The sequence below is a fragment of the Monodelphis domestica genome, chromosome 1 (genome assembly GCF_027887165.1).
Source record: "Monodelphis domestica isolate mMonDom1 chromosome 1, mMonDom1.pri, whole genome shotgun sequence".
NCBI lineage: Eukaryota > Metazoa > Chordata > Mammalia > Didelphimorphia > Didelphidae > Monodelphis > Monodelphis domestica.
The window spans coordinates 57,073,956-57,146,044 of record NC_077227.1 but is presented as its reverse complement, the minus strand read 5'-3'; the positions used below and the strand labels follow the sequence as shown (position 1 = coordinate 57,146,044).

Genomic DNA, 72,089 nt, shown 5'->3' with positions numbered 1-72,089 from the left:
ATTCAGGTATTATTTTGACTGGACCTAGAGTTTCATCAGCTTAGGGAGGTTCCTGTGAGAAACTCCTCTACCAAGATAGACAGCCGTCTTCTCTGTCACAGATGGTCTTAGAGAATTAGTGGAGACACTGAGAAATTAGATGACTTGCCTATAGTCACAGCTCAAGAATGCATTAAAGGGGGCATCTGGGTAGCTCAGTGGATTGAGAGCCAGACCTAGAGATGGGAGGTCCTGGGTTCTAATCTGACCTCAGACACTTCCCAGCTGCATGACCCTGGGCAAGTCACTTAATCCCCATTGCCTAGCCCTTACCACTCTTCTGCCTTGGAGCCAATATACAGTATTGACTCCAAGATGGAAGGTAAGGGTTAAAAAAAATGCATTAGAGGTAAAACTTGAATCTATATCTTCTGGATTCCGAAGTTAACTTTCTATCCACTATACCATGTTTATTTTCTCTTCAAGTATTATTACTTACATTTCACAGATGGAGAAACTGAGGTTTAGAGAGTTAAGTGACTTGCCCATAGTCACACAGCTAATAAGTGTCAGAAGCAGAATCTGAACTCGAGTTGTCCTAATTATAAGCCTGGAACTCTAGCCATTACCTCACACTGAGTTTCTCCTTCTTAAGGACACAAAGAGGCATGTATATTCTCTTTGTATCTTCTCCAGTCCTTGGCATAGGGATTTGCATGTAGAAATTACTCAATAAATATTTGTTGAATTAAAATAAATTAAATTGGAATGTTCTGCTTCTGTGTGGTCTGAATCAGATTTCCTTCCAAATCTGACATGTGAAAGCACCAGGAAACCATTGTCTCGTAGAGGCCAGAAGGTGGGGTTAGTGTCATCAAACCAGTGAGTGTCCTCAGTTGGCACGCTTATTTTTAAAAATGAATTTGGTTTCATTACTTGCCAAGGACTAGGAAGGAAGAGTTTTCTGGGACAAAGAAGAAAATCTGTTTTTCTGCTTGGACATCGCTCTGCCCTTGGAAATAGAAACATGGAACCCCACAGGATCCAGAACATGAGAGAAAATAAAGGTTTACAAATTGCTCTCTGTCCAGATATCCTGCCAAAGATAAATAATAAAAGATTGAGTAAATAGTTCTTTTTCAAGGATTTTGGCTAATCAAGAGAAGGAGAGACAGAGAACAATATCTTGATTGGGATTTTAAGGCATTGTAAAGGTTTGTCAAGGATTGAGAAGTCCTGGACATGTTTGAAGATAGTACGGAAGGGCTCATTAGCTCAGGATGATGGAGCGCTCAGTCTTCTAAAGAAGATGGAAGGAGATGAAGTCAAATACACACTCAGAGAGTTTGGTCCTGGCAATAAAAAAGGGCCACTTCTTTGTGAGAGAATGGGAGAAAAGAGGAGAGAATAAGAGTTTAATCCAGCCAAAGGGTTCTAAGAAGAAGATAATGGGAAAAGAGGGAGTTCATGCTAAAATGGCCTCAATTTTCTCAGTAAAATAAAAGATGAAACTCTCAAGGGGTGAGGGAAGGGTGGGAGGTTCGAAGAGAGAAAGATCTAGAATAGTTTTGGGGAATCAATTAGAGAGGAATAAAAAGACTAACTTGCTACAGTAAGGGACCAGCTGAGGATGTAGAACATGAATTTATAATGTATACAGTAAGTACAATTTTGAGAGGTCTTTTGATTGCATTGAAGGGTTTGTGAGTAAGAATGTAGGGGAAATGGTAGGAGCAATCCAGGGATAAAGTTTGGTAAAAGATGAGCAGTGCCAAGACAAAGGTGAGGGATCTGAGCAGAAGGGACATGGTAGAATTGAAATGACTTAAATACCAAGTTGAAGTTGGAAAGGGAGAGAAGGGAAGTTAGGGCAGGACCTGAGAAAGTACTAAGAGGTACAGGGATTGCAAGTCTGCGTGAGAGAGGACAGGTTTAGGAGAGGTGAAACGCAGGAAGAAATGGGATGATGGAATTTTATGGTCGCTTAGAAGAATGTCCAAGCTTCTAATTAGGGAAGCGGAATATATATGGGGGTAATAGTGAGATCAAGTGTGTGATTACCCCCACTAAGGGGTGGCTAAGATGGAGTGCAGTAGCCCACAGAATTGAAACCTTGGAAGACTCCCTTCTTCTCTCTCTCCCATCATGAAATCTATTCATGAATTCTCTTAAAAATGTATTAAATGTGTACATGGCTCAGTGCTCTGTTAGAGGATACAAAGAAATATAAGGCATTGTACCTGCCCTCAAGAAGCTCACAGTCTACTCAGGAAGACTTAAAATTAAATATCATTAAAAGCTAAAGAACACCAAGAGATAGCATATGGCAATATCTAACTGTCAAAATAAATGGATGAAATGGAAGTTCAAAGGAGAAATAATTCACTATGGGCTGGAATAATCAAGGAAGTCTTTAAGGATAGGAAGAATTTCTCTCCTTCACTAAAACCCTCCATCTAGAATTACATCATGGCATGAAGATAATCATGGATTCTCAAAGATCATGCCATTGAAATAAGGGTTTTAGTGGGTCCTAAAGCTACCCTACCAACCTGGGGCAGCTAGATGGCACAGAGGATAGAGTGGCAGACTGAGTCAGGAAGACACATATTCATGAGTTCAAATCTAGTCTCAGACACTTACTAGTTATGTGACTCTGGGCAAATACCTGAACCATTTTTGCTACAGTTTCCTCATCTGTAAAATGAGCTGGAGAAGGAAATGGTAAACCACTACAATTATCTCTGCCAAGAAAACTCCAACTTGGGTAACAAAGAATCAGATCTTATTGAAACGACTAAACATCACCGCCAAGCTTGAAAGGTTTTGAGGACAGAACCGGTAAAGGACTACATGTCTCATCTGTGGACCAGCCTAGCTAAGTTCAGAAAGACTCAGAACCATAAAGTGGGCCTCCAGGTGATGAGTACTTTTGGTCCGAGCAACTCACAAAATCTGCCAAGGAAATGAATACCTGGGTTGCTGTCTGAGCTAATGGAAAGAGTAGTCACTCCAACAAAATAACAGATCCTCAAAGGAGTAAAGAAATATGACTTAGATCAGTGATGTCAAAATTAAATAGAAACAGAGACCACTTAACTGTACACACGGATCCCTACAGGCTGCTTTTTTACTTAGAAAACCACATATTAACAGGCCAGTATAGCTGGATTGTGGAGAATGAGATGGATGATAAAATGTAAAGAATATTAGAACTATAGGAAGGGGTCAGATTGTAATGGGTTTTAAAGATCAAACAGAGGATTCTATATTTGACCCTGAAGGTAATAGGGAGACACTGAAGTTTATTGAGTATAGGGAGAGAAACGACTTTGCATAGTGGGACCTGTTAAATTCACTCATTTGGTTAATAAAATTTTATTAAGCATCAAGATCCATTACACAAAGACAAAAATGGAGCAGTCATTTCTTTCAAGGAGCTTGCATACTGCTGAAAACAATTCATAAACAAGAAAATTCATATAAAATATATATAAAGGCAATACAAAAGTAACTTCAGTGGACTTCAGAAAAGGTCTCATAAAGGAGATGAGGCTTGATCTGATCTCTGAAGGAAGCTACTGTTCCAAGTGTTTTCAGCCTACCAAACCCTAGAGATGTGCAATATCTACAATCAAGAGCCATTAACATTTACAGAAGTGTTTTAAAGTTTGCAAAGCATTTTGTGTATATTATCTTATTAAATCTTCACAACAAAACTGAAAGGTAGATCTATTACTATTTGTATTTTATAGATGAGGAAGCTGAAGCTGAGAAATATCTGCAAATTTTCCAGGGTCACAAAGCAAGTGCCAGCAGCAAGATCCGAACTTCTCCTTTTAAGAAAATCTCATCCTTCTTCCTCCCATCTCTAGAGATTGCCTTCTAAAAAATCCCATTTGTGGAGTTCTCTGGGGTCTAGTTTGCATGATCACAGCCTCCCTTCAGAAGCTACATTCCCAATGGGACACAGTGACTTCCACTCTCACAAAGGGACTCATATGGCATAAGATGCCTCCCACCATATTCACACAAACAGTTCAATTAAGCAATTTTGGCTTCATGGGAAAAAACAGCTGTCCCTTCTTTCTGTTCTTCACTATCACACCTAAGAAGTTCTTCTTGTTTGCTTCCTAGCTGACCCAAAACAAGCAGTATATTCAATGCTTTCCATTAAGAAAATCTTAATTTTTAGCCCCAAACACAGCTACTTTTGCAGTAGATGCCAGTAAGAAATATATTAAAGCTTAAGCACTTCATTTTTCTCTATGTACATATGGAATCAAAATTTATTTGTGGTAATGGATGAGAAAGATGGGGATAGATGGTTCACAGGGTCAGTTCAGGGGAGGAAAGGTCACATTCATGGGATTGGAATTGCCTTGACTCATACTGACAGATATGCATTTCAAATGTGATGGTGACAAATGGGAAATACACCTACCGACTTCCTGCTTCTCCCTCAAGCTCTGTGTATCATCATGCATTCCCAAGAGTATTTTCTGGGATGGCTGAATGGGTTAGCATGAAATAGTAGACAACTGAATAAAGATGGGAGATCTGGAAAGTTGCTAACATGACTACTCTAAGGATGTCCCACCCAATGGAGGGTTCTGAAGTTCTGGTAAAAGACCAAATCTAAAGTATGGGAGTCTTTTGCTGCACAAGAATGTAAAAACCAAGTACTATCCTGAGGGATCAAAATATCATCAATTAGAGAGTGAGAAGGGATGGCCAAAACATCTGGTCCAACCCTTTTCATTTTACAAATGAGGAAACCACGGCACGGGTTAAGTGATTTGTATGTGGTTATTCAGGCAGGAAGCATCAGAGGTAGGTAAAGTAGCACTAGCCCCCGAAACCATTTTTCTATCACTAAATATGGCCTCCCTTCTTATGGGCTTAGCAGTCCATGCTAACACTGCCTTTCCAAATACAGCCAAACTTCTGCCTAAAGCAAAACCAATATATAACCAGTTTCCTAGCAAAATTACAAAGAATAATTACTGATATCTCTAAAGGAATTTCAGTAGGATTTCTTTGAAGAGCAAGTTCCTTATCTGTGCATTTATTTCTACTTTTAAACCCTTTATTTATACCAGTACTTGATTCTTCCTCCTTTAAAAATGTGGGCAATAGACTCCCTAAAGGACCCTCCAGTCCCCAAGTCTATCATTCTAATTCATAAGGCAAGGATCACCTTCATGTTCTCTCATCTCAGGGGCAGCAGCATATCAGACTTAAAGTTGAAGTTCCAATGTCTGCTCTGTTTCATTTAAAAAATATTAATCCAATAGGGTTTAATCCCAAATCTCAAGCTCTGAACTGGGTTACCATAGGTTGTATTTGATTTGTATTTCCATCAGTATCAACCCAAGCATCCTTATAGAGACACCAGTCGTGTACATGATTTATGGCAAGTCAGTCAAGGTAAAGCCTATAGCTTCCCTTCACATCTCGACGTTATCAGATTACTTCAGAAGCTGGCAGCAGCTACCATAAGTAACAAGCTGTCAGGGTAAATAAATCACTCTCTCAGATTTATCTTTAATTTGCCCCCTCCCCCCGCCATCAAGTATATATGGAAAGCAGAAAACAAAACAAAACAGGGCATTTCATTGCATTTGAAAAGAAGGGGGAAAAGTAAATTGGAGAGAGAGGGAGAAAGAGGAGAGGAGGAGGGGAGAACAGAAGAAGAGAGAAAGACTGGAGAAATAAAGAGAAAGAGAAAGGAAGAGAGGAGAAAGAGAGAGAAAGAAGGGGAAGAGCTTCTGGGCTCAAGACCCACATTGGGAGCAACATCTAAAGGGAAAGCGTGTTGATTCAATGTCTACATCATCAAACAAACAATTTGTAATCATCCAGAGTGGCACAAGGTACTAGGGAGCAACTGGCTTTGTAAAAAAGTAGTTCAACCAATGTAATTTTCCTTCTATGAATGAATGAATGACAGTCCACAGAGATAAGAGAGAAGCAATAGATGTTATCTGTCTGGACTTCAGTGAGGCTCTCCTTCCACTTGGTTCCACATGATGTTCTCATCAAGGAGCTGGGAAACTCAGCCAAGACTGTGTGGCTGTCCTAGCAAGGACACAAGTGGACTGGAGAGCCCCACCCAAAAGATGCTTATCTATGCCTCAGCATTCAAGGTGACAGGCAAAGCCAGCACTGAATATCTCTGTCTACAAGGTAGGCGATCACTGGAGAGCACATCTAGTCCCCTTTGGGGCAGGTGTGTTGTCATCTTGGGAGTTCAGAGGAAGAGAAATTAATAAGTGGTCAGGAAGACTTTCATAAAAGAGATGTAACTTGATGAAAGACTTAGCTACTCTGATTAGGACAATGATTGAAAACGATTCCAAAGGATCCGTGATGAAAAATGCCATCCATCTCCTGAGAGAGAACTAAGGAACTCTGAATGCAGATTAAAGCATTCTTTTCTACTTGCCTTAATTTCTTGTTGGTGTGTATGTGTGTTTTCTTTTGCAACATGACTAATATGGAAATATGTTTTTAATGACTTCATATGTATAATTGATATCATATTGCCTGCCTTCTTAAGGAGTGGGGAAGGGTGGGAGGGAATTTTCAACTCAAAATTTTCAAAAATAAATGTTTAAAATATTTTACATGTAATTGGGATATATTTAATAAAATGAATTTTTAAAGTATTTTAATTTTTTAAAAATGAATTTTTTAAATGGGTACAACTTGAGCTGGGCCTTGAAGAATGGATATGCTTTCAATATAAATAATAAGCTAGAAAGTATCTAGCAGAGAGGAAAATAGTGTTGTCGTTGTTGTTATTGTTCAGTTGTTTCCAACTCTTTATGAATGCATTTGGAGTTTTCTTAGAAGAGATATTTTGAATCATTTGCCATTTTTTCATTTCCAGCTCATTTTACATATGAGGAAACTAAGGTAGTTAAGTGACTTGGACAGGGTAATACAACAATAAGTATTGGAGGCCAGATTTGAACTTGTGAGGATGAGTCTTCTTGACTCCAGACCCAGTGCTCTACCCACTGTACCACCTGGCAACGAGATTGGTCATGGTCTCAAGATCATGTCATACCTCCTCCTCCCAGAACAAGACAAAACAATATAGATAAATCCAAAAGAAGGCATTTAAAAGTTCACTTTCCTCATGGCAGTCCCATGCCAGTCCCATCACTATGCTAAGTGATTTACAAATATCATCTCATTTGATGTAATATGCTATACTAATTATGAGGTAGTTCATGCCTGTATTATTGACCTCATCTCACATATGTGGAAACTAAGAGTCTTTGAGATGAAGTAATTTGCTGAGGATCACACAGCTAGTAAAGGCTATGGCCAAAACTGGGATCCAAATCTCTCCTAACTCCCAAGTCTATTGTTCTTTCGACTAAAACTAAATTGCCTTACCTGATTAGATCACAGGTATAGGGATCGTTACTCAGGCAATCTTGTAAAGTATGAAGAGTGAGGTGATAGACTAGAAGCAGGAAGACTGCTTAAGAAGATTTTGTTTGCAATAAATATCAATAATATGGAAATAGGTCTCGATCAATGACTCATGTAAAACTCAAGTGGAATTTCATGTCAGCTATGGAAAGGGAAAGAACATGAATCTTGTAACCATGGAAAAATATTCTAAATTAATTAATTAAATACATTTTTACAAAAGAAAAAAAAAGAAGAGGATATTGCAATAGACAGGGAAAGAGAAATGAGGTCCTGACAGCACTGGCCATCATGGATTTAGAAAGTAGAATATGAATGTCTTCATTCATAGAATCACATAGCTTAATCTTTTCTTTTCTCAGTTTTACATCCTCTTTTCCTTGACTTTAGGCACTTCAAGCTCTTCACAATTTGGTACCAAACTATTTACCGAGACCAACTTCCTAGTGCTAACCTCAACCTTATATTTTAGTCAATCTAGATTTCTTGTTGTTTCTCATATAGGACATTTCATCTTCCACTTTCAAGCCTTTGTAGAGGTTAATCTCCGTAATCTGGAGTGTACACCCTCTCATCATAACCTCTAGAATCTCTCACTTCTGCCAGTCTTGGATCAAGGGCCACCTTCCATATGGACCCTTTCTTGAATCTCCATCATTTAATGCTTCCCCCAGAATTTTAAGGGTGTGTGTATGTTTGTGTATCTTGTATTAATCTGTCTACGTACATACTATTTTTCCCTAGCAGTATATTCCTACTCCTAGGTCATAGTGAAGTCTTCAGCTCTTTATCTAAAGAATTATCGAGCCTCTCTCATTTCTTTAGGGGAAAGAGGGCTTTTTGGTTGTCAGTTTTTAGTGAGAAAAAGATTCTAATATCTGAGTCACATTTTGCAAAATAACTGATAACTCCAGGAAACAAATCCATCTCTGAAACCACTGGAAATGTAAAATCTTGCTTCTAACAGAAGACATTAGCATTTTTAGTGGCGACAGGTATGCAACAATAAAATTAAATTAAAAAGCTTTATACCACCATTAGAAATGCCCTTTTTCCAACTCCACAAAATACAAATAGAAAAGAAATGAACTGAGAGAAACAGAAACACCCACGGCTTATCATATTCCTTTGTTATGTAAAATAACTAAAGAACCATATTTGGGGAGAGGGGTTTGAGCATTGTCATGTTTAAAAATGTACCTGCTGGTTAAAAACATATAGTTTTTAAGTAGGTGCTTGGATGTCTATGCGTAACTATTTGAAATATTCCCCTAAAGAGGACAGCCACATAAATCTATACAACCTATACATTTCTCCCTAAAAATAAAATCTATATGGGACACATACAAGTAACCATTTCCCCAAATTTTTCAATGTGATCCTGGAACTAGTAAGTTTCCCCAATGATTGTTTTTCAAATTCTCTTTTAAGATGGCATGATTCCCACTTATCTGTTTCCCCTTCACAGCTAAGCTCAGATACCTAAGTGTGCATGAACACACACACATACATTCACACACACACACACACACACATACACACACACACACACACACACACACAGAATACAGATTGGTCATGATGAACTTTCACATTTTCGATGCTTTTCATCTAATAGAGAACCTACTTGATTGCAGCCAGCATAGAAGCACCTAAATTTTGGGGGACTGGGTGGTACGGAGATGATACAAGGTTGAGGGGATGGCTGAGGAGGCAATGGAAGAAGTGAGAAGTCAGGTAAAGAACAGCAGAGATAAAAGCTATATCAGCAAGCTAAGAACCTGAATGCTGGAGACATTGTTCAGGAAATTATTCAATGGATAAAAACTGGTTGAAAGCTAGTGAAGCAGCCAGTACACAACGTAAAATTAACCAGTGACCTTTACCAGGAGCATCAAAGGTCAAAACAATTTGTAAGGCACTACTTATGAAAAGTCATGTCGTGGTCAGTGGCTGATAGCCTGAGTACCTACACGGGCTAGTACCTCCACATAACAAGAGAAGAGCCCAAATGTCTGTATTCTTCTTTTAATATTAAAAAATTAATAACTAAGAGTTTATTATTGGAAGCCCTGATGTAAAAAAACAAAAACAAAATAAGCTATAATGAATTTCAACTCACATACTGACCATCATCAACTTGAGAGTTATCTAAGATGTAGATAACTGTCTTCCTGCACCATCATCTTCCATATATCTCTTAAGCCACTCAGGTTTTGTTGTTTTGGGTTTTTTCTTTAATCCAAATAAAATAATCCCACAAAGAAACCTCAAAGGAATTGAGATAGAACACATTGACGACACTCCAGAAATTGATCTCCACCTTTTGTTTTACCCACTGTATTTTCCCCTCTACATGAGAGGAGAGCTCCCCTCTCAGTGGGGGCTTTGGGTCATGAGAAATGAGTGTTTTTTTCCCTTTGCCAGTAAGAAATCTTAAGGCCTAGTGTTAAAGTCACTGAAGCATAACAAGTTATAGCCCAGCACGCTCACTGATTAGCTAGGTTCCATAACCATAAAATCAACAATAATCTACCTACATGCCCTTTCTGCAGGTGGTTGACCTATAAATGTTAAGTAAGTCAGTAACAGTTCAGCCTAAATTACATTGGAAAGCATTATGCGTAAACATTAATGCTGTAGCATGTTCTTAACTATACAACTGGGACTCAAGTGTCTGCAAAATAATCTATTACCCAATATGATTCTGCCCCCCATAACTTTTTTTCTTTCCTACATAATGTAATGGGATTTTACCTTTATCATAATCATAATCAATATAAGATTCTTCCCTGCTAAAATGTCTTTTACCTTTATCATAATCATAATCAATATAAGATTCTTCCCTGCTAAAATGTCTTTCTCCAATTTTTACTTTTTCTAGTCTTCCATCCAAATCTGTCCTAGGCATATGATAGCAGGACCAATCCACTCTTGGTAAGATTTATATCTGCTTTTCCAGGAGGAGTCAGAGAAAAACTAAGTCACTTCCCCTCTTGACCAGATACTCTTGGAATTAGAGACATATTGGCAACACAGCACACTATGGAGAGATCCACCAAAAAAAAATTTTTTTTTGTCCAATTAAATACTATCAGTAGGACAAGAAGAAGAGGCAGCAAATTAAACAAACTTCATCCCAGTTATTTCTACTTCTAAAAGAGAAAGAAAGAGAGATGGGGGGGGCAGAAGGGGTGAGAGAGAAAGAAAGAAAGAAAGAAAGAAAGAAAGAAAGAAAGAAAGAAAGAAAGAAAGAAAGAAAGAAAGAAAGAAAGAAAGAAAGAAAGAAAGAAAGAAAGAAAGAAAGAAAGAAAGAAAGAAAGAAAGAAAGAAAGAGAGAGAGAGAGAAAGAGAGAGAGAGAAAGAGAGAAAGAAAGAAAGAGAGAGAGAGAGAGAAAGAGAGAAAGAGAGAAAGAGAGAAAGAGAGAAAGAGAGAGAAAGAGAGAAAGAGAGAAGAGAGAGAAAGAAGGAAGGAAGGAAGGAAGGAAGGAAGGAAGGAAGGAAGGAAGGAAGGAAGGAAGGAAGGAAGGAAGGAAGGAAGGAAGGAAGGAAGGAAGGAAGGAAGGAAGGAAGGAAGGAAGGAAGGAAGGAAGGAAGGAAGGAAGGAAGGAAGGAAGGAAGGAAGGAAGGAAGGAAGGAAGGAAGGAAGATACAAATTCTTGAAAAGGACTACATTGTTGCTCCTGGTCAAAGGCTTAGAATTTAATATGGATGGAAGAGGGAAAGTGCTATCAAAAAAGAAGGCAGAAGTGACAAGCAGAAACGTGTAAGATCTCCACTAAACTACCTTTCAGGTATCTCTCAACAATGGAAAAAGGTCATTGAAGAAAATATAAAATACTAGATTATGCCTGGCATATAGTAGGTGCTTAATAAATATTTATTAATCATTTTTTAGATTTTGTTAATGACCTATTATAGTCGTGTCTGTTTCTGACACTACTGAATGGCACAAAGGCCTCCTCAGAAAATAACAAAACATTTATTGGAATTCAATGGAGAATGTTTGAAGATTGATGAAGATTGGTGCTGTGAATCTGATACCAAACCTAATGCAACACTTGGAATATCTCCATTCTTTTCCTAAAGTCATATTCATAAGTCCAAGGTCCCTCTCTCAGTAAAATAAGAAGAGGTACCAATCATCTAATCCTCCCTTACCCTTGAACTCTTGCCCCATATTATCTCTACCATGCAAATTCTTCACTCAACAGTCTCCTTTCACTTCAGTCTAAGGACCTTTCACCCAGGAGACAACAGCAGGACACTAAATTGGAGCTAAGAGGAAAATGATATCAGCTTTTGAAAGGATTATGATTATGATCAGACTATTCCAAACATCCAGGTGACAAATGAAAAATTCCTTAAAATAACCATGACATTTTATCCATATAACACCAAACACTTGGAAACAGATTTGGAAAAACCTGAACATGTTTTGGAAATTTTGGGGATTCAACTACAAATGTCAATTGAGCAAATTCACTTAGATATCACCAAATTTGCTGAGCCTTCATTTGGTGGCATGTCCGAAGTAAAGCAGAGTCGTCTTCTTATAAAAGGAATCATAATTGGATTTTCCTATATTAAGAAGCCTCCCATTTGGAGGGGTTTTAACACTCCCAGTGACTAGCTCTGGACTTTTTCCCCTGTGGACGTGTATATATGTATCCAAGCAAATACATATATACAAGCAGATACCTTACAGAGATAACACAAATGTTTAGATATCCAAGTAATAGTGCAGATGTCACAGAGCTTGAAAATATTAAGTGTTCATTTATCTCACTGCTAGCATTGTTGTCTGCAGTCTCCCCTTTCTTTTTTGTTTCCTATGAGAGAAAAGCCACATCTCTCCAAGTTAATCACCCTCAATGTAGTAAGAAATTTTATATAGAAAGGCAGCTCTTAGACCTCAAAGGACCCTCTGAAAGCTCATCCAACTCAATGACTCAGGACACCTCATCTCTTTTACCTTTAAACAGGTATGGCATCACCATCTCAACTTCACAGATGAGAAAACTGAGACCCAAAGAGATTCGGCAGTTCCCTCAATGCCACATAAGCTAGTGAGGACCACAGGATGAACTAGTACCTAAGTAAAGTATTTCACCCCCCTCTAGCTGGCTATAACTTAATCCAAGGAAAGTATCAATATTTCTCTAAACAGTGAGATCAATTTGCCCTCCCAAACCCCAGATAAATTTTAAAACTAAAGAGTAAGTGGCAATGTACATCCTACTATTAGCTATTTATTGTATTCCAAAGCTTGAAAACAATCGGGAAAATGGAAAAGTTACTTTTTTCCCTACACAAATTTGTTAATGGGTAGCATAATGGTGAGCCATGTTTGCTGGCACTCTGTGAAACGTCTACAAATTGCCTCTGCAAAGCATTATAGGTTGTCAAGCTAATGTAGTTGAAGATAATTTGGCCTTTCAGTGAATTGAACCTCACAGCACGATTATACTCCAGCACCAAGTGGAGTGTCACAATTATTCTTTCATGCTGAATTACCATATAATGTCATGAGTCTACCTGTCATAAGTCCTGGAGCCTAGTTTGAATTTTTTTTCTAAATCTATGGTTCATGGCAAAAAAAAATGAATTTTTTTGCTTCTAATGGAAATCTGATTGTTTTTATCAACAATAAATTTCATAGCAAATCAAAGGATATGCTTGGACAAACAATCCGATACTCAAGGTTAAAAAACACACAAATAATAAATTGCTGGTGTGTCATGTTCAATTTTTACTACTGCATTACACTGCAATAACCATAACAGGATCTAAATTGTTGTCAGAACATTAAACAAACCCCCATACTTCACAAAGGCATCCTGCCTGAGTAATTCACACAACGGAAACAACGATCAAATTTTCCACTGTCCCACTGCTGCACCATACATCAGTGTGGTTTTATGTATTTGGACAATTCGTTGAATAAATTACTTCCATCCTGCCTGCTCTTGCCACTTCTGTTAAGAGTCATATCAGTTTTAATTGTCTTTCTGTCTATACTGAGCCACTGTTTTTCTGGCCATTTCCTGTGCTCACATCCTGAACCCCAAAATAAACTGACCGCTGAAAGTATCTTCTGGTTAGGTAACTTGAAGCAAAACAACTAGAAGGTCGGAGGCACACTGTCCATGGCTCCTCAGTTTCACCTATCCACTTATTAGCCCCATCCCTGCCTGCTAATGGGGGAATGATTGGATCTACTTGTTAATGACACTGATGAAGGCTTTCCCCCACCCAATGACTCTGTTTCCACATAATATTTGATTTGCTTGAACCAGTTTGACCCTTTAAAGTATTAATGTTTGACATATTGAATAGGGTTCAGTGTAGGTTAAATGATACTATTCTTAGGTCAGAATCCAAAACAAAAGAAAGTCGCTGTATACTTCAAGATAAGAGTCCGTGGGTGGTATTCCATTGGGCATCTTCTCTTCCAGGAAAATGGCGGACCCACCTCTTCGAGATGGCTCCTAATCCCAGAGAGTAAGACTGTAGAACAAGAAGCACCATAATCAGCACAAATAAGCTTTGTCTATACGAGATGGACTTAATGACTTCCCATCATGTTTTACAACACCTCCGATTGGGAATTAAATTGACACCGAGTAAAGAGAGTCAGATCAATTTGATCCAACTCTATTTTCTAAATGAGATACCTTGTGTTTGCCTGAAGCTCACCATAAGTATTTATATAACCAGAGATTCCACCTGGGCCTCTCTGGTCAGAGGAAACAATAAGAAACATGGCGGAGTGGAAAGAATGCCAATCTTGGAGGTGGAAGGAAACAGGCAAGTATCTGGTAAGTCCCTACTATGGGGCAAGAACTGTGCTAAAAGCTTTTCAAAAAGTGTTCCATTTGATCTTTACAGTAACCCAAGGAGGGAGGTGCTGTTATTATCCTCATTTTACAGATGAGGAAACAGAGGCAGACAGAGGCTAAGTAATTTGCCCAAAATCTGAGGCTAGATCTGAACAGGTATTTCTGACTTTAAGTCTAGTGCTCTATCAACTATACCATATAGTTGCCTCTGGAACACCTAAATTCATGCAAATATGTGGATTCAAGGTCCAGGTCTTTCACTTCCTGGCTATGTTGCCTTTAAATAAGTTACTTCATCCTTTTAGACTTCAGTTTCCTCATCAGTAAAAAATGAGATTGGACTAGATGGCCTCTGTGGTCCCTTCCAACTCTACATCCTAAACTCTTGATCCTTTACTCCCTTTTCCCCCAACCTTTGGCCATCGTGACTACAGAAGTGGAAGAAGGCATTAAAGCTTGGAGACTCTGTCAGGGAAATAACATGGGAAAGGACAACATTTGGATGGCCAGTGGGCAGGCATAGATGGACGGTGATCTGCATTTTTGGATAGACTACCCAAATGAGTGGAATAACAGACTCAATGAAGCATGGGAGGAATGCTACCCTCAACCACTGGATTACTGGAAAGTGTAATTCCTTACTGCTGACATCTTCTTGATACCTCCAAAACAACTTGGACTCCATTTAAAATTTCTCTTCTTCTATTCCAGTCGTCCAATACCTAAGTGGAATCTCAGTGTAATTCTGCCTTCCGATGCCAGGCTGTGCTAGTGACAAAGTGATATCATACCAGGAAATTTCTGGTAGGAAATATCCTCCAATGGTCATTAAAATAGATTCCTCCTGGAGCCAGCAAACAATGCCAGGGAGTGAGGCTCTGGAAGATTAAGGGCAAGGGTTTGGGGGGCTGGTGTTTTATTTTGGTGTTTTTGTTTTGATTTTTTTCTGTAAGCCTGTCAAACAATGAAAGTAAACTCTCTTTCCAAAAGCTGATATCCAACCTTCTGGCCCTCCATGTTAACTAAAGCCTTGTTGGGTGGTAGTAAGTAACTCTTTATTTATAACCCCAAAAGCAATAATAAACACAGAACTATGATTTACTTTGAACTTCCCCTATTATTAAAACACTTTGTCTTCTAGTTTTATTGATTTACACTCTGTCCTGCTTACTTTTTTAGCATCTGAAAACAATCAAGACCCAAAGCTGCGAAAAAGGCTCCGACATTAATTGTTGGGAGACAGCGGTTTTATTCCAGGCCAGGGGTTTGAGTCCTTCCTCCCCAGCCCTACAGCCTCTGCTGCCGCTGCTGCTGCATTCTGGTCCCTAGATGATTTATGGTCTTGTAGCAATAACGATGCGCCAGAGCCATTAACATATTGGCAGGCCCCAGGATGGATTAGCGGCATTGATTATTTCATGGGCCACTGATACCCATTTGTTAAGAGGAGCTCGAAGATGGCCTCTCCCTGACTGAAATCTTTTACGAGCAGACAGCATTTTAAGTATTAGGAACCTGGGATTTGGGCCATTTTTTATCATCTGGCTGCTGCCTCACCTTAGCATGCAAAATGCACACACGCACACACACCCCCTCCTTCCCCCACCTCAAAAAAGTGTCAAAAAATTAAAGTTCATTCTTCACCAGCAGCCTTAATTCCTCAACTCGTCATAACCATGTCTTCTTTAAAAATTAATGATTGCCAGCATTTAAGCCACCAGTTGTTGCTACGAAGATCTATGCAAAAAGCAAGGCTCCCTATAGAGTGTGTGATATATGGAATACTCTTTATTACGACAATAAAACTTACTGACATTTCAATACTTCTGCAAATAGCATTATAGTATCAATCTTCTGAATTAGGTTGAAAATTAAGTTGTAAATTAAAAGAAAGTGTACTTTGGAATACCACATGATATGTCACCTAGAAAAGGACCTTTGTGCATAGCAGAGCTGGGCTGGAAAACGGGGAGATAAGCCCAGCTGCCTCTCAAGAGCCTCTTTGAGGCTAAAGTATGCACATTCTAGCCTACCTAAGGAGAGTAGCCCAGAATTCCAGAGATTCCATCATGGTGGAGAAGGTTGGGATTTCTCTTCTTTTCTTTTCATTTCAAGGACAATGGATCTATCTGGATTCTTTTCCCTCTTGGCCATGCTCCCCACATCTTAAAATATTTTTCTCTTTTTCCATATTTTGAATCACAAAATTTTCCATGGAATATATTTATAATAGCATGTATGTGGCATGTGTCAAATAGAATATTTGGTCCAAACCTATGGACTGCATTGTTGGAGGTTATCCCCATATGGAGACTCCCCCACACCACTGAAATCACAGGCCTGGCCAAAAAAAGTTAGACATAATATGTGCCATAGACAAAACAGCATTATAAGATGCTAAAAATATAATTGCTTCCTCGTCATTGCAGACCAGTACTTGAGGGGCAATGGATTGCTTCAGCATAACAATTTTGGAGCCTAATAATTCCAAAATTATGAATACTTCCAATTCAACCAAAAGAAAATGGCCATACAAAATACTATTGGGTTCTAAATACCCATTTATTGGAAAGCCAAACATCCTAAATCACTTCCACTTACCTTTTGAAGCATTTGAAAAAATTTGAGGCAGCAGAGCTGAGGAGGAGCATCTTGAGTGATTTTAATCAACTTTGTGAATAATCCTTCCTTTCTCTGTGCTTTCTCCATGCAAATATCATATATATTATGCAAAACTGATCATGAAATTATTTCTTAGTTGCTTCCATCCGACAGACCTTTCTCTTCCCATTTAGACCACTCTTTTAGGGCAAGAGTCTCATCTTCCATTTTTTTCAATGGACTCATCCACAAGACTGAGGGACACATGAGGGATTTCATAAGTGCTTAAAGACTAGACAAATAATCTATTTTCCTAAACCAGAACCTTGCCATTTTGTCAACTTATTCATTAATATTGAAAGATGACATTTTGGTAGGTCATGGATCTAACCTAAAAATGGCAAGAAATAAAATATAGGAAAAATAAATATATCAAACCGTCCTTCAATAGGAATCTTCACTCTCTCCCTTCACACCCCTCTTTTTCATTCTATTAATATATTTTTGTTAACTCCCTAAATCTTGCTCTGCTATATTTGAGTTCACAAATCCAAATTTCACAATAAGAAAAAAATGCCTCACTATATTTATTACTACAGATTTGTAGAAACAAATTTTTCTATCATGCTATATGAGAATTTAAAATTCCATAACAAACTACACAAGTTTACAATTTTTTTTGTTGAAACAGGAACTTTCCAGAAGAGAAATGCAAATATGTGCCTTAGATATAGATGAGCATTTATTTAATATTTGTCTCTAACATAAGAAATCTCTTTAGATATCTCCATGCTTTCTGTAATGATTTAAAGTATTCCCATTTTTTTTCTACATCAAGACATCTCCTATATAGAATATTCACACACACACATACATAAATACACATGCAAAATCTAGAAAAATGAATGTAACTCTCAGTTATAATTTCTTGGGCTTCCTTCTTCTATTTCCTTTACTTTCTGGTACCTGAGAAATTAAAGAAACCACATGGTAAGAGTAATGGGTACTTGAGGTAAATAAGGAGTTAATATGACTAGTACTATATGTTCCCCTTCAGTTAAAAAATTACAATCCCTACAAAATGACTATAACCCTTGGATGAAGCAGCTTAGATTTTTTCCTGGAATTTCCTTTTCTTTCCTTCTAATTGAAGTATTTAAGGGAATAGAATGACTAGGTTGAGTGTTTGATTTGTAAAAATTAAACACCTTGACATTTTGAGAGAATGACATCTAAAGCATCTCAGAGAGATGAGCAAATTCCCTGTTTTCAAACAAAAATCTTCAGTAATGGAGACTAGACAAGCTTGCTTCCTGGGTCACTCATTCCATAGTCTCACAAAATTTCTAGACTCTGAGTCCAATGAGTCCTTCAAGGCCATCTGGTCCAAACCACACCAGCCAAAAGTAAATACTCCAATAAATTTTCAAACATAATAAATATAAATGAAAATATAAGATTTTTCTGTATACTTATCCTAAATTCCACATGCAGAAATTTAAGCCCATTCCTTTTCATTCAATTCATAGTCAGGATGAAAAATAGTTAATTTCCCCTCTATATCAATTTCTCATATTCTTTAAGAGAGCTGATAAGACAGCAAGCATCCTTCTCTCTCCTATGCTGAATAATCTTAATTCCTTAAACCTTTTTTGATAGGCCTTATATTCCAACCTTCCATCATCTTTGTGGCTTTCCTTTGGACCTTATCCAAGTTTCCCATGTTCCTTTTAAATTGTGAGGCCCATGAGATATTACAGTATTGAGTGTTAATTGAAGGATTACTTAACTGTTCTGACATGTTATGCAATTGTCAATCTTAGAACATTTGCTAGAGGCCTGAGCCTTTGGGGAAATGAGAGAAAAATGAGAAGTCACCCTAATTTTCTGTTTGAGTTCTCCTAAGCCCCTTCTGATGATCCCACAAGATGGTGTGATTTATTCTGTGTTTAGTACTACAGAGTTTTGTCACAAAGCCCAGCTCCTGGGTATTGGTAGAGATTTTCTTCCTTGTGCTCATGAAAGTGTATGCTGAAAAGCATAAAGTCCACAGAATGTGAGGATAAGTGTGGAAGCAATTCTTGGGAACTAGAAGGCCTGACTTAATGAAATACAAACCTACACTGTGCCACAAAATTCTGCAAAGTCCCTGAATTTTAATTTTACTATCATATATTACTGCTAGAGTAAAATCTTGGTCATCCAACTCTGCTAACTTAGTATTTGTGGTAAGTCAGAACCAAGCTGGTTTCATTGGAACAAGCCAATCTTGCTTTCTCCACAATGATGCTGAATAAATAATTGATTTTAAAAGTTGAAGGAAGGGGTAAATAAGATTGTGGGAATCACATCTTGCCTGTTTTATAAAAACATTGTTTTCAAGAATCCTAGGTGTACATTTAAATATCTAAACAACTGGTAGGATGATTAAAATAACTCTTATCTATTCATTAAAGTAGTTGCCATAAAAATAATAATAGCATTTATATATCACTTTAAGGTTTGCAAAGCATCTTACAAATAATAACTCATTTTATACTCACAATAGTCTGGTGAGGTAATAACAGCTAACATAATAATAAAAAACATTTTATAGTGCTTACTATGTGCTAGGCACTGTTCTAAACATAGTATAATTATTATCTCATTTGATCCTGACAACAACCCTGGGTAGTAGGCATAATTATTGTCCCAATTTTACATATGAAGAAACAAAGACAGAGGTTGAGTGACTTGCCCAGTATCACACTTGTCAAATCTGCTATTGGATTTGAACTCTGTTCTTTCTGATTTTAGATCTTCTATGATATCCACTGAACCACCTCTGGAAGATATCAACAAGAATATATTAAGAACCCACCACGTTGGGGCACAGTCAAGATAGAGGAGGAAAAGCAGCAACTAATCTGAACTCCCCCAACATTTTCCTCTAAACAATTTTAAAATAATTCCTCAAATCAAATTCTGAAGTGGAAGAGTCAATTTAAAAAAAAAAAAGCAGAGTGAGACTTTTTCCTGATAAAGACACCTTATGAGTTCAGCAAGAGAGGTATTCAACATGAGGCTGGGAGCTGGCTGGGAGGATGGGTAACACCAGGCTTTGGAGGTGGCTATAATGGAAGGATCAGTTTGGAAGGTATCAACCCAGAGAAGGTAAGGGAGTGGAACAATTAATGAGAATGAGTTTACAAGGGACCCTTTGCTGGCATTGAGTGCAACTAGAGTTGACCAACCCCTATATTGCCCATAAGCAATTTGCAGAGTGGAGAGGAGTACTTATGATCAGTCACAAGAAAGCAGGGGTGCTGGTCACATTTCCAAGACTGAAGCATGAAAACTTGCAACTGCAGAAGAACAGGGGTCCTTTCTGAGTAAATACCAGAGAGGATATCAAGAAAGCAGTGATCACACCTTTCCCCAAATCACACCGCTTTGGAAGTACCAAAACCTTGTAGACTCATAGAACTAATTCTTAAAACAGAAGCTCAAAATAATCCTAAAAGCTTTGGATGGTGCCTCCCCAAGGCTAGGTGAATAGAATCCAACTTTAGCATAAAGTTCAAAGTCAAGAAAAGGCTGGAAAAATAAGCAAATAATAAAAAAAAAAAGAATTTGACCATAAAAAGTTACTTTGGTGGCATGGAAGACTGAGAAATAAACTTAAAAGAAAATAATATTTTAAATTGCTACAAGAAAAGTCTCAAAGAAAAATGTTAATTGGGTCTAAAACCAGGAAGAATTCCTGGAACATTAAGGAAAGGAATAAGAGTGAGAAAGGAAAAATGGAGAAAAGGAATCAGAATGATATAAGAAAATTATGAAAATACAAGTAACAGTTGGATAAAAGAGGAACAAATAAAATACTGAAGAAAATAATACCTTCAAAAACAGAATTGGCCTAATGGTTAAGGAGGTACAAAAATTCACTAAAGAAAAGAAATTTAAAAAAAAAAGCAAACTAGGTCAAATGGAAAAGGAGGTACAAAAATTCACTGAAGAAAATAATTTCCTAAAAATTAGAATTGGTGAGGACTTATATGAAATGCTATAAAGTGAAGTGATCAGAGTCAGGAGATCATTGTACATAGCAATAAAAATATTGAATGATTATCAACTGTGAATAATTTATCTATTTTTAGTAATAAAATTATATAAGACATCATATTTCACAAAATTATAAAGGAAAACTGACTCAATATCTTGGATCCAGAGAGTAAAATAGAAATATAAATATTCTACTGATCACCTCTTGAAAGTGATCCCAAAATGAAAACTCTCAGATATATATAGCCAAATTCCAGAGCTTCCAGATTAAGGAAAAAAATATTACAAGCTACCAGGAGAAACAATTCAAAATACAGGGCCACAGTCAGAATCACACAAGGGAAAACAGGACTTGGAATATGATGTTCTGGAAGGCAAAGGAACTAGGATTAAAATTCTAGGATTACAAAGGAGTAGGTTACAAAAATAACCACCTGAGCAAAACTCAGTACAATCCTTCAATGGAATATTTAGTGAAACAGAAGACTTTCAAGCATTCCTGATGAAAAGAACAGATCAGAATAGGAATTATGACATTCAAACACAACTTAAGAGAAGCATAAAAATCATGAGAGTGAATAAAATTAATTTGTTTATATTCCTACATGAAAAGATCATCCATATAACTCCCAAGAACTTTATCATTATTAGGGCAGTTAGGAGAGTCTTCATAGATAAAGGTCATAAGTAGGAGTCCATTATATTGAGCTGTTCTCAAAAAAATGAAGGGGTAAAAAAGAGAGATGCCATAGGAAGAGGGAAAAGGGAGAAGCAGAATGAATGGAAAATTTTTCTCACATAATAAAGCAATACAAGGAAGAGCAGTTATAGAGGAGGAGGAAATGGTTGGGGGCAATAATGGCCAATGCTTGAACCTCACTCTCATCAGAATTGGTTTAAAGAGGGGGTAATAAATACACACACACACACACACACACACACACACACACACACACACACACACGGGAAATAGGAGAAGGGGATAAGAGAAAGGTAGGAAGATGATAAAATGATAGTAGATTAAAGATTAAAGCAATGGTCAGAAGCAAAATGGATTTTTAAGGAAAGGGAGGATAAAAAGAGAGAGGAAAAGGTAAACAGAAGAAAATAAGATGAAAGAAAAGACATAGTCGCCATAACTGTAAATGTGAATGGAATGAGATTTCTCATAAAATAGAAATGGATGGCAGAATAGATTAGAAACTAGAATTCAACAAAATTTTGCTTATAAGAGAGACAACTGAAACAGAAACACACAGAGTTAAAATAAAGGCCAGGAACAAAATCTATCATGCTTCAGCTCAAGGGAAAACAAAGTAGGGATAGCAATCGTGAACTCAAACAAAGCAAAAGCAAAAACAGACCTAACTAAAAGAGATAATAAAGAAAACTACATTTTACTTATAGGTACCATAAACAGTAAATATTAACATATTTGCAGCAAGTTTCTCTTTTAAAGTCCTCATTTCTCATATATATAAAAAACTTAGCCAAATTTCTAAAAATAAGAGTCATTCCCCAGTTGATAAATGGTCAGATATAAACAGCAGTTTACAGAACAGAAAATCAAGGTTATCTATAGCAACATGAAAAGATGCTAAATCAATATTGATTACAGAAATGCAAATTGGAACAACTCTGAGATACCACCTCATACCTTCAGAAATAACAAATGCTGGAACAAAGGAAATAAAGGAAAATAGGTAGATTAATAAACTGTAGGTGAAGTTGTAAACAAGTCCAATCATTCTAAAAAACAATTTGGAACTATTTTCAAAGGGCTATAAAACTATGCATAGCCTTTGACCCAGCAATACAACTACTAGGACTGTATCTCGGAGATCAAAAAAAAAAGGAAAAGGACCTATAAATATGAAAATATTTATAACAGCTCTCTTTGTTATGGCAAAGAATTGTAAATTGAGGGGATACTCATCAATTGGAGAGTGTCCAACAAGTTGTGCCATTTGATGGTGATGGAGTGCTATCATGCTATAAGAAATAACAAGGTGTGGGTGTCATTTCATAAAAACCATGGCAAGACCTATATGAATTGATGCAAAGTGAATAGGGAAGAATCAAGAGACCATTGTACACAGTAAAACAATGATGTAATGCTAATCAACTATGAAAGACTTGGCTGCTCTGATCAACAAAATGATCCAAGTCAATTCCAAAAGACTCATCATGATAAAATACTCTCCACCTTTGGTGAGAGAACTAACAAACTCTGCAAACTAATATATAATTTTCTTGCTCTATTTTATTTTTTTGTAATATGGCTAATATCAAAATATGTTTTGCATGATTTTACATGTATAATTGAAATCATATTGTTTGCCTTCCCAGTGAGTGGAGGAGAGCTGGGAAGGAGGGAGAGAATGAATGTGAAACTAAATTTTTTTAAAGAAAAGAACTTTTAAAATAAATAAAGAATTTTTAAAATACTTATGTTTCAAGAACTGTGTTTGACTCTAGAGACACAAAGAATGAAAAATTTCTACTCTCCAGGAACTGACTTTCTGATTGAAGAGGCAATAAGGACATATATTAGTATTTGTTTGTTCAGTCATTTCAGTCATGACCAACTCTTTGTGACCCCATTTGAAGTTTTCTTGGCAAAGGAACTGGAGCAGCTTGCCATTTCCTTCTCAAGTACATTTTACAGATGAGGGAACTTAGATAAACAGGGTAACTGATTTGCCCAGGGTCAGTATCTAAGGTCAGATTTGAACTCAGAAGACTTGATTTGAGATCTGTCACTCTATACACTGAACCACCTAGCTGCCCTATATTACTATATACACAATAAATATAGAGAGAATAAATTCAAAGTAATTGAATACAAGGTAGTTTAAGAGAGAAGGGACTTGAAGACAAGTGGCTCTGGGTTCAAATATGGTCTAAGATATTTCCTAGCTGTGTGATCCTAAGACAAGTCATTTAACCCCCCATTGCCCAGTCTTTACTGTTCTTCCAGATTAGAACCAATACATAGTATTGATTCTAAAACAGAAGATCAAGGTTTCTGAAAATAGAGAGAGAAGGAAGTTGTTGTTCATCCTTCATTCTCAAAAAGGGCCAAAGATACCATTGGGTCATGTCTTGACTTGTGAGTGAATTGGTTTTAATTCTACAAAGTCATCAACCCTCACTCTTTCCAGAGTCACCATCAATTCAGTGGTAACACAAGTCAGGATGAGAAGGAAGTAGGAAATGAGTAAAGTAGATCAGGAAAAGCTTCATGTAAAAGGTGGTGCTTGAGCTAAGTCTTCAAGGAAGAAAGAGATTCTATAAGGCAGAGGTAAGGAGGGAGTGCATTTTAGGCATGAAAATTTGTCGGTGGGAAAGCATGGAGACAGGTGAGAAACAAAGAGGAAGTTCATTTGGCTAGATCATAGAGTATATGAGGGGAAATAAAGAATAATGACTCAAGAAAGCTCAATTGAGGCAACATTGTGAACAGATTTAAAAGCTAAAAAGAGCATTTTATATTTGATTCTAGAGGAAACATCAGAGCAGGGCCATGACATAGTCAGATTTGCATTTTAAAAAGTCACTTTGGTAGCTATGTGAAGATGGGTTTAAACAGGGAGAGAGCCTCAAAGCAGGGGGAATATTCAGAAGGTCACAGTAACAAACTTGGCTGTGGATATGGGGAGTTTAAACTAACATGGTGATGGCTGACTAGAGAACAAAATATATCTCCAGAGAAGAGGTAAAGAGTAAGGTCAGATGTTTTGAAGGTAGAAATGGCTAGATTTGGAAACTAATTAGATATGTGGGACGAGGAAAAGTGAAGAATCAAGAATAACACCCAAAGTTATGAAGTTGAGAGCCTCAATTTTCCATCTACGGAAATACAGATTTAGAAAATATAAAAAACAATTTTTCCCATGAAGATACTCATCTCTAAGATTAATTTATCATTCAGTCAGAGTGGCTTCCTTCCAAAATGGTTCAAACAGCTGAGGATTTACAGAATGGATTTTGTTGCTATTGTTGTTTATTGTAATCTAAAAGAACCCATGCTAGAAAATAAAATAAAATAAAATAAATATTTTCCCATCATAAATCTAGCTAATGAGTAAACTCAGGAAGGTAGACCTCTTTCGACAAATGTTTTTTCCCTCTTCTGACTCTTAAAATGAACACAGTATCTTCTCTGTATTAAAGAGAAATGTTTGAAACCTACACTCTGACATGGGAATAGTTGCCCAAACTTCCTTAGTCTTGGTAGCCAGATGGATGCTCCCCACCCTACAGAATTCACACTGAGAGGCTGGCAACAATAGCGCCTATAAAATGCAAACTTGCTGTATGCAGCAAGGAATTGAGATCCAGGGAGCCACTCAGCAGGCCCCACGCAAAGCTAGCTTCCACATCGCCCCAGTAAAAACCACACCGTTAAAGGCAACTTTGCATTTTACGTGTTCCAGTCGTCCAGAGCAGAATTCCAGGATTCCCAGAGAAGTCTGATTTACCGCCCCTGGTAGCTGCAGCTTTTACAGGGCTTGACGCCTCAAATGGATCTAATGGAGACCTCAACCTCGAGTCACTGAGTCCTTCGTTCTAATTGCAGATTTACAGTGCCAGGCCTGAAGTCACTCTATCACATTCACATCTCCTTGGTATGCCACCCTGCCTTTTCGAAACATCCTTCAGCTTAAGCTAAACCAATGGCTGAGCTCCAGACAGACTAGAGATCTCCACACTGGCTTTTACCCATGTCTAGCTTGTTACCAGCATCCTTGGCATGAAACATCCTTCCTATTTGCCTTCTGAGGGCAAAAAGGTCTGATCTGTTCTGTCTGAGATGATACAGCTTCTGGGCAAAATATTCCATGTGGAAAGTCAGGATGAAGGCAGGAGGGTACCTAGGATGGGGTGCTAGGGAGATTCGGAGCAGGGTTAAAGAGAGAAGTGACTCCAAGCCATGTTTGTGAGATTTTCACAGCTAATCACACACAAGACGGATTCACTGCTCACTTCACTCTGCTCACTCATTTTTCATTACACACTTTTCACTGCCCCATCAGCCTGCTCCACCAAGGTCAAATGAAGGGAATGATAGCACGCACACCACACCAAGATTTATTATAAACGGATTCACTCGTCTTTTATGTGGAGTAAATGTGCTCCTGAAATTACCATTTATGAAAATGGACCTGAGCCACCAAAGTCATCAGAGACAGGGGGGGTGAGGGGGAAGCAGAGTCAGCCCAAATGGCCCACCCCAGCCCCATTTCTAGCACAAAGAACACACAGCCCATGGGAATGGATTGGCACTGAAACAAGACCCTCTGGGATTTTTTTAAGCAGCCATGAGGTTTCCAAAGAGGGGAGGGATCAGCTGTTTTCCCATTGGATAGGATCTAAGCCCTTAGCTTGGCACAAAGAAACCATAATAATAACAATTATCATCATTGTCATTATAATAGTAAGTTTTTATAATGATGTAAAGTTTGCCAAGTGCTTTGCACACTTCATCTGAGTTGATTCTCACAGCGAGTCTATAAAATAGGGGCAATTTTAATCTCCATTTTACAGATGACAAAAATGAAGTTGACAGTTAGTTAAGTGACTTGCCCAAGGTGACACATCTTTGTTGTTCTTCAGTCATGTCGGATTCTTTGTGGACCCATTTGGGGTTTACTTGGCAAAGATGCTGGAGAGGTCTGCCATTTACTTCTCTAACTGATTTTACAGATAGGGAAACTGAGATAAACAAGGTTAAGTGACTTGCCCAAGCTCATACAGCTAGGAAATATTTGAAACCAGGTTTGAACTGGGTCTTCCTGATTTCAAGTTCATCATTCTATCCACTGTACCATACAGCTGCCCTTAAATGTCTTGTATGTACCTGTAATATCCAGTTCTCCTCCCTGTGTAAAATCCCTCCCTTGCCATTTGTAAAATAAAGGGCTTTGACTAGATGACTGTTTTTCAAACTTTTACCTTCCCTCTTAGAATCAATACAATGTATTGGCTCCAAGGCAGAAGAGTGGTAAGGACTAGGCAATGGGGGTTAAGTGACTTGCCCAGGGTCACACAGCTAGGAAATATCAGAGGTCAAATCTGAAATCAGAACCTCCGTTCTCTAGGCTTGGCATTTAACCTACTGAACCACCTAATTGCCCTCTACTAGATGACTTCTAAATTGCCTTCCATCATTAGAGCCTCAATAGCATGACCCAAAGTCTTATCCTGACTCCACACCTGTGCTTGCAATGATTCTTTTGCCTCTTTGCTCTCCATATCTAATCCATCTTTCAAAGTGCTCCTGACCCTGGCTAAAATGTAATTGGGAAATATTTAACAAAATGAATAAAAATACCATAGAACAATGTTAATGTTAATATTCCACTCACTCCCCAGGGAACGTTAGGTAGGATTTAGTGGTTTTGCATCTATTCGAGTAGCATATTTGCTTATTCAATACCTATCATATTCTAATACCCCGCCCCTAGAATCCAGAGCTGAAGACTTTAGATATCATCTGATCCAAACTCTTAATTTTACAGAAGAAATTGAGGTTTGGTAAAATGCAAGTAGGCAGGAAGAGACAGACAGACAGACAGACAGACAGAGACTGAGAGACAGACAGGAAGATTGATTTTATCTTTAATCCCTAGTGCCTAGACCAGTGTTGGCACATAATAGGAACTCAATAAGTGCTTGTTAAGTTGAATGAAAGTAAGGATCTTACTAAATGTTGACCAATTGACTATATTGCTTAAAGAAGTGAAATGGGGATCTCTGAGACACACTCAGGTGTGGCCCTTGAAATCTGAACCTAGGCCTTCTGATTCAAAACCCAGAGCTCTTTCTGAAGTCTAGGTCTATTTGTGGGACAGGCTGTGACTCCCTGGATGTATTGTATTCTACTGGGAGAGGCTATTTTGGTTTGACCTAATTAGCTAATTGTCTCCCTTTCCATTGTTTCCTTGTAAAGTCATGTACAGATATATTTATACATGCACCAGACACTCTCCAAACTATGAACACATTCAATCTATGAATACTTTAGAGCCATGATGAGGTGAATGTGTGAACAGACCTCACCCAGAAAGCAAAATGAAACTCTAGCCACTGAGTTATCTTTTCATTCTGAAGAGAATAACTAATATTATAGTTCAGTCATATTGTATCATATTGGTATCAAAGTATTAGAGCAGGACAGGACCTCAGAGAAAAACAAGTACAACTCCTTCATTTTCAAGATGGGGAAACTGAGCTCCAGAAAAATTAAGTGATTAGCCCAAGAACACACAATTAGTTGGTGGTCAAGCTTCATTTCTCAATCATGTCTCCATCCTGGATATCATCTTCCCTTTGCTTCTTTTTGGCCTTTTCAATTGAATATAAGCTCCTTGAGACTTACATGCATTGTCTTGTTGACCACATTTATTCTCAATGCTTACCACAGTGCCTGGCATACAGTACGGGCTTTAATGCTCATTGTTGGTTGGCTTATTGACTGGATGTGTCCATAAATGAGAGAGTGTTAGTCTATATGTAAGTGTATGGATGTATGTATATAATATTTATGTAAATATAATATACATGAATGTAGGCAATAATAAAAATTTATATAGTTATTCAATTAGATCAAACAAAAATAACAACCCTAACCCTGCCCCACAAAAAGATGCCGACTCATACAGCAAAGACAAAAAATAAATGTTATCAAAGTAGTCAAATGTGAGTTCAAAACTCAGCTCTATCATTTACAACTTGTGGAACCTTAATCAGATCATCACCTTTCAGTCAATCGATCAATCTACATTTACTAAGTATCTACACTCTGTCAGGCACTGTGCTAAGCACAGTGAAACAGGGATACAAAGAAACAAAAGATAACCCCTGCCTTCAAGGAGCTTACAATCTAATAAAGGAGACACAAAGCCATATACAGGATGAATAAAAAATTGTTAACAAAGGGAAGATATCAAAATTAAGATGGGTTGATAGTGTGAACCTCCAAGGAAGAAAGGTTATTGAGTCATCTCTCTGGGTCTTATTTCTTAATTTATTTTCATTGTGGAGGCTAGACTAAATTATCACTTTCCTGCTTGAAATCTTATTATTGCACTTAAATTAAGCAACTAAATAACTTGAAGTAAACATTCAAAAACTCCTAAATCATGGAAGTCAGAAAAAAAGGATGACTGGAGCAAAAGGACTACTAAAGGAAGGAAACTCCTTTAGAAATGAAAGAAACAACTCAGCTTAGTGAACTACCACATAATAAATTCCCAAACTTTTTCTTCTCTAAGACTCCAATCTCTTTTAATAACCTTGGTTCCCATATTACATGGAGGAAGAGAGATCTTGGTGCCATGCATTAAGTGAGGCTGTGCCTCTGAACTGCATACAAGCCAGGTTGAGAAAACTTAATTTTATCACTTGTCAAATTTTCAACCTTTGAAAAATTACTCAATACCAAGATTAATATACAATACAATATCCAAGCGGTTAGCAGGCTCTGAACTCATATTATCCAAAAATGATGTTAGATATGGACAAGATGACCAGAAAGGCTTACATTCTTCCCCAGTCTTCTGTCTGCAAGAGAAGAAGCAGGTGCCGGGCCATAGGACAAATTCACTTTTGAAAGTCGGAGTGATAGATAATCTATGCCAAACCTGAAAATATATCTCATGGATCTCGATGCAATAGACAACTTATTAATTTCATTAAAAAACCATCCCATTCATCATCTCTAGCAAATCCAAGGCCCTTCTCCAAAGACTTTGACTCTAATTGTTAAAGCAGTTCACTGGAGAATCCTGATGGTCCTCCCAAAGAGTTCAACTGGAACCTCTCCTGGTGCTCCAGAAATCCTGTCTCTGAAACTACACTCTTTGGCAAAGGGTATAGACCAAGTACATCACAAGGCGCACATGTGACAATCAAGGGTTCTCCCAAGGCCATGCACATGATTACACAGCTAGTCTGTGTTAGAATCAGGATCTGAACACAAGTGGATAACTATTGATTCTAAAGAATCTACATTTTTCCTATGCCAGTTTTGTGTATTTTTCCCCCAGAAAACTATTAATACAAGGGAGTCCAATTCTAACCACAAATTTGGGCATGGAAATGTGGGAATCCCTGGTTCTTTATTAGATCGCAACATTTTATTTTTATAGTATATTTTTCTATTATTTCTAAGTCTCTATCTTGTATCATTTTTACAAATCATCATAGTTTTTGAGGTTAAGAACTTGAGTTCTTTTTTTCTCTGAATTTCTGAAACTGTCTTTTAAACAGCAAAGTTTCATAAACTGTATAGTTTATGTCATCTAGAATTTAGTATCTGCTTAGCCTAGGTGGGGACTTGGATAGAATGAACAGTGATAACATTCCCCCTTTAAATTAAACTGTTTCCAAGGCTCCAGTCACTCAAGAACACGCCAGGATTGGATAAAAGAAGCAACTAACTTTTTTCCCTGACACAAAGGATTTCATAGTAAGCATGCACAATCATTATTATCGCATGCCTTCATAAAGGAACAATATGTCTTCTTCCAGAGCCATCAGTTTCAAAGGCAGCGGGTAAATATTGTTATTTACCACACTAAAGCAACAATAACTGATTAAGGTAAATTTAGTGGAAACGTTAAAATAATGGCAGGAGAAAGAAAACGCATTCTGTGGAAACTGCGTGAACTTATTGGAAATAATCAAGCACTCCGTTTGAATTAAGCAAAGTGCGAAAGCAAAAAAAAAAAAAGTGGGGGGGGGGGGCGGTACAGAGTGAGCCTGGAAAAACCTAGCTAGCATTTGCAGGCTCCGTCTGTGGTGTGGCCTCTCCAGATATTGAAAGAGAAACTGCAAAGATGCAAACAACCCTCCTGTGCTCTGTTAGCAGTAAGTAAATTGCTGTGGGATCTGAGTGCGGGAATACTTGAGCTGGCAATTCCTCTCTGTCTTTCATTCTGTTTGTCTGTGTTAAATTCCCCCTCTGCCCTCATCCATTCTCACATCCAGTTCCCAGCTTTGTCCATCCATCAATCCGCACACTTTGTCAGCGCTGACTTCATCCTGGCGCTCACAATCACATCCCAGCAATACTGCTGCCACCAGGGAGCCCTCCGCCTCCCATCTGCGTTCCCTGATCTGCTGACGGAGGGCCCCGCGCTTGTCGGTTTCTATTGCACAGGCAAGCAAAAACACTAATACCCAACCTAATTCCTAGCGTCCTGCTTTTCACCTTTTCAAGGGAGGGGAACGGCAAAAGAAAGAAAGAATGAATGAATGAAAGAGACAGAGACAGAGACAGAGGAGCTGTGTGTAAGAGTGAGTATGACAGAAATGGAGGGAGAAAAAAAGAGGAGAGAGAGAGAGAGAGAGAGAGAGAGAGAGAGAGAGAGAGAGAGAGAGAGAGAGAGAGAGAGAGAGAGAGAGAGAGAGAGAGAGAGAGAGAGAGAGAGAGAGAGAGAGAGAGAGAGAGAGAGAGAGAGAGAGAGAGAGAGAGAGAGAGAGAGAGAGAGAGAGAGAGAGAGATGAAGGAAGAAGAAATGGAGAAAAGCTGTGTCTGTGTGAGTGTATGAGAGAAATGGAGTGGGGGGAAGGTGAAGGTTAGGAAATTGGGAGAGTGCGTGTGGGTGTGCACCTGTGTGTGTGAAAGATGGAGAAGGAGGTCAGGGGTTGAAGAGAGGGGGAGAGAGAGAGAGAGAGGCTGTGTGCATGTATGTGTAAGAGTGAGTATAACACAGGGAGATGGAAGGAGAAAAGGGAGGGGAGATGGAGATGGAGACAGGGAGAGAGAGATGTTGGCTGGATTTTCTAAAACAATTCGCACACTGGTCAGGTGGAGGCTCAATCCGTCTTCCCTCTACAACACATCAATAGAAATCACAGGGAGAAAATGTATCACTAATTAAGGGTTGATAAGCTCTAGTCAAGTGCAGTTTAGGAAGAAAAAAATAAAGCCTAGGCCACCTGCCCAGGCCTTCTAGAGGCTCAGATCTATATAGCACTTTCCTAGTCTGCTAAGGATGGAAATTTTTCTTCTGCTCTATCCAAAAAAAAAAAAAGTTTCCCTTTAAAAATAAAACAAAGAAGGGTTTGGGGAGAGAAAAGGATTGGGGTGGGGGTGAATAAAGAATCATTTTTATTCAAAAGATCATTTGCAAAAAGATTTCTCAGGTTGAAAAAAATAAGATTACTAAAGGAAAAAATAGTTACCTAGCAACAAAACTATTTTAAAACATTCTTCAGTGTACTGTCTGATTGTGTGCTCTTAATTCAAAGGTGTATAATTCAAGCAAGCATCTCCCCAAACTGCTGCAAGATTTCTTCCTTTAATATTCAATTCCTGTTTTGAGGGGGTTCCCCACCTTCCACCCCAGGTGGGGCATCTTAACAATTAGCAATAAATAGGGGCATAAAAGCTTTCCAAGGTTACACACTTCTTTCATTTTTCCCCTTGGAGACAAAAAAAAAAAATCTTATTACATTTAGAGTATGAGACCCTCTCAGTTAATGAAATGACTTATTCACCTGGACTTCCATTTACTGGAATGGACTGAGGTCTTTACATGAGAGGCACCCTTCTCATACCAAATTACTAGTGTTCTTGAGATTTCACTAAAGGCTTAAAAAAAAAACCTGACACTTTTACAAAGGGCTCACTGTTCATCTGGCCCACTGTATGATCACACCCAAAGACGTGTTTTCTTTAAGGAGCAAATCAAAATGTGACATTGTTATAAAATGTCTCCATTGAATTGTTTGTGCAGTATAGGGACCCTGGGGTCCACTAGTACCTACTTCATAGGGCTGTTAGAAGGATCACTTTATAAACCTTAAACCCCTCTGTTAACGTTAGCTCTCATTAATAGCAGTAGTCTTATTTAGTGATTACCATTTAACTGTGATCTTGAGGAAGTCATTAAATGTGCATGGCCTCAGTTTCCTTCAGGGTCTCTTCTAGCTCTAAAAGCCAATGGGACTAGGGGCTTATTGAGTGATTATAAGATAATGGGGCAGATTTTGTAACCAGGATGCCAAAATTTATATAACTGAAGGAGAGTAGTTACCTCATGTGGCTCTGCCTTTCTATTCCAATGGTGCTTTCACTGATCAAAAGATTTTTGAAAATCCTCTTTGAATTATCCAGTCCTAGTTTATAAGACAGCTGAGAAAATTAATACAACTTTCTTCAGCCAAAATAACACTTTCTACCAAAAACCTTTCCTAATCTCCCTTCATGGTAATGTCTCTGTTGATTATCTCCAATTTATCCTATCTATATCTTGCTTCTATGTAGTTGTTTGCAGATTGTCTCCCCTACTAGACTGTGGGCTCTCTGAGAGCAATGACTATCTTTTTAAAAATAAAATCTATTTATTTACTTGTTTTTTTGTTACATTAAAATCCCCTCCCCTCTCTGCACTAGAGAAGGCATATTGAATGAAAAGATATATAGTTATATGGGTGTAAAACTATATCTTACTTGTTTCTATTTATCAGTTCTTTCTCTGGAGGAAAACATATACAAGTTATTCTTCAAACAATAGTATTTAGAATGCTGTATATAATGTTCTGTTGCTGTTCATTTCACCCTTCATAATTTCATGTAGGTTCTTCCACTTTTCTTTGTATGCCCAGCACTTATACACCTGGCACATAACAGGTATTTGATAAATGCTTGTCAGCTAACAGACATCTTTCATCAATTGTTTTGTTTTAGCCCAAATCATATTAACTAGCTGAATCCAGCTACCCTATTCATTAGCTTCAGTTCAGGTGACTTTTGGCAACTTCCAGAGATCAAGTCCATCCTCAGAGGTTGGAGGTTTCTAACTCTGAGGCTGTTTTAACATACTCTAGTTCCAAAGAGGAGTCATGGAATCTCCTGCCAGAGATCTTAAGGGCTGCCATTTCATGGAACCCAGATGTATATGAAAATCCTCTCTAAAGCATACCCAACAAGTTGTTAGTTGGGATGTTGTAGTCCAGCCTTTGCTGGAAGAACTCTAATGGTTATCTCACTGTAGAAAGAACCCAATCCACTTAGGGAGAGCTCTGGTGTTTAGAAGATGCAAAAATTTTCTGATCAATAGCAGCATAGCTCAAGTTAAAGTGTCCAGTCTCCAAAGTTGACTTCTTAGAACTAGAGAGACAACATCCAACTGGAGGCAGACGTTCTAATGCACATTAACAAAAAAACAAATTAAAGACAACTCCATTGCTTTGCCTGGTATTGGTGCAAATTTGGCAGGCAAACTGTGTGGAATGAACAGATAAGAAAGGGGGGAAAAATGGGTCTGGAGAGTAAGTACCACTCCTGACCCTCAACCCAGCCTTCATCTCTAAGGTATTATAGCTACAGGTCTCAGCATAAACTCACAGTCGTAATCCTCCCTGCACCTTTTGTGTCTCCGAGACTTAAATATCTAGGGGACCTTGAGTTGTCCGGGAAGAGACTTGGGGGTGGGGGAGAGGGAGCCATAGCAAAAATTCTTCTCTCCTCTGCGACTATACACATCAGACATCTCTAATTAGACAGCAACAAAATTTTATTAATAGGATGGACATTATGGAATGAGCTTGTTATAAATGGGCCCTGTCAGAGCCTTATTCAGCTACCAAATGAGTATTCTCAGTTCAGTGCTCTCATCTGAGGCATCACGCCTGGTGCTGGATAACAAATGATTGCTATTAACCGTATTGTTAGTAATGATGGCTGAAAACAAACAAAAACCCATAAATAACAGTCTACAGAAAAATTAACCCATAAACTTGATAGATATCCAGCTGAGAAATAATAAATGACACTTTGGGGCCTGCTGGGAGAAGCTAGTGGTTTTTGTTTTCCTCTCTGTCATTAACACATTTTCTGTGCTAAAAATTAGATTCTGATATATAATTATCAACGCTCCCAGATATTAATTCTGCTATCGCTCCCTCGGTTTCTCTGCTGGCTGGCTATAATGTTATTCACAGATTACTCTGAGAAAACACATCAAACACTTAACAGAACAGGTCAAAGTGACAAGCAGCTTTTGCTGACAACACCAACCTGCACTTTTTTTTTTTAAACCAGGGACACAAAACAAATTTCTCATATTAATTAACTTGGGTTCCCTTCCAGCCAGCACAGGCCTGTGCTATGTAATGTGAGGTAAGCAAATTCCCTACTGTCCTAATGAAGGCTTCTGAGCAAAGGAAGAAGTAACAAAAATTATGTGGCATTTATAACATTCATGGTTGCTGTTTATTAACATCTTGGGGGTGGAGGGAGTGGGGGGAGGACATAATGTCCAAAACAACTTGGCAGAAAGTCATACCCTGGCTTCATACTGTCCTCTTCTCTTAAGGAATCAAGGGCAGGGAGCATAGTGTTCTTGAAGCTACCCCATTGATATGAGCACCAAAGACCTTCCCCCAAAATAAGTCTGGATCTGATCGTGGAGGATGCTTTAGCAGGATTCCCAGAAAGGACTTTGCCTTATCAAATGTGGCAACTTCTGTGCAAATCATTAGTCCTGAATATATGACCACCTCCCATGTCACTAAGGAACAATTCATCAGACTTAATATAAGAAGGAAAAATCACCAAAAGTTCCTTCTCATCCATAGAAGGCAGAGATTTAAATATAATAATATGTATGTGTACATAGAGAGAGAGACAGGTTAAGTAGTAGAGTGGCTAGTGCTGGATTAGGAGTAAAGAAGGCTTGAATTCAAGTCTAATCTCAGAACCATTTTAGCTCTGTGATCTTGGGCAAGTCACTTAATCTCTGCCACTGGAGAATGGAATGACAAACCCCTCCAGTATTTTTACCAAGAAAACCCTATGGATACAAAGAAATCCTCAGGTCATAAAGACTTGGACAGGACTGAATGACTAACAACAAATATATATATATATATATATATATGTATCTATATATAATACATATGTATGTATATTTGTGTGTATACATATGCATATAATTATATCCAGAGAAATCCACACCTTAATAGAAGTAGTATGGCATAATAAATAGGAAGCCTCAAAGTCAGAACAACCACAGTCTCTGTCACAGGTGACCCTGACTTAGTTACTTAACCACTGAATTTGCAAAGAAGGGCTGATGGTAGTAAAGAGAATTCGCCTCTAACTGTTCACTCATAAGTCCAAACCAAAAAGATACATACACACACACAAAAGATACACACACTCACACAAGAATCCAAACACGTGTGTACATACAGGTATATATGAATATACACATGTTTACATATACACACATTAATTCTGCAATTGCAGAAAAAGTGGCATTAGATCCATTATTAATATTAATACGGTCAATAAGCATTTATTAAGCACTTACTACATGCTTCCCACTCCAGTAGATACTGGGCACACACAGTAATAAAAACAAAAATAGCCCAGCTGCTTCAGGATCTTCCACTTTACAGGGAAGTGGGGTTGAACAGGGAGAAGGCAGGGAGACTCCAAGCATTCAGTTACTAAATAGATATAAAACATTTACAAAGTAGATACAAAATAAATATGGGAGGAGGAGGCGCTAACAATAATAATCATGGCAACAACTTGCACATCATTAGAATTCTATATAAAGTGTCACTCTACACTAATAATATCATTTTCCTCTTATGCCATTTGTTTGGAAAGCCAGTGCTTTCAAGAAAAAACACCAAACATAAATAACATGCAGGTGCCTCGTTGAAAGGCCATTGATGGTTTCTAGGCAGACCTGTTATTTGTGTAGGATTTAATTTTCATTGTCCTTTAAAATAAGGGGAAAGGAATGGCCAAAAAGGACAGGAAGAAATTTTAGGGAAAAGAGAAAGGGGGAATAGTCTCAGAGAGTTTCACTAAGTCACAGGAAAACTGGCAAGCAGAGTGTCATAATCGAATAAACAAACAAATAGGTATAGAAAGCATTTTGCCAGGCTGAGCTCTACCTGGGGAAGGAAGGAGTGACTTCCTATTTGAAACAAACAAATCCAGACCTATTTGTTTTCCCTCAGAAAAAGGTAAAGTGAGGCTCTTGCCTGAAAGGTAAAGGGGGGAGGAGCGAGATACAGCTGAGGTATAAATTTAGGCTGCTGGTCACCTGCTCCAAAACAAAAAGAAGGAAAACGCTGGACCTTGGAATCAGGGCAAAAGAGACACACTCAGCAAAGACAGTGAATGATGCTGGACCAGGCTGCTAGAGAAAGCAAAAGAAAATGGAGGATCGGATTTGGGACACCAATTTAGACAACACCCATGGTTACAGTTGGGGAAAGCACTACTTCCCTGCACACAGACCTTGTACCCTCTGTCCCTTTCCAGTTCCCTCAGACTCCTTTAACTATTTTTCCCCGGGGGGGGGGGGGGGGGGGGGGAGGGGAGGAAGAGCCCATTGTGCCATGGCTCCCTTTAATCCCGGAACCTTGTCCGAGGATCACGGCCAGCTTGATGACAAGAGTCTAAACTGCAAATCCCATACATCCCATGCACTACATTTTCTCCCGTATCTGGCATTGTGATATTAAATAACTATAAAACTCGAAAGCCAAAATAACTAAATCACCTGGCAGCCAATTTCTGAGAGTTAAACCACAAACCCGGAAAATGGTGGAGTGTGTTGAAATAATGTAAAGGAAACCCATAAATTCAAACTTTATGTTCTGTAAAGAACAAATATGAAAAAAGCATCAAAATAATGAAAGATTGTTTATGTATTCTGGCATGAAATGGGAATGTGTTATGAGAGGGAGCGCGGCGGCAGAGACGGATCGACAAAGCTGACAGTGTGGTATTCATCCTCGGCGGCGCGGCGGCCGACGTCCCGCTAGTGTCAGCAGACAGCGCAATAAATCAAGGGCTCTCGATGCTGTACCTACAGCTTATTACATCCAAGATGACAAATAAATAATAATCCCTGTCAGAGCGGCCCTTTGCTCAAGGATTGAGCCTGAAACCTTTGGCTCATCACTCCTCATCTTAAGTGAAAACACTAGAACTGGGGAATTGGAGGCCACGGTTTGCTAAGCTCATGAAACACAAAACGAGCCGGGCAGGGGAACACGGACTAAACAAGTAAGGTCAAGAAATAAGAAAGGATAAACATTTAAATAATCCTGCCTGAGAGGTGGCAAAGTGGGAGCAGCAGGGCCGGCTAACGGGGCCTCCTGATCAGATAGGGAGGGGCGGAGGAGGTAGAGGAGGGATGGAGAACCCAGAACCCCTCCCACTGACTCCGTGCCTCATACTGATTGCTGCCCAGCCGGCCGTGATCCTGGGGACGAGGTGCAGGGATTAAAGGGGGACATCGCAGAGGGGGCTCTTGTCTCTTCCCCTCCTCCTCGGTGCATATTATTTGGCTAATCGAAGAGTTAAAGGGCCCTGAGGGAGGTGGAAAATTCCAGACAGAATCTATTTAAAGGTAGGTAGTGCTTGCCATGCTGCCCATTCAAAAGATAAATCACGGGGACACCTAATTTTTCCAGGCTCAAATTTCAAGACGCATTTCTCCTAAAATCAATCAATCAATAAGCATTTATTAAGCCCCTATTACGTGCTACCATTCAGCTCAGCATTGGATGTGCCCCATACTCACACTATCACCAACTCCCCCATTTTCACCATTGACTCCCACAACTAAAAAATAAGACCTATCACCAGTCTATTGGCCCTCACTCTTTTCTTCTCTTTCCCTCGTTCCACTCGGGATCTGACATCTAAAGCTAGAAGGAATCCATCTCAGGGGACAGCTCATTCAACACCATCATTCTACAGATGATGAAACCAAGACCCAGAGAGATGAACCGATTTGTCCAAGGCAGTATCAGTGGCAAGGGTTAAACCAGGACCTCAGAGCTCATTCCATTTAATCCTGTTGTATGTCATCAGAATTGGGCTTCGGGGTTCTTCAGTTTAGGAGTGGGAAGAAAATACAACTATATCTCCCATGGCCTGGCTCGGTTCAGATTGTAAGAAGTGATCCAGGCAGTTAGGGGTACTGGACATCAAGAGGACCCAGGCCTAAACTTTCACTGGCTATCTACTTTCTATATTGGGTCAAGAAGAATTGATTAAACACCTCCACCGTGCTAGGCAGTGTCCAAAGGGCTGGGAATATAAAGGCAGGTACAAGACAACCCCTGCTCTCAAGGAGTTTGAAGTCGAATTACCATGTTTGCTAACTGTTGGCCTTGATGCTTAGGATGATGCCACCTTTAAAGACCTAGGAGAAAACCTGACCCTATTCTAGCCCTCTGTACGCCTTATCCTAACACTAAATGCTTTCCACAACAGGCCTCCAACCTACCTGGCTGTTTTTACTTCATTTGTTTTATTCTTAGGTGCTCGTGCCATATCCCTCAGTAGAACTTAAACTCTGGGTGGGAAGTGCTTTGTTTGTACTTTAGGCAATGACTAGTATACAACAGGAGATACTTAATAAATATTTGTTAAATTGATGTTGTCCCTCTGCAAGTATTAAATTCATATCAGCTCCCAGAAAAAACATGGCCTTTACTCCTGGCTCAAAATTTTCCAGTTTTGTTTTGTTTTTAATTTCTCCTTAGGTACTGAAAAAGAGGAAAACAGCAAAAGCAGGTAGGAAATAGTCCATTTCTCAGTGTGGGAAACTATCAACAACTATATATATATATATATATATATATATATTTAAGAGAGATGATTAGCAGATAAGTTCAAAGGAGTTTCTTAAGACACATAAAATTAAGAAAGCTAGTAAGTGAGCAACAGTGGGGGCTGAATCTAGATCCTCCAGTTTCCAAGTCCAGAGTTCCTTCTACTTTATCACTCTGATTCTTGGGAGTGTGAAAGGGAATCAACTCTTAAATCAGCATCTATTCTCTCTAATCTATATAGTCACATAAACCTAAATCAATTACCTTCCCTATTCAATCTGAGAATCTCCTTTTTACAAACTTCATACAGGATATGTTGACTTTTCAATGCCGTTAACTTTTTTAAAGAAATAAATCCAAGCTTTCTTTATTTGCCATGGATGATACACAAGTCTCCTTAACCTTGAGTCCATGGATTTCTTTTAAAAAAATATTTTGATAAACATATTACAATATAATTTGTTTCCTTTGTAATCCTATAATTTTTATGCATTTTAAAATATAATTCTGAGAAGGGTTCCATAGCCTATACCAGACTACTCAAAGGGACCATGACAAAAAAAGGTAATCATAGTATATCTTAGTAACAATGGCAAAAATAGATATAACAGTGGCTAAAATTCCCTTTTGGATTGTGGACTTAAAAGCAACAGCCTTTTTAGTTTGTATTAGCATTTAAGTAAATTCCTTCCCTTACTTTCTGTACTATTCTTTCACTACTTATTCCATCAACTTACATTTCTTTACACTAAGATTTGATCCCTCTTTATAATAGTCAATTTGCTTCCTTAGTTTTGGTCTCTTCTACTTCATTTGGCAGAATTTCAAGCACACAGTGTTAAATGTACCACTTTTGATTTTCATGGGCTGTTGCAATAGCTAGAATTCTCCACAGGGACATACTCAAACCCAAAAGACCACTTATAGCATCAGATTTAACAAACCCAGCCATGCAGCTCAGTCTAGGCTCTAAAGTCTGAGAACTAGAAAATGTTCAGCTAGACTTTAAAAAGACAACAGATAACAGGCAAAGGGAGGGTAGAATAATGATGATGATGATGATGATGATGATGATGATGATGATGATGATGATGAAAGCACTTAAATAGTCCTTTAATGCTTGCAAAGAGTTTACATATACTATTTCATCTGATCCTCACAACAAGCTAGGAAAGAAGGTGCTATTATTATCTGCATTTCACAAATGAGGAAACTAAGGCAGATAAGGATTAAGTGACTTGCCCAAGGTCACATAGCTAGTAAGTATCTGAGGCTGGATTGGAACTCAGGTCTTCCTGCATCCAGTTCCAGCACTCTTCTATGCCACCTGGCTGCCTCTGTGAAACTCATGCCCAAGGAAGCTAGTTTCTTTGATCTTCTTCATTCTATCAGTTATAACATCGCCCAGGAAGCAGGAGAAATTTACAACGTAATGGGTGTTTTTGGTATTATCTTCAGGGACAGACAAATACATTGTTCCTTGACCATTTATCTTCACCCCCTCATCCCACTCCATCATTACTTTAGATAGTTTCACTAAGGTCAAATCTATCCTAAACTTAGAATGGACAGCTTTTGCTCTCATATTTGGTACTACACAGTCCCACTGGTATCCCTGGACACCTCTCTTATAATCAGAAAACTGCAGTCTTAGGTATCTGTTGGCTTGGAATTCTGCCTAGAACATCTTCCCGGGGACCTCTATTGTTTCCATCTGCCCATTTGATGCTTTAGGGACTGACCCTAAAACCCTGCTCAATTTCCAGTTTGCCTTATCAGCTAAGACAGGGGGGTAAGAAAAAAACTGCAGAGTATCCATCAGATGCCCTTTTCCACTCTTCCTGGAATATGATTCTATACTTTACCTTCTTTTTTGAGTATCATTCATATCTTATTTACCCCTTCAAAAAAAGGGCCCCAAATCTGGTACTCAAAAGCAATCTTTCATGATCTCTAAGGTCCCTTCAAGGTCAAACCTGCTATGGTCCTTTCCAATTTAGACGGTACAATAATAACTACTCAATTGAATGTTTGTTTTTAATTATTCCATTGGATGATTCCAGAGTCCTCTCCCATAACAAATAAATAAAAATAAAACCAGCAAGGAGTAGATGATAATGATCCTATCCCTTCTACCTTCAAGTCTTAAACAGCCATCAAGAAGCTGTATGGGATGATTTCTTCAAGAGGAGCTACTAACATAGCTATCAAGTTCCTAGAACTATCAACAGCACCCTACACACAGGAGATGTTTAATAAATGACTGTCAGCGTGAATTCCTGGAAACAAAAATTACAGGGGCCCCTTCTTGCTCCAGAACATTTGAGAATGAGTCTAAACAATGTGAGACTAACTGCCTTTTAAAGCAAGAAATTTTTTTTAAAAATGCAATTCCACTGATGCAAATACAACCCATCTGGGTCTTAGTAGATAAGTCTTAAATACTTGCCAGAATCCTGGAGAAGTTAAGTGATTTTGTCATGGTCACTCACACTGTAAGCAATCTGAGGCTGGATTTGAATCTGGGTTTTCCTGATTCAGAGCCTAATTAACCCTATCTGTTCAGTTGCTATTGTCTCTCCTAGTATATTTATCAATGCAAATAAAAAGCATTCTGAGCTAAGGCAGATCATCTTTATGGCAGAGATTCTTAACCTGATTCCATGAACTTTTTAAAAAGTAATAGATAGAGACAGAGAGATAGATAGAGTGACAAATAGAAAGACAAACAGAAAAACTGAAGGAAAGACAGAGAGAGATAGATAGACAGATATATAGATGATAGAGAGATAGATAGACATATAGATAGATGACAGGCAAACAAATACATAGATAGACATGATAGAAAGACATATGGACAGAAGGACAGAGATAAATAGACAGACAGATGATAAAAAGACAGACAGGTGGACGGAAGGACAGAGAGATAGACAGATGATAGAAAGACAGACAGATGGACAGAAGGACAGAGAGATAGACAGACAGATGATAGAAAGACAGATAGACAGACATATAGATAGACGATGTATAGGGAGACAAATGATGGATAGATATATACTACATATATATAACACACAGCAATCTATGTGCATGTATAAATGTATACATAGTTAGCTATATAATATATGTTTATATATACATATATGTGTGTGTGTGTATACATGTATTTCTGAGACCAGGGTCTCTCTAGCTTGCCCAGATTTGAAAGCACAGCAGCTGCTCTTGGCCCAATCCCACCACTGATCAACTCAGAAGTTTTTACTTCCTCTGTTTGTGACCCAGACTAGCTCACTCCTTCTTAAGCATCCTAGTGGTCCCCTATTCCCCAGGGCTCATCCTATTTGTGCCAAAATTAATGGGGACTCACAATTGGCTAAGTCCACCGTAACACAGAACTCCCAAGCTCAAATGATCTACCAGCTTCAGTCATACCCCACCCCCCAATACTATTCATGGCATGCACACACACATACACACACACACATATAAATATGCATATCATTCTTTCAAATGTATTGTAATTCAATTGTTTTCCCTTGTCAAGTTACATATTTTTATTTTTTAAGACATTATTCTGAAAAGGGTTCCATAGGCATCACCAGACTGCCACAGGGGTCTGCCACACAAAAAAGGATTTCCTATATAGCAACCAACCCTTCTAAGTAAGGAGTCTTTGGGACGAGAATGTCACAGTGTCAGAATTGTTAAGGTCTAAAAACATATATTTGGGAAAGCAGACATGGGGTGCCTCCCTTTATCAGATCCCTGGTTATCAGGCTTAAACTGAGTTAACTTGACAAAAGAGATGAAGAGAGAATAATAACAGCAATCAGTTGAAATAATGATGGTAGCTATTGTCTAAATGCCCTTTATATAAACACAGTAATTCCATTAATACCCATTGTATACATTTCTGACAATACACCAGGAGGTTGCTGTTGAACTGGAAAAGCCCCAGAATCCCACTAAGAAAATAATGCCTATTTCAGGTACGTACTCTAACTGACTTAAATTATTATGGATGTGCTTCATACTTAATTACCTTTCTAAAATATGTTGGGGTATTTTGTCATCAACTCCTGCGCCGTGCACCTCCTAAACACTGCTCAGAAATGCAACCCCTTGGCTAATGTTTTTATCTGAATAACTTATTACCCAATGCAGCACACATCACCATTTTCTGGAAACCAGAACTGGGCTCTCTGCATTCCCTCCTCCCTGAATGCCAGTCACTGTAGGGAGCATTTAGTTATAAATTGTCTTTCAATAAAAGTAAAGGCTCCCAAAACAACAAAATGAAAAGACACAGCAGCCTAAATCAAGGGAAGTCAATTTCCACATGCCGATCCTAAATATTTCATGGCCCTATTTTATTCTGACATTTGTAGATGACTAAAGTGTTACAAAGGAAATAAAATGCTGATTAAAGAGTTCACTGTCATAAAGGTTACTGAATTGTAAATGGCCCTTTCCATCTTCCTGTTAATAGGTACCCAGCTGTAAACATCATGAAGGATGTGACGGGAGGCCTGCTCTACTCCTTTAGGAGTCGTATATACATTAATCACTGAATCACCAAGCCATGCTTAATTGCAAGTTGTATATCACACAAATCCATGGTAAGTAGAAGGGAACTCATTATTGCTGCTTTATAACTACTGGGTACTCCTCATTTTAACCTCCTCACACCTGGGACACTTTGTTGCTTTACAACAGGAATGCAGGGAACTGGATGAAGGCACTAATTGCAGTCAGCCTGGAGAGGGAAACCGAGCCCTCAGTGGACCCTGCGCCCCTGCTTTTACAGCCAAGTACAGCAGGGCATCCCACCCCCTAACTCCATCCCTGCTTCTTCTTTTTCCCTTCTAAGGGATAATGTGTTGAAATCCATTCCTCCTTGAGACTTTACAGAACTGTTTAAATGATAAAGAAAAAAAAAAGCCCACAGTATATTTTGCTTTGACAAAATTATTGATTTAAATCCCATACAATAGCACAATACTATTTAAAGGTCAACCCAAGAAAAATGAGTTTACACCCGACCAGAGCCAAGCTTATCTGTCATGAAAGTGTAATGATGTGTTTATTCCTTCACTAGTGTGTGTATATTTTTCAGGAAGATATAATAGTCTGCTTGTAGGTGAAATCTGCTCTCAAATGGGAATTTCAGGAGATATTTACATTTCAGATGGTAAGGGCTGATATCTTGAGCCCTGATACCCATTTCCTGGTATTTAATAGCCTGTTTGTTTATTTACTTGGCCTGAAAAATCACTGCTTTCCCTCCCCAGACCAAAAATTATTCTTCCTGACCTACAAATCACTGCCTTTTTCCTCCCCCCCTCCTTTCAAAAACTAAGGCCACAAATTGAATGAGGAGGAATTTCAGATTACCAGGCCTTCTGACATTTCTGTTTGTCCTTTTACAAGTCGAAGAGATAGCAATAAAATGCTCTGACTCCATTGTCCCTTAGAAATATCCATCATCACAGGATCCTTATTGGTCCCACTTTTCTCCTTTAAAAAAACTGGCCAACTAACTCAAGGCAGACTTTCCTTCCTCTTCTACCTCCTCACCCCAAAGGGCCTTCTCTCTTACCCTCATTCTGTACCTGAGCCTTGGGAATAGGGGAGGGTGGAGAAGCTAAGCCAGTAGGAGACAAAACAGAAACCAAAAATACCGTGAGATTTCATGCATGGTAACTAGGCTTTCCCTATAAGAAACTCCAGGAACCCCATAGCCTGTGATCTTGAATCTTGTGCTATTAAGAATCTTGCTTGGGTATTCTTCAGAATTCTTGTCTTTGAACCTTCCTTATTCATGGACTGATTATCTAGTCTTTAACTCATCCAGAACCAATGACCCTCATCATCTCCCTCTAGCTCTCAACTCACTGGCCATACTCCTAAGTATTATCATCTCTGTGAGCAAGAACAGGGGATGACCACTAAAAAGAGACAATTTTGTGTTGTTGCTGTTGTTGTTTTTAACTCATCCAGTGAAAGGTTTTGAGAAGGAGATAGTTGAAGCCTCCAGCCAAAATTTAATTCAAATTCAAATGAATATTCTGTGCTAAATCTAATTGTTGAAAGGTTCTGTTGTCCTCATGAGCATGGACAGCTAAACCTTGGTTATATAAGATGCAGCCCATGACTAAGGCAAATTTTCATTTTTCATAAGCATTTCTATTACTACATGACCTCATTCCTATGTCAGAATATGCAGTACTCTCATCATTTCTGGGGAATAAAAATTGGCATCATTTTTGTCTGTGTTTCTGAAATAAGGTATTTATATGTTTAAATTCACCTTTGTTATTGAATCACTGTCATGTCTAAACTGGTTATTATGGGGATTATATTTCCTCTGCTCTTCTTCCATCACTCCCCATGGAAAACCTGGAGTTGGTCGTACATGAATCTTCTGTCATTCTATTAGTGACATTTCTCCTGCTCCTTTCTCTAGCCTCCCAAATTCAAATATATTTATCACTAGCTTGACCTGCCCTTCTTCGATAGATCATGAGGATCTTCACTTCCATTGCTATCACCCACTTTTCTGGACACCCCCATCCTAAATACAGAGAGAGAGAGAGAGAGAGAGAGAGAGAGAGAGAGAGAGAGAGAGAGAGAGAGAGAGAGAGAGAGAGAGAGAGTTTGCTTCCTTAAATGCTTAATTCTTGTCTTCCTGATCAAGCCAGGGCATTATATTCCATTGTCCCTCTATTTGAGAAATGAATAGGACCAGAATTTCATCTCACATTTTCCCTGCTAAGACCCTCCCTTATCCCCTATGGTACAAGCAATTAGAATGATGAAAACACCTACATGTGTACCACTCTCTCCCTGTCCCATGGCAGAATCATTCCTTAGGTCTTTATTATTCCTTTGGGACCAGAAAAAGAGGCTTCGGTGACAGTAGTATCCTTTGGTACTATTTGGGCACCTTAATCACTATCTGGTCTTCTCAGAGGAAATTGTGGATAAGGTGGTTTTAATAGGTTCCTCTGTTCACTGTATCCAAACAAAAGTTTTTAAAGAAAAGAATTGACAACATAAATGAACAGAACTGTAAAACTTTGAAACTAAGTGTTAAGAAGTTATAAGAAACAAACTTGATCCCAGAGAAGAGATAAAACACCTCCCATTCTGCCCAAAGTAAGGGCCCATAGGTGTAGAACACTGAATGTAGTCAATTTTTTCATTTTAGTGATGACTTTTGCTGCATTTTTCCTCTTCTTTCTCTATTAAAAATATTTATTATGAGGGATGGTTATCTAGGAGAAGGAGAAAGAAGGATATAAGGGGAAATCTGAGTAAATGAACATTATTTTTCAATGTTATTTAAATTGTCATACATGGAGATACCAAGAAAATCTCTTTACACAGTATTGATGTTGGAGGCAGGCAGTATCATGTACATCACATCTTTCCTGCAAAACATCAGACATTTAGATTAAGTAGAAGTTATATTTTAGAGGATTAAATTCAACAAAGCATTTGGTACTGGTATGTAGGTACAAGGAACTCTGCCAGGACCTAAAGATAGATGCAAAGCTGTAAAATGTAAAAGTTCTTGCCCTTAAGGAACTTACATTCCATTCAGAGTTATACCATGTAGATAGCTTATTAAATACAAAGCCATTTGAAGAGGCAGAGTATGTAAATAGAAGGGAGAAGGGATCTAAAAAGCCTACTTGGAAGAAAAGATACCTCAACTGAGCTTTGAAGCATGGGAAGACTAAGATAAAAAGAAAAGGGCAAAGAAGGGAGGAAAAGAAGAAGGGACAGGGAAAAGAAAGGAAAGGAGAAGGAAGACAGGCACAAAGAAGGAAAGAAGGAGAGAGAAAGGGAAGAAAACATGCATTTATCAAACACCTATATGCCATAAATAGCTAGCATTTATGTAGCATAGTAAGGTTTGCAAATATCATCTCATTTGATCCTCACAAGAATCCTGGTTGACAGGTACTGTTGTCCCCATTTCACAACTGAGGAAATTGGGGCAGTTGGAGCAGTTAGGTGTCTGTTGCTCAAGTTACACAGCTAGTAAGTATCTGATGCTGAACTTGAATACAGATCTTCCTGACTCCAGACCCAGAACTCTATCCTTGCATCACTTATCAATCTCTATAAAATAGATTGAGAGGCAGACATCCTGGAAGATGATTTGGCCTATGGCATACCCTTTATATTACCTGGCACATGTCAGATTGGGCTGTAATGAGCCTAAAACAACAAACCACTAGAACAGTGCAATACAATAGAAAGAACACTTGTTCTGGAATCAAGAGGACCTGGGTTCAAATCCCACTTCTGTCCTGATGCTCACGGCCTGTGATCTTGGACAAATCATTTAAATTCCTTCAGTCTTACCTCAGTTTCCTCATCTATAAAAAGAAAGGGTTAAATTTTATGGCTTCTACAGTCCCCTTCAGCTCTGGATCTATGACCCTTCAATCTCTCTAACATCTGAGTCAGATACCCAGACCCCACAGGAAGTCCCTTCTCCCCTCTGCTCCATAATTTGTCCTGGAAGGGATGGAGAAGAGAAAGTCTAGCCAGGAAATCTATAACTGATATAGACTAGTTTTTTAGGTGGCAAAACATCTACCATACTCAGAAGCTCAAACCATGAAAGACTTATCTGATGTCAGGAAACATCTCTAAGTAGGCTGAACAATATACAATCTGCTCAGATGGATGGCACAGGTCACCTTTATCAACTGAACTCTTTTTGCCAGCTATTAGCCATGAAGACCAAAGATGATAAAAAATAATCCTCTGAAGCAGGAACTCAAAATCAAATAATGAATCACTGTGTTAAATTGTAGATTTTTAACCCATGTTCTCTGTCTTTAAAACCAAGAACCAAATCAAAATGTTTTTAAGAGGGCAAGAATAGCTAATAAGCTTGTTCAAGCCAAAACCAAACTTGTGTATTTTCTAAATGCTCATTTCCCAAATTAATTTGGTCACAGGATATGATAGCATTTGAAATATATTGATGAGATCTGCATATGGTGATCAGGCAACAAAACTATAGCATAGCTCTAAGCCCAAAAGAGGGGATTAGGAGGAATTCGAAGCAACACGGAGGAAATAAAACCTGTTTTCCTATAGGAAATTGCCCCACAAAGTATTTCCAATAGACACATAATTTTGTATTTTAGAGAGGAAAATACCATAGCACTGAAATTCTCTCATGTGCCAACTTTTCACAGCCTAGCAAGTGCCCTAGCACTATAGAACAGGATACAGTATAGGAGATGCTGTTCTGAGTTTGCTGATTCAGAACAAAAATGGATAACCAAGATAGTCTTCAGTCCCAAACAATATTCCATTTGTCTCAAATTCTCTATTGAAGGGAGATCTTTCTTAGTGGGCAACAGCTCCATCAATCCCTACTGTCCACAGTGACTATGTACAATGCCTAAGTACTACCCCATTCCCCCATGGCAACCCTTGTCCCTTGACCTCTTTGAAAAACCTATAAACTGCATGCATCACAATATGTTAAATAAAAATCAGATAAATCTTTCATTTGACTCCCAACCCAGACTTCAAGGGCAAAGCCTAGGAACAGTTTAAGTTTAGAATTCAAAAGTCAAGATGGTGATGCAGGCAATACTCATCAGGGGAGAAGTATAGTTAAGACTTAGGTCTTACAGATGAATTAATGATATGATATTGTACACAGAAAACTATGACTCTCAATGAAAAAATTCAAGGAAGACTGTGATATAATGGAAAATGAACTGGATGGGTATTAGGAGACTTGATTGAGGTCTTCATTCTGGTTTTGCCACTAACTAGTATGATTTGGAGCAATTAACCTCTGTAGGTTCCATAATATGTTGATCCCTAAATTCCTTTCAAGTTCTAAAATTCACTGAGTCAGTAGACTGTAAGCTCTATTAGGGTTGGTAATGAAGGGTTTGATTTTTTTTAATCTCTGTATCCCTAGAACCTTGTATAATGTTTGACACATGGCTGGCACTTAATAAATATATACTAAATTGAATGGAATCTACAAATTAGTCCTTGCCTTACTCAAATTCTAAATCTAAACTGAACCTACCAGTCTACTCTCTTCATACTGAAAAGGAAAGTTAACCACAACATTCTTACAGTTAAAGAATTCTAATAAGAATAACCAATAATAGTCAAAAAATCCCATTTTATTACTCAAAATAAAAAAAATGCTATGAATCTCAATAAGCTCCTCACAACTTTCAAGGTTCTCTTCCATTTCCACAAAGAACAAATTCCATATACACCCAGATGATATTGGGAAATGATGCCACTCTACATTATATGCATCCCTTCTACTGGCAAAAAGAAATTCCTTTAAAAAATCTACTTTACAAAGAATGAAAGAAATTATGTTAGGGAAATCTGAGTTCAAATCCTACCTCTGACATTTAATAGATAGTATAACAATGAGCAAGTCATTTAATGTCTCTAAGCCTCAGTTTTATCATCTATGAAATGGGGATGATAAAAGCTATGGTTGCAGAGTCCAAATAAGATAATAGCTATACTGCTTTGCAAACCATAAAACAGTATATATATAAATTTGAAATCATATTCAATAACCATGGAGAAGAGGTCAAGTAGATAAAATTGCTAGCAACAGTTAGATCTTGTTCAAAAAAATGCCATAACTATGTAGAGCATTAAAGAAAATTCAAAGAAGAGTTATAAAAATGTTTTACATATACTGGTTAGATATAAAATGTTTTAGGCTAGAAGAGACAAGACCTCAGAGTACACCACTGTGAAAGACTTTGGGAACAAAATAGAAGAGGCTAGGGGGCAGAAAGAGTGAGTATATGATGGCTACTGAGAAAGAGTTCATGAAGCCTTGTTAAAGAAGAAAATTAATTGTCAGTCAATAAGCATTTATTAAGTACTTAATAGGTGACAGGTACTGACTAAGTACTAGCTTGTCAATCAGAAGGATGATGGTCTTCTAAAAGAAGAATTTTCTATGCATAAGCATTGTTATCTAGAGAGCAGCACAGTGGATATTTTCCTTGGAGAGAAGAAACCTCTGGTATATGCTAGTTTCTATTTGACTTCTCAGAGCATCATAGGTTATAGAACCATAAATTATAGATAAATCTGCATTCGTGAAGGTATTTTCCACACAGGTAATTTCTTAACCCATGAAATTATAACCCTAGACTCCAACTCCACCCCAAAAAATTACAAATGAAAATGATTCAGGAGACAAAGTAGCTTAAAAAATAGTTTAACGTCCTATGGGGAAAAAAGAGGATACAAATTAATTTTTATATCCATGCCACTGAAAAGAAATTAGTTTACAGTTTTCTGGTTATGAATAATCAGTCAGAATAATATGCAATTAGCTTTTAAAGTAAAATATGGCATTCTTTCCTTCCAAAACTTGAGGAACAATCTCTTGACTAGAATGATTTCGTCATGGTCCTACCCATAATCTGGGATATATGTCCCCAAAGGCCCTTCCTAGGACCCTGGGATTGGTCCTCCTCTATATTGTCATGGAGCTTGCCTGCCTCACTTGCAAAATATAGGAAATAGAGCAAATGTACACCATACACAGTGGGCACTATGGTGGCCTGGATGACACTGATGGAAGGATGTGCAATTGATTAGTGGACAGTGATTGTCATCAGTAATAATTTCTTATTATGTTAGGGCATCTACATGCTGATCAATGTGAGGCAATGGGCAGTTGTTTATACCCAACATAAATCATTATCGATTGGCATACAATTCCTGGACATAATCAGGAACTGTAGACAAGGGGGCAATATTATCTTAAGTATGTATGTCACTCCTCTCTATAGCCTAACTGGCATTTTGCAAAACAACAGCATTACTACCCTTGCGTGTTATGGTTGACGATGGGGGGAGTGGTGGGTGCTGAGGTTGTGAGGGAAGGTGATTATAAGTGAATAAAATAGCCCTGGATGCAACCTCCACCTGCGAGATTCCCGCGTCCTATTAGAGATTAAAAATGGGAATTCTCCCATACCCATATTGGATTCCTGTGTGCAAATGTAGGACTTGGCAACATGCTGCTCTTAATCTGATTTATGCACCAATTTATTTTATACATTAGGCACACTGTATGCAGCCTGACTGATGCATAAAAATTTCATGCAAAAAAGGACTTACTCTCGTACAACTGCCTTTCAGTTATTATTACCTCTTGTGGTTAGCATCATACAGCAGGTAGGACAAATGACTCCATACACCAAATGCATTTTGCCCACTATACAAACATTCTGATCTGTTTCCATTTCACCTCAGTTCCAACTTTGTGGAGCTAAAAAGCGCTATCTTTGAGAGGGGCTGAATCTTCACTTTCTGAAATCCCTTTGGCATTACAAAAATCCACTTATGCAGAAGACTCAGACATACCCATGTGCAGTGAGTGTGAATATCTAATCTACAGATACAGAGATACAGATGTAGATTTATAAAAGCTACATATGTATTAATAGCTATATATATATATAGAGAGAGAGAGAGAGAGAGAAAGACAGAGACAGAAACATACTTATATATACGTAGAGGAGGGAGTATTTGTGTATTTCTGGTTAATTTTTATCAGTATGTATTCAATATTGGAAGAGCTACATGGAAGAGCTAAAATATCTTTTTGATTCCTTTTTATAATTACCTTTTCAGGAATGTCTCACCAAAATATAACCAACACTCCCAACACACACACATATACACACTGAGAGAGAGGGAGAAAAGGAGAGAGAGAGAGAGAGAGAGAGAGAGAGAGAGAGAGAGAGAGAGAGAGAGAGAGAGAGAGAGAGAGAGAGAGAGAGAGAGAGAGAGAGAACCCCACCACATTTTCTGTAAGGTTTTGAGTTAGGAAAGAAAAAAAAATCAGTCTGAAAAAGCATCTTTCTGTATTTTCCTTTTATTAGAAGTCTCCTTTCATCCAGGAAATATGGGACCTGAAATAAATTGTACCATCCTGCCTTTTTTTTATTCAAATCCTCGCCAGCGCTAGAGCAGTATGCAAATGAAAACAGGTTGATAAATGACTGCCTGATATTTTCCAGACATTTTTCTCTCAGAAGTGCTCTAAACTGATGTAGCTCAAAGAGAATAAGGCGCATTAAGTCATTATATCAATTTTTGTTACCCAGATACTTCAGTCCCAGTTAAGAGCTGACAGCCGATATAAAACAAGGCAAGGGCATCATACGACTCCATCGATCAAATCTTGGCGTAGATAGATTGCCTATTACACAAATAGAAGCCGTAGCTTCAGTTTGTAGTTTTATGCTCTCCAATTAAAGGATAACAGGGTACTTTCCCATAAATCTGCTAATTGCAACAGAATTAATTTAACAAATTTCTCCAAGCACAGAGGAAACAGTGATTGGTTAAGCTAATGTAAAGTAGCACAGGTTGTCACAAAGCTCCCTCCATAACAGTCTTTTTCCTCTACCTGGATTGGGCAAGGTGTCACAAGTATTTAGCTCCATTGTGGGGCTCTGGCAACAGACAGCTGACAAGCAGAAACCACTGCACAAATGGTAGATCATTTATTTGCTGTACTTTCTCCTCTCCCACCTCCTCTTCCTCCCCCACCCTGGAGCATGAAATAACTCCTTTGCATCTAATTAATGTTTCTCTCCAAGCGGGGCTGTTTTTCTAAATCAGTATTACACCAGCCAAAGCATTATATCACGGAAAGGGCTCCCTCAGCGGCACTCAGCAAACAATAGGAAAAATCTGCAAAAATCAAAGGAGGCTCCTGCCTGCCTACCTGCCCACCTGCCTACCCACCAACCAATGACTCATCTTGGTCCAGGATGCTTCTGGAGTCCTCCACCCTCTATTGAGGGTGGAGGACTCCAGGAACAGAATGTTGTATGCCCTGTGATTGCATTGTGAATTGTCAGTTGGTGTTGCTTAGCTGTTTTCCTTTGTTAGGAGGGAAAATTCCATATGTATGGAACATAAAGAGAAATTACTTTTATGTGAAAACAAAAGGAATCGATAAAGTTTTGTAAAAACAAACCAAAAGAAAGAAATAGTCTAGAAGGCATGATTCAGAGAGACAAAAATAGCATAGATAAGCTCAGGAATTCCATAACTTAATGCTCAAAGTGAGAAGTTTCTAAGCTGGGACCCACAAACTGGTTTGCTTTATATTTTGATAGCTATTTCCAAATAAATGGTTTTCTTTGGTGTTTAGGTGGCACAATGGCTAGAGTGCTGAACTTTGAGTCAGGAAGACCTATATTCAAATTTTACTTCAGAGACTTAGTACCTTTTACTTCTCTTGGTCTCAGTTTCCTCATCTACAAAATAGGGGTAACAATAGTACCTTCCACAAAGGGCCATTGTGATGATCAAATGAGATCATCTATATAAGCATTTTGCAATCCTTAAGGAATATAAATGCTAAATGTTATTATTATCATTATCATCATCATCATCATCATCATCACCATAAGGGTCCATAGCCTTCACCAAATTACCCAAAGGAGCCATGATACAATAAAAGGTTAAAAGCATCTGCTCTAAGTTATAGACTTAAGATGTGATGATTACAAAATTATTCCAACAAGCTACTATATCTACTTTCATTTCATTTGCCTCACTCCCACCTCCATCTCAGAAACCTGGGCTACCCTAGTGAGAAACTAGACAGCACTGGATGAGAATGGGCAGGTAATATATAGTATTTCATGCAAAGGAGGACCATAGGTAGCAAGCACTGGTCTACTTCTGAAACATCCAAAATGTGCCTTCCAGAGACTTAGAAATTGTAAGTACATTTAAAATACTTGGAATATCAGAACCAATGAAAAGATATGGCAGGTAGTAAAATATTTGCCGAAAGTAAGAGTGGGGTGTTGACTTGAATGAATTAATCATTACCACAGTCCACATAAAGTAAGTGATAAGATGCTCTGATATCTTAGCCAGGTGAAAATAATCAATCTCAATCATAGACTTTAGTTGCAACTAACTAATCATTCACAGGTATTAGACTGAGTTGAAAAAGTCATTGGAACTAGATTGGCATTGGACAGGTATTGTTTTTGACTGGGCTGAGGAAAACTGACCACGCCACAGGGATTTGGGAGGAGATGTTTTATAATAACTGTACTTACTTTCCACCTTTTTAAATATACCTTTCTAAAGATGAATTGAGGCTAGTTGTCCAAAATTATTTTCAGTTAGCAGACTTGGAAGGGAAATACACTGATGGGGGCTCACAGACCTATAACAATAGAAAAGACTTTCAAACCCTTGAGACTACTCCTAGAGCTATGGAATGGAAATGAAGTTAGCTTTTGTCTGGAAAATGACTCCTATGGAGTAGTAGGTGTGAATTTTAGATTTTCTCCATTTCGCTTAGTCTTAGAAATTCTAGCAACCAGGAATGTATACACTCCACTTAAGGATTAACTGTGAGGAGTGTAAAAAATAGACTCGAATACAGGTCTACAATCCCCACAAGCCTTTGCTCCACTTCCCCAAAATGCTTTGTAATCTCACGGGAATTCTGAGGTGGGCAGAGATTGAGGAAGGATTTAAGCTGGTGGCAAAGGTTTTTGGGGCTCTCTCTCTCTCTCTCTCTCTCTCTCTTTTGGACTTCCGTTTTGGAGCAGACGCGTCTCTTCCATGATGTGAGGTTATTTTTTCTAGGCCTCTGGCCTAGGCACATGTTTTTTACTTGTATATTCTTTAATCTTTAACCTTTAATAAACCTCTAAAAAATATAATACTCCTTGCAGAGAGAAACTAATTTCTACCTGCCTCAGTCTCCCCTTATTCCTAAATTTTAATCTTTATAGGAGGATGGCCTATGACCACATGTGCTAACACATAACAAATCAGAAACAACTGACAGACCCCTTGGGCTGTCCTAAGTCAAGCTTAAACTACCATTGGTACATGTGAGACACAGGAAGTGATATAAAGAATGGTCCATATATTTCGTGTCACTTCCTCTCTGGAGCTCGCTCTCACTCTCATTCACAGAGATGTTGGTCTCTCTCAGCAGCATGGGAAGTGCTGGGCAGCGTTTGGCATGCTTGCAGTTCTTGTCAGGTTTTGACATTTGTGGCTTGCCCGTGAGCAACCTGACTGGGAGAAGTTCTTAGCGTGCTTGGTGAGTGTTTAGACTGATTCCTTTTTCCTTTACCTCCTAAAGTGCTATCCTCCTAGGAGACCCCTCATCTCGGAGGAGGCCTCGTGGCTGGTAGCTGAGCTAGATTGAGAAGGTCCCTTGGCCTACACCTCTGAACTCCTGCCTGGCTCAGCCTAGGCTGGAACAGTTTAAATTCTCTTTCCTCTCTCTCTCTTCTTCTTAATTTCTTCCCTCTATTGTAATGAAACCACCATAAAAATCCCAAACTGACTTGAATATTTTATTGGGATTAAATTAATCCCTGGAAACCACTGGTATAATATATTCAGTCAATAACCCCTAATTTTACCCCTACATAGGAGTTGGGATCGTCACCTCAGAGTATGTTCTATACTAACATCCTATGATCTAGCACCACTTTTCATCTTCTGTCTTATCTCATATTTCTCCCCTCTACTCACAGTAGGTAAAAAATAACTCTTTAAAGTTGGTCAACCACTCTACAGATATTATTTTATGTGAACCTCACAACAATCCTGTCAAATAAGTACTTTTAGTATTATTAACTTCATTTTACTGATGAGACAACTGAGGATCAGAGAGTTCTTTGAAATCATTTGCCTATGGTCTCCCAGTCAGTGTCAGATGACCAGTTGAAACCTAGTTTTTTCTGTTTCCAAGTCTATTACTTTATCCACTATACCATATTTAAAGGGTTAGTTGAGGGCCTAGAGAAAAAAGGATTGTACGTTGTTTGTAGCAGCAAAAAAACTCAAAACAAAATGGATGCCCATGAATGGGGAACAACTAAACAAATTGTAGTACATAACCAACTGTTAGAAAGAATTACTTTATTATTAATGGAAGCATTTAGATGGCTTAATGGATGGAACACTGGGCCATGAGTCAGGAAAACCTGAGTTTAAGTCCAGCTAAGGCATTCACTATCTATGTGACCCTAGACAAATCACTTAAGCTTTATTTACCTTAATCCACTGGAGGATAAAAAAGTAAACCATCCCTGTCTTCACCAAGAAAACCCCAAGGACCATGTAATCCATGAGGTCATGAAGAGTCAGACATAACTGAACAACAAGAGAAATAACAAATATGAAGAATTCAGAGAGGCAGTGGAAGACTTCTATGATGATGCAAAGTGAAGAACCAGGAAAACAATATGAATGACAACAAGATAAATGGAAACAGCTACAACATCATTCAATGCTATGTATTTATAATTACCACCCTTGTCTATTTGAGAAAATGCTTCTATCTTCCTTCTCTGTAGAAGTTGGGACTATGTGTAAGAAATGGTATATATACAGTCAGACATGGATGATGTAGTGCTTGTTTTGATTGAACTGCTTTTTTCTTCACTTTTAAATCTTTAGTATATGGGATGGCTCTCTGGATAAGAGAAGAGGAAGTGATATTTTTGGAAATTGGATAGCAAGTAAAAAAATTGAATCAATGCAAAAAACACTTAAGAACACTAAAGAATTGAGGGGGAAAGAGGGATACCAATAATAAGCAAAGTAAACAAAAGAGTATAAATTCTCATTTTTTGATCACTTCATATCCAGTTTCAATGCCATTCCATCACCATACCATTCTTCTCCTTTTCAGTTCTAAATATACGACCTCAGAGCCTTTCTAATCCAACATTCTCATTTTACAAATGGAGTTACAAAACAAGGGTAGACAGTTTAAGTGATCTGCCTAAGATCATATGGGAAAGAGCAGAGCCAGGATTCCAAGCCAGATACTCTGATTTCTAATCTAATGCAATCCCTACTTCATCATATCACTTCTAATTTCCATATGCACACATCCTAATCTAGCTCTTCTTTACTGATGTGTCCCCATTGGTCCTATGGTCAGAGAATATGAACAACCTGAAAAGGTCAACCAGGAGAAGGTAAGTCCATTTCTTAAGTCATCACTCTTTAGGGCGGTTTGGGGTGGGGGACAAATGGACTGAAAGTTCCCTCAATTCTAACATAACTTCTGAGCTCTCCCATACCCTTCCACAATTTCTTCTATTTGAGAAGATAATGGTGAACAAAACTGCCCTTTGTACATGTCTGCACACCTACATTTTCCAATCCCAAAGTAAAAACAGGGACGGACTCTCAAAAGCCTTCTGATGCAGTAAGATACACTTCTTTATAAGCCTCTGGCAAAAATGCCTGAGACTTTCTTTATATTTATTGGTATCGTTATGTGTAGAGTAACAATCCCAGAAGCAGGGCATGACTACACTAGTTTTATGTCTGGCAAAATCAGTGTCTGTATTATCTGAACTCACAAAGACTATAAAATTAAATTTAAGTGACTCACTTAACTAGCAGAAGGAGAAAAGATCCAATTTTAAAAGGGAAATGGGAAAGAAACAATTGCTACTGTTTGGTAGGCATTTATTCTGTAAATAAGTAGAGAGAGGACATGTTGAGAAATAAAGACATGGAGTTACTTTTTTGGAGGAATGAAGCTTGAGTATGAGAAAGAAAGGTGTTCTCTCTCTCCTGGCGGCTAGAATGTTCTTCACTACATTGATCTGTTCATCTGTGTACCAAGAGAACCTCACATCTCTACTCCTTTGGGGATCTTGGGAAAATCATTTAATTTTTCTGAACCTCTGTCTCCTGATCTGTAAAATGGATATAACACCTTACCTACCTACCTTACAGGATTGTTTGATGGGAGCTAGATTACAAATTAAATTCTCATGTACTAATGGAAATAAAAGTTATTCCTACTATCATATACCAGGCAGGCAGGTTCATAAGCTTAATAGTATCCTTTACTCTTTACTCTCTAAGATCCCACAAATCTAATAACTGCATTCATTTTATTGACTTACCTCTACCCGTCTCTTCCATCTATCCCCTTCTCTGCACTGACCATAGCATCATCAAGACACTATTCTTGATCAGTCACATCTCAACTTTCACCTGAACCACTACAATAGATTCTTAACTTGACTTCTTCCTTCCAGTCTTTCCTCTCTCCAATGCACCTGATAAAGCATATAATGCAGAAGTCTAACCATGTCTCTATAGTACTCAAGAATCTTCAATGGCTGCCCACTGTCTCAACAATCAGATAAAGATGCTTTGGTTTGTCATCAACCAAAGCCTTTCACAGTCTAGTTCAGATTTAATTTCACATGAATATCTTTCATGCATTTTCCATTTCAAACCAGCTGATTTGGCTATTCCTCATACCTACCTCTCTGTACTACCTCCTAGATAAAACTTATCTTTATATCCCTAATCATTAGTGCCCTCTCCTCCACTGAATTATATTGTTTATTCATCTACATGTGTGTTGTTTCTTTTTATCTTTGTATCTCAAGTGCCTAGCACAGGACCTAGCACATAGCAGGTACTTAATGAATGCTTCCTGAGTTGAATGGAATCAAAGAACTTTTATAAGCACCTACTATGTGCCACACAATGTACTTGGAGTAGGGAATAAAAAAAATAAAACAATCCCTACTTGCATGAAACATCTACTCTAATAGAATCATCACATAAAAGCCAAGTTGCCAGAAAGCACACAACCCCCCCCAAAAAAAAACAGGTGGAGGAGGGAGTTGATATACCATTTTAGAACAATATCTACACAAGGTCTAATATATGGTAAACACTTAAATGCTTCCAAGGGATCAGCTGACCCACCCACTCATTTCTGAATCCCAATGCTCATTATGAAGGCATGAACAGAAGCAAAAGGAAAGAGAAGGACCCTTAAATGGTTTATCTTCTCGTTTCCACCTGGAAACTGGAGCCTCTGGAGATGCCACTGCATATATTTTCGTTTCACAGGACCTGCCATGAAAGCATGGACATTCTAAAAGCCAAATTCTGAGGGGATGAACATTTTGAAGTTTGCAACTAAGGAAAGAGGAATCCAATCCAACGCTCATGTATTAAGGGTCTATAATGTGCCAGGCATTAGAGTCATGAAAACAAACTGGAAAATGAGCCCTACCCTCAAGGAACTTATAGTCTATTGGGGAGGAGCATCATAAAACATAAACATAATATAAAGATAAATATATACATAACAACTTAAGGAGGAGTAAGAGCCAAGAAATGAGAGAATCAGCAAAGGCTTCCTATAGAAAACAGCATCCAAACTGGGTCTCAAAGGAAACTCATACTCTAAGAAGTGAAAACGAGAAGAGAATGTATCCAGAAACAGGATGCAAAAGCACGGAGTTTAGAAATGTAGTGCCAAGCCCAGCACATAGGTCACTTTGGCTGGAATAGAGAGTAGATGACAAACTATAAACCTAGTAAAGTAGACAAAAAACTAAATTGAGAAAGATTCTAAGTGCCAACCTAAAAATGTTGTATTTTACCCCAGAAGCAGTAGGGAGTCATTGACATTTCTTTAGCAGATATCTATACTTTAAAATAGTATAAGCTAACAGGAGATGGAATGGAGGAAGAGGGGCTGAAAAGCCAAGAGTCTAATCTGGAGTGGAATCAGACTTGAGTCAAAGAACTTAGAGCTGGAAAGGACCTCTGAAAAAAATATAGAAATAATGTAATAATTTTTCTGGTTCTACAAGCAATGAAACTCAATCCCATGAGAGGTTGTGATGTCCCTAAGTTCAAATAGATGATGAGTCAATCACCAAACCTTTACTAAATGCTTAATATGTTGTTCTAGAGGATATAAGGCCAAAAGTGGGGCAGCCTTTGCCCCTAAGGACATGACAAAGTCATGACTCAAACCCAAGTCTTTGTTATCCATCCTTGCAACAAATATGGGGCACTTCTTTCAAAGATTCTGATCCCAAATGACTCTTGAAAAAGAACTACACAAGAGGCAGAGAACTCTCAAAATACAAAAAAATAAAAGTGATGTTGGACCTCATCAATTCACCATTCTGTACTATGTAACCCTAAAATTCAGGAGTTATAGGAGTCTCCTCTGGGTTCTTTTGTCCTTCCCCCCTGATGCTACTGATGGGTCTTTTATCTTACCCAACCTAGGAAGATAAAAGTTATTCTTTATTTTAAAGCTCTCCAGAAACCATTTCTTATATATAGGATCCCTTAATATCAGGAAATTCTTCCTTTTGCCTAACTTTCAACCCTCTTGCTATATCTAAGCTATACAATGACTCAACTTCAGTAGAGTTGCCCAGTTTAAATGCTTCACCCTGGTCACAGCAGCAGTATTCTTACCTGTCTCCAGACCACAGGCAGGACTGGCACTGACCCCCAAGAACTTACTGATAGCCACTTGGAATCCCCTGCCTATATATTTATGACATAACAATGGCAAGTGACAAATTTATATAGTGCTTTAGGATTTGCAAAATGCTTTATACATATTATCTCATTTAATCTTCATGAGGTCCCCATGATTATCTGCTTTTACAAATGAGGAAACTGATTTCTAGAATGCTTAAGTAGTTTTCAAAGCCTCACCCAGCTAACAAATAGGGCCAAATTCGAACCCCAAACTTCCTGATGTTAAGTCTAGTACTCTAAATAACTATGCCGGTTATCCCTAAGGATAGAGGGCCATAAGGATCTACATTTCAAACAGCAATATAATTACACTAGACATAAAATAAATAATAAAGGACACATGTTGTAGAGGACCTTGATTCAAATTCTAGTCTTGCTAATTGCTACCTAGGGGATCTTGGGTAATTCATTAACCTTCTGTGGATCTTTGTTTCCTCATTGGAAAAAATGAAGGGGTTGGACTAGATAGTCTCTAAGATTTCTTCCAGTTCTGGAGTTAAAATCTTATGTCCACAGATTCCATAACATTCCTTATATTATTAATTAACATTAATTAATTTATTAGATATTACTTAATGTTATGATTCATTGAAATATTCATTAGAAATGGGAGGTAATGCAACAGTTAGATCATCAGGGAGCCTCCTCCTGCCTAGAGAGAAGAAACCCCTTTCTTTGCTCCAAGATCTGGGTTTATATAGACATTCTTGTTAATGGCTATAGAATAAGATACAAGAGCAAGGTTTATTGGAAGCTGTAGCTGGCATTATATAGGGGGGAAAGGGAAAGAAAAAAGAAAACACTCAGTAATCCTGCCTGCTTGACTTCCTACCACCAAAAAGTAGAGTGCAGAGCATTTTATTCACCATTAATTTGAATATACAGTATTTTCCTAGCACACAATGTTCTTATAAGGTTATGAACTGGTTTGCGTCGTTCCATTGCTAGAATTTAATACTGTACTAAGTGTGATATATCTCATCCGTGATTAATCCTGCCCAGTTCTACTGCAAGTTTCTATAAAAACCAACTTGAAATACAGTACTCTTAAAGCCCTTGCCAAACCTGCAAGATGCGATATTAATACGGCTCCATTCCAGACAGGCATGTCTAACTTACCCAGAGACAATCTGCATGTTCTCCTTCACGCACCCGCAGACGGCTATTTATCCTATCACTAAAGCCGAGAAGATGCGGGAAGTGCTGACCCTGCCTGGTTTACGGCAGCATTATTAATACTGCTCAACAACAAAGTAAAATTACAGATAAAATCTGAATAGGCCCATTATTGTTTTTAGAGGGAGCTAAATAAGCTATATAATTTGTTTGGGTCCTGCAGAATGCTCAGCAAAGCAGCACAAGAGAGGGAATGCATGATGGCACGGCAGTCCTTGCCACCTGAACCCCAGGACCATGTAAATCTCAGCCTTGAAGGCCATGATTAAAGCAGATGAAAGTTTTGAAATGTCATATGGGCTCCTGGGGAATGGCTATGCTTTATGGTTTGTTTGTTTGTTTTAATAAAAATAAACATTGATTCCCAACGAAAAATGAAAGTGATGCTTTAATTTCACCCAGTCACTGTATTTTGCTTTGTTTTGTTTGTTTTTTCTTCTGTAGTTCCATTTGTCCACCACTGAATAGTCAGAGCTCCAAGGAATTGGGGAGGAGGCTTGAGTCAAACATTCAGGACTTCTGCAAAAAGAAAAAAAATGCCACCATACCTGTGGGATCTCCTCCCTCTTCAAACCTCCCTTGAGAAAAACCTCTTGTCAATCTAACTACAAAAGCCTTTGGGAGGCTTATATTAGAAACAAACTTCTACTCTGGTGTCATTTCTTTATACACAATGAATGTTGAAAGAGTCTTACAGGATGGGCAGGCACAGATGGGTTGCTACTCACATCCTTGGAGGGTGTATACACATTGATGAGATCACAGATCCATTGGAATATGAGAGCATTTTTGAAGATTTCCAGTAAAGTCTATCTATGATTCTTGGTTAATAGAATGGTGGAATATCTTATTACCTACATTTTATCTTCCATTGGATTCCATTCAGTAAAGATTTAGAACTTACTGTATACAGAGTTGTTATATTAAGAAAAATTAGAGAAGGACCTTGCCTTCATGGAACTTATAATCTAGTACAAGGGATTGGACACATACATTCATTACCATGGAGATGGTGTGATATAATAAAAAGAGGATTGGATTTGAAGACAAAAGTCTTGATTGTCATGACAGACCTGCCACTTACTACCTGTTCATGTCATTAAATCACTTTGGGGGATGGGGCAGCTGGGCGGTTCAGTGGATTGAGAGCCAGACCTAGAGGTGGGAGGTCCTGGGTTCAAATATGGCCTCAGATACTTCCTAGCTGTGTGACCCTGGGCAAGTCACTTGACCCCGATTGCCTAGCCCTTACCACTCTTCTGCCTTGGAACCAATACACAGTATTAATTCCAAGACAGAAGGTAAGGGTTTAAAAAAAATCACATTAGGCTTCAATTTCCCCATTGGTAAAATGAAAGGACTTGGTGTCCCCCACCAAATCTAAATCCTACAGTCCTGTAATATGACCAATTTTCAGTCTCATTTTAGACATATACAGTTAGACTTTCTACATAAGAAAAGGTCATCACCACATGCCAAAGAAGTCATGACACCAGGACCCAACCCAAATCCCAGCTTTTCCAAATGAAAGGAGGGAGTCTTTTCTAGAATTTGAACACCAATTGTAAAATGTACTGGCCCGACATCCCAATCGATGTCAAGAAATCACCTCAGGCCCCAAGGGCAACATCATCACCAATGAGGGAGACTTATACCATCCGGCACAACAGCCCCAACACTGTATGAATGTGAGGCATAAACCGAACCTCGACTGCAAAACGATGACTGCCTCATATGAAGAGATTTGGTACAATGAGCTCCTGACAGTGTTGAAATGAGATTATGGTACAAAACATGCCTTTCACCATCAAATCAATCATTCTGTCTAAACTCCGCCATGTTTGATTTCAGCTTGCACTCTTGTTCTCTGTTGAAAGAAATTAACACGAAATAAGTTGATCTTAATGAGTAGGATTCGAATCGATAATGTTAATTGGGCTCCTGGGCATAAGGTAAGATGACTTCAAATCAACAAAAGGTTAATGCAGTTCTCCCAAACTGTGGCACCTCCTATAATAAATCTATAGTCATTTGAAAATTTCAATTTCATTAACAACGCATTTAACATGTTAAAAAGACAGACACAGCAGTCTCATCACAAAACATGCTCTCAGCTCTGACCAACAGGTCTGCAGACAATTGAGAAGCATCCCAAATTGTGTAATTAAGTTACATTGGAGGATTGAATAGCAGGCTCAAGCATGATGACTTATTTGAAAATTGTATTTGTATTTCAAAAGCAGCATAGAGTAGTGAATGGCAAACTGAGTCTTGTCTTTGATACCTGATGGCTGTGTGATGCTCAGCCAATCACTTAGCCTCCCGGTGTTACAGAGTTAGGGGCATCAGACTCATCCAGGAACAAGGGTTACAAAACTGCATATAAGGATCCCTGTGGGTTATATATTGACTTCGTTTTAAAATGTAATATTATCTATGGTTTATTGTATTTTATTTACTTGGTTAAATATTTCCCAATTATTTTTTTAATGTGGTCCATTCTATGTAGAGCCTGTGATCCATGGATCAAACATGTCATCTCTCTAAGACTCTCACCTGAAGAAAAGATAGAGACATGCATCAGTAGAGTTTTCTTAGCTGGGAGTTCCCTTTGCCAAAGAAATCACAGATCGAGTGAATTATCCTTTATCTTTATTTTAGCTTCCCTCAACTCCAGTTAGGGGAAGCAGTGGACAGAGCACTGGGCTTGGAATTAGGAAGATTCATCTTCCTGAGTTCAAATCTGGCCTCACACACTTACTAGCTGTGGACCCTGGGCAAGTCATTTACCCCTATTTTCCTCATTTTCCTTATATGTAAAATGAGCTGGAGATGGAAAAGGCAAACCATAGTAGTACATTTGCCACAAAAACCCAAATGATGTCACAAAGAATTAAATGTGAATGAAAAATGTCTGAACAAAAATAATAACCCCATGTGTGTCACATGACAATCTGTAATATTAGTAAAATATTTCCTTTTTTCCATCACTGATCCTAGCTAGATTCAATTTTTTACTTGAAATAAATCATTGAGGATTTGGGGAGTCCTACTTTACGCAAGGCATTTATGTTAATAGTTAATGCAGAAGGATTGATATAAAGAAATATAAGATATGGGTCATGCTCTAACAAAGGTTACAGTTTTGTCAAAGAGATAAGGCATATAAGTGTGAAAAAAATATTATTTTTAGATAAGGCCACTGCAAAAATTTATTTTGCTTGATTATGCATATTTATCACAAGGATTTTGTTTTTCTCTATTTTTCCCCAAAGGGATAGAAGGAAATAGGAGAAAAGATAAATGTTTTGTTATTTGAGAAAAAATTTTATTTAATTTAAAAGATATTTATTAAGTACTGATCAATCAATAAATCTTTATTAAACATTATGATGTACCACGTATTTTGCTAAGGGCTGGGGATATAAACATAGGGGGAAAGTCTCTGCCTTCAAAGAGTTCACATTCTAATATGCTGGAGATAACATGTATAAATTGACATATGTATTATATTATATATTATGTATTAATTAATTATTACATATTAATTAATACATAATATATAATATAATACATATGTCAATTTATAACGTGTTATATATAATATATAAGTATAATAACAAACTTATGTATAACTAGACATATACAAGATATGCACAAGCTAAATACAAAATAGACAGAAAAATGGAGGCAAGAGTGGGAACAAAAGGTCTTCTAAAGATGGTGGCATTTGTGTTGCGTCGTGAAGGAAGTCATGGATTCTAAAAGGCAGAAGTAAGAAAGAGGAACATTCTAGGCATGGAAGACAGCCAGTGCCTGTGAGGAATAGTAAGTAGGAAATATGCCTTGATTTTGGAATATGTGGAAAGGAATAAAGCATAGAAGGAAAGGAAAAGTACCAAGAGTCCGGGTTGTAAAAAGCTTTACATACTGGAGGAAGAACTTTCTATTTGATATGAGAAAAGACGGGAGTATGATCTCTGTAGTCTATGGCGATCAAGGAAAGTTCTAAAAGGGGGTAGGATTGGGAATGGGTCTTAAATTATGATTTAAACAGGCTAAGAAGGTAGAATGAATAAAAGGATGAGGAAATCATTCTCTGGAGAAATATTTAATCAAAAAGATGACTCTGGTAAGGCAACATCTAAATGTTTATTTAAATCTGTGTGTGGCAATATGGCTTATTCCCAAATTGTTACCTGATTATTTTTAAATTATAAAATAAGTCTGTCTTATAGACATTCACCCTAGAAATCAAAGGTGTCCTAAAACACATGCCAGAGTCAAAGAGCAAATCAAGATCTGTATACACTTATATGGTGGACAAAATCCTACACAATAGGCTGGACCTGACCTTCACAGGCTAAACTCCTGGAAAGAGTTTTCAGAAACTCACTGAATTCACCTCCCCATCTGCTAGAAACGTTAGATAAGTACATACAAGAAAGGCTATTCAAGGACCCCAAACCAATTTTTTTTCTCTAAAGGCTCATAACTGTACCCCAGGGATGAACTTCAGATATTTGCTTAACCCACGCTCAAGAATGAATCAACATCATGGTCCACTAACAGGATTAGGTATGTTCTATACCCTTGGAAAAACCATTTGGAAATACAAATCAACTCAGGATGAGAATGTGTATGAACATAGAGGCTAAACTGAAAATGGAGCATCTCCTCCCACATGTGTTTTGCACTGGATTCAAGTTGACCCGGTTGAACACTTCTGGTTCCCCTGAAGGCTCCATTCAAGCTCCACCTGAGGGCTCTCATCTCCGAACAAACTTTGAGTTCAACGGAGCATTGAACCTTTATGTGCTTTGTATGTGCCGTATAAATACTTACATAAGGATATTTGTCACCTCATCCAAGAATGAGTCCCTTGTGGTCTGTCACTAAACATTTATTAAATGCCTATTAAAGTGCCAGGGCTGAGTATATAAAAGCAGACAAAAGACCATCTCTGCCTGCAAGGAGCTTACAATCTAATGAATTAAGGGCAGAGATGGTTTTCCTTTTGTCTTTTGGAGCCCCTAGCATTGTGTTTGGCACAGAGAAGGTACTTAATAAATTGATTATTTATTAAGTACCTATGAGATAGGCACTATATCAGATGCTGATTTTAATCAAGCAAGTAATAAGTGTTTAAGAGCCTAGTAAGGGTCAGGCACTGTGCTAGGCACCAAGGATATAAATATAAAGGATGAAACAATCTCTACCCTCCAAAAGCTTAAAATCTGACTGGGATGAGCACCAGTTCAGAAGTCAGGAGTCCTAGCTTGGAGTACCCGCTTTGCCAAGTGTTGCTTTATACAACATTCTCAGAGTTCAATCTCATAATCTGTTAAATGGGTAACCAGTTAATAATCCATATGACCTCCAAAATTCCTTCAAGTTCTAAAATTCTATAACTTCTGTTTTACCTACGAATGGCTGTAAGAGAAGCTGGAAGAAGGAGGCATGTGGAGAAAACTTCGAATTCAAAAATTATATTATTGTTGTCAGCTTCATCTCTATTCTACTAGGTACCTGAGAAACCCCAGATCCCCAGAACTTCCCCATATCGTTACAGTGCTCAGTCCTTAATAACTGCCTGAAATCACTTGTACATTAGAGGAACACAAGACAAATTTGACTGGACTCACTACATCCGAGCTCTCCTCCAATATGGCATAAAGCTAATTTTAGCTGTCACTTACTGTAAGTAAAATGACAAATATCTGTAATATCTGTCAGGATGTGAATGCCTTAAAAAGAGTTATGCAGCTGTCAACATTTTGATGATTTTAACAAGAGAAAAGTAAACGGAGAACAGCAAACAGACAGCCTGTCTGCTGAGTACCCAGTTGCTAAACTCTTCTATTACTTATGTTAATAAAAAAATCAAATTACTCCACAAAAATAAGACCAACAACAAAGTCTTCCAGAGGAAACATAAACAGGTAAATTTTATTAATAATACAATTGATACCACTATTGGGGATGCTACAGAACTATCCAACCCATCAGTAAAATAAACTGGCTCATATTAAATAATGATATATCATGTTTATTTAGTGTTTGAGGATTTTCAAACTGATTTTCCTCCCAACACCTTTACAGAGATGGTAAAAGCATTATTATTGCTATTTTCCTAATGATAATAACAACAATAATCTGTAGCACTTGAAATATCAATGAGTAGCAGGAGAGAATCTCACCCTAGGACAATTTCTAACCAAACTCTCTTGAAAGGATACAAAGAAATAGATGATGATAATCACAGACATTTCTAAAGTACTTTGATATTTGTATAGATTATCTCATTTGATTCTGACAACTCTGAAAAGTAGTATTATTATTCCCATTTTACAGAAGAAAAAATTGAAGTGCAGAGATTGCATGGTTTTCCAAAGGTCATAAGACCAGAAAGTAAGTGCAATGACCCTAAAACAGGTTTATCAAAGAAATTTGGAATCTATATTGGATTTTACCATTCCACACAAACTTAGAGTCTCAGGTTCCTATCAAAGAATTTCCAGTTTTAAGGCTAAGGCCTTCTGCCAATAGATAAATACATCCAAGCTTCCTCATCGAGAAATTGCTTAAATTTATTGGACTGGTTCATAGAATTTAAATGTAGAAGATGTCTTAGACATCATCTAATCCAACACCTTCATTTGACAAAGAGGGATAATGAGATCCATAGAGATTAAATAATTTGCCAGGATCCTCAGTGACCCTAGTATAGTAGATCCAGGATTCAAATCCAGGTCTTATCTCTTCAAATTAGACAATATTTAATGAATATTCCTTCAGTATCTGTTTAGTCATGTCCAACTCTTCCTAACTCCATTTGGGATTTTCTTGGCAAAGATACTGGAGTGGTTGGCCTTTTCCTTCTCTAGCTCATTTTATAGATAAAGAAGCCCAGGCAAACAGAATTAAGTGACTTGCCCAGGGTTACATAAGCTAGTAAATCCAAGGTCAGATTTGAACTCAGGAAGAAGACTCTTCCTGACTCCAGGCCCAGTGTTCTATCCACTGAACAACCTAGCTCCTCTTCCTTAAGCACCTACTGCATGCAAAAGATTATTTAGGCACCAGGAGAGATTGCTAGGCTCCTTCTTAGCATGGCAATGATTGAATAAAACTGCCTTGGTTCAGAATTATTGCTATTTTGATATAATCTGTTTCTCCTGGATTTTTCCTGTATTGAGGGGCAACAAAGCATTAGATCAATGACTGTTTCAGGTCAAGTACAAATGGGAACTTTTAATATCAAAGTCTGGCTTTGGGGGATAAACACCTGGCTTTGGAAGCATTGTTTCCACTAAAACAAGAGCCTGAATTTAATCATTTTAATCTGACATCAAACATACTGCCTTGCACATAGGAGGAACTAAATAGGTCTTGGCTAAATTGAACCTGCTGAATCATTAGACTGGCCCAAGAAAAAGACATCTGAGATTGCCACTAAATTAAGACTATGACAAAGAAAAGGATATTGTGCATCTATTCTTGTTTTAATAATAATAACAGTTATTTTGGAATCCATCGTTTTAAAGTTGGCAAAGTTTCCATTGATTATTTCATATGATCCTCAAAATGACCTTTTAAGATAATTACTATTATTATTCTTACTTTACAGATGAGGAAGCTGAGGCTGAATGAGGTTACATGACTTGTCCTGGGCCACTCAGCCAGTAAAAGTCTAGGCAAAATTCAAATTCAGTCCTTCTTGACTCTTAAGTCTAGAGGTCTATTCAGTGTTGAACAAATAGAGACTGAAGGCCACCAACACAAAAATTTCATTAGGAATGAGGGTGGTAATCCAATTTTTAGCATGGTTTGCCTTGTTTTAAGGTACTATTCCAAGAGTAACATAAGAAATCCATGCTATTAATATTTAATAGTATTTTTGGTAGTTCTGAATTCTTTCCAATGTTAAAAAATTTAAGTCCATAAATATGAACTTCTGTGTGGTACTGGGGCATGACTTTCCTTTTGATTCTCATCATAAATCTGGGGAAATTAAAAATTACTATGCTACAGTATTTTTACTAGCGACTCCAATGCAATAAATATTGGTTAGGGAGAAGCTGGCAACATCATGAGGAAAACTGACATTTTCAAAGCCAAATCAAGCTTCTTCAGGCTTGGGCTAAATGTATGAGGGAAGTGTACTGGAGAGGAAGTAATGAATGGGAAGATGAAGAAATGCCCAGGGTAAGAATGATTCCTGTCTCTCTTAATAGACATCTGAAATATTTTTGCTATTATAAAAGTATAAGGATAGAATCATGGAAAGCCACTCACAGAGAAAAAGAGAGAGGTGGAGCTTGAGTGATGAATCATCAAAAGGAGGCTGGGAACCTGGAAAGAGCAATCAACCTAAGCTAAGAAAGGTTTGACCATTCAATAGGCTCAAAGTATATCCATCACCCATAATCAGCAAATGAATAGAGGCAAGAGATATCCTTCAGATGGGCAACAAGAACTTTGTGGGTGGCTCAGATGGGAAAGTGGACCCTTGACCGAGGAAAGAATGTGAAATCTAATACTATCAAAGAGAAGTGATATGATGCAGCCAAGTTCTAAAGAAAGATGGCATCCATCAACAAGGTCATCTGATCACTGAGCAGGCGAAGCTGAGATATCAACTTAGAACAGATGGTGAAGCCTAGTTTAGAACCAGCCTTAATAACTTCACCTAGTAAACAGGGTGTGCTGGAACCAGCTTTTACGAGAGATGATTGTTAAAATTTCAGTGTGAGATTCACACCTCAGAAACTGGCAAGCACTACTTGTCTAAACCAAAGAAAGAGATGGACAAAATGTTAACAATGCAGATGAAATTTTAAAAGTGTGTTATACCTATGTTTTTCCCTCCAGAGTGCTGCTTGTTAAACATTTACCAGCACACAGCTGAAACCAAACAGGGCAGAGAGAAATGGGCTGGAAAGAAGGATAAGCCTTGTAGAAAGAGTGAAGGATATTGAAGAACCAGTCAGTGGTGCATAATGGCTTGGGGCCCAAAGGAGAATTATTTAGGGCTAGATGGAGAAATTTACTGCTTCCATCTCCACCTCCACCCAAAAAGACTCAAGGCAGGATCCAGAGAAGTCAGAGTAGTTACAGAGCAGAAATTTTATGCAACCTGTGGTCAAAAGGAACAAATTTGTGAACTGTGTCCACACAGAGTAGGAAACAATTTCTGAATAGGATTAAAGTCCACAGAAATGAAATCAAACTGAAGTATCTTCAATCTTTCAATTTATCTGTGGCCTCACCAATAAAGACACTCTTACTATTTAGTTAAAAAGCATTTATTAAGCACTTGCTATATGTCAAGCACTAAGCATCAAAGATACAAAGAAAGGTAGTTCACAACCAATTGGGTCTTCCTATCCTATGCAACTCTAATTCATAGAAATCCTCTATAGTGGTTTGATTTAATATGCTACGGATCTTCCTCACTGCTAATGAAACACTATATATCTTTTATCTCTCACTCTCATAACGTAACTACCCCCATCTCTGTTTTCACTTACTTCTTTGACAATATCTTTGGTGCCATTGATTTACCATTGTTCAAATGGAAGAATGTATATTCTCTCAACTTGCACCTCTCCGTTGCCCAAATCACTGTGCCTTCATTTTGATTCTTTAGAGATTAGGGTACTCCATGATTTACAGCCAAGTGTCAAGACTGGAAGAATAAGACATGTAAAAAGATGGGTTTTTAAGTTGAGAATGCCAATACTGGACAGGTTGTAGAAATGGAAGGGAGAGGCACTCTTATACACTGTTGCTGGAAATATGGATTGATTCAGCCATTCTGATTGGTTAATTTAGAATTGTGTGATCCAAGTGACTCAAATAAGTGACCCAAGGACCCAGAGATCCAACTCCTAGGCATACATGCCAAGAATAGTTGAATAACAGATCTATACCTGGAGAGAACTTTAATGGCCGCCAAGCCCAACCTCTTTATTCTATAGACAA

At 38.1% G+C, this 72,089-nt stretch overlaps 2 long non-coding RNA genes across 2 annotated transcripts; one reads left to right on the top strand and one right to left on the bottom strand.

Moving 5' to 3' along the window:
• Positions 1-13,327: 13,327 nt before the first annotated feature.
• Positions 13,328-62,568, bottom strand: LOC130454586 (uncharacterized). The gene is made up of 3 exons (XR_008912283.1): positions 60,858-62,568; positions 16,872-17,125; positions 13,328-13,938 (listed from the first exon to the last, which is right to left on the bottom strand). It is a non-coding gene; the product is annotated as an uncharacterized LOC130454586 (long non-coding RNA).
• On the top strand, positions 55,528-62,744 carry LOC107648957 (uncharacterized). The gene is made up of 2 exons (XR_001629358.2): positions 55,528-55,674; positions 62,547-62,744. It is a non-coding gene; the product is annotated as an uncharacterized LOC107648957 (long non-coding RNA).
• The last annotated feature ends 9,345 nt before the right edge of the window (positions 62,745-72,089 follow it).